Source organism: Apium graveolens, chromosome 10 (assembly GCF_009905375.1).
Source record: "Apium graveolens cultivar Ventura chromosome 10, ASM990537v1, whole genome shotgun sequence".
Taxonomy (NCBI): domain Eukaryota; kingdom Viridiplantae; phylum Streptophyta; class Magnoliopsida; order Apiales; family Apiaceae; genus Apium; species Apium graveolens.
This window is the reverse complement of record NC_133656.1, coordinates 153,561,660-153,633,748: the sequence shown is the minus strand read 5'-3', so window position 1 is coordinate 153,633,748 and position 72,089 is coordinate 153,561,660. Positions and strand designations below refer to the sequence as shown.

Below are 72,089 nucleotides of genomic sequence, written 5' to 3'. Positions count from 1 at the left end.
GATTCAGATATGTGTATTTGATGAAACACAAGTCTGAAGCCTTTGAAAAGTTCAAAGAATATAAGTATGAAGTGGAGAAACAAACCAAACATAGTATTATAACTTTTCGATCAGATCGAGGTGGTGAATACTTGAATGGAGAGTTTCTAGCTTAACTCAAAGAAAATGGTATAGTCTCCTAGTGGACTCCTCCATATACTCCACAGTTGAATGGGGTATCTGAAAGGAGAAATCGAACTTTGTTAGACATGGTTCGGTCCATGATGAGCTATGCGAATCTTCCAGTATTCCTATGGGGTTATGCATTGGAAACCTCAGCATATTTACTTAATAAGGTGCCTTCCAAATCTGTTCCTCAAACTCCATATGAGATATGGAAAGAAAGGAAACTGAGTCTTAAACACGTTAAGATTTGGGGATGTCCAGCTTATGTCAAGAAAGTTGACCCAGATAAGCTGGAATCTCGATCCGTAAAATGTAATCTTGTGGGATATCCTAAAGAGACTTTAGGGTATTACTTTTACACCGATCATCGGGTGTTTGTCTCCAGACATGCTACCTTCTTGGAAAAGTAGTTTATCCTTGAAGAAAACAGTGGGAGCAAAATTGAACTTGATGAAGTTCAAGAAGCACAAACTACTACAGATCAAGTGGAAACACCTGTTCAGACTGAACAACCTTCTGTGGAACAGCCCATTCGTAGGTCAGGGAGAGTGTCTCGCCAACCTGAGAGGTATTATGGCCTTGTCATTGAGAATGACAATGAGTTGTCAATCATTGATGATGACGACCCTGTGACCTATAATGAGGCTATGAGTAGTGTTGACTCAGAGAAATGGCATAGTGCCATGAAATCCAAAATGGAATCTATGTATACCAACCAAGTATGGACTCTGGTTGATGCGCCTGAAGGTGTTAATCCTATTGGGTGCAAGTGGGTATACAAAAAAAAGATTGGAGCAGAGGACCAGGTGGAGACCTATAAGGCCAGGCTCGTGGCAAAAGGATTCATACAAAGGCAAGGGATTGACTTTGATGAAACTTTTTCGCCTGTAGCCCTGTTAAAATCAATTCGGATTTTGCTTGCGATTGCTGCTTACTACGACTATGAGATCTGGCAAATGGACGTGAAAACAGCCTTCCTCAATCGGGAACTTGAAGAGTAAGTGTATATGACACAGCCAGATGGTTTTCTTTCCAAGGGAAATGAACACCTAGTGTGTAAGCTGTTGCGAACCATATATGGTTTAAGGCAAGCTTCTCGTAGATGGAACATCCGTTTTGATGAGACAATCAAAGAGTTTGGTTTTATCAAAAACATAGATGAACCATGTGTCTACAAAAAGGTTAGTGGGAGCGCGGTAACATTTCTTGTATTGTATTGAAAGAGGAGACGTCAAGAGAGTTGACACACATAACAACGTAGCAGACCCACTCACAAAGCCACTTTCTCAAAGTCACTTTGATCGTCATAAAGACAAGATGGGTATTAGATACCAGAGTGATTGGCTTTAGTACAAGTGGGAGATTGAAAGAGATGTGTCCTAAGTCCAATCATGTATGATGATTTAGGAATAACTTTTATGTAATCTGTTTTGATTTCATTGATATTAATAAAAGACTTGTTTTGGTTTTATTGCGGGCTTTATCTATTTGAGTGTTTAAATAAGATATACCATAGTTTAGAGTAAAACTGTTTATGGATTATGATGAGATCATAATAATGAGACCTAAAAGATGATAACTCTAAACTTAAATATTTCCTGGTCGTAGGATTACTAACTGGTAATTAGTAATCCGCAAAGATCGGTACATACTATGCTTGCTTCATTATGAAGGATGTGTGTTCTCATAGACATTTGTGTGGTGACACTATATCTAGTATGTAGGTGCTTATTATAGAATAAGTTCACTGAACATGACTCACACAGCTGAACAACTGATGGAGTTCACTCACGTGTCAGCAGTTGTTGACATAGTGATAGTTGTACAAGTATCCTTAGAATTGAGGTCATCATAGTCATCTTGTGTACACTGAACTATGCTTTGGTTTAGTTCTTAGTCTCCAGGGACAATTATAAGGGCTCTACTGGGTATAGGAATTTATACACGAAGATAGTGTATGATCAATAAAGGATCTACCCCTTCCACTGAAGGAAGAGAATGTTCAATATTGATCCACTTATGCTAGTTCAGGAATCTCTGGCCAGAGTGAATGAAATTAGAAAGGAGTTTCTAATTTACATTAAATAGAACTAAGCATAGTGAATGGGAAAGCAAATGATTAAATAAGATAGGCTTGACAAAAGTTCCATGCCTTGTATTTAATCGTGACATTGCAGGGTAGAAGGAATTGATTGTACGGTAACTATTCACTGAATAGGTTCTTGGTATTCTAAGCAGTGAATTCGTATTATCTGGATAGTTGCGATATGCTGAGAAGTATCTCTCACGATGTAGAATAAACATGATTAATTTATTAATTAATCATATTTAATAAATTAGAGAATTTATATAAATAATGATAAAATAGTTTTATTATTATTTATTTCTACTACCGGCTTAATATTGAACCTACAGGGTCACACCATAAAAGAGAATAATTTAATGGTGGAGAAAGTAATTAATAATGGCTGGTAATTATTTATTTGTGAAATAAATAATTAATTAGTAAATTTAATAATTGATTAAATGAGATTTAATTAATTATAAAATTAATTAAGAAAAGTTCTTAATATTATTAATTAAGAATTTAATTTTGGAAATTAAATCAAGTGAGAGAATTATTTTTCTAAAGTGTTTAGAAAAGGGATTAATGATTAAAAGGTATTTTAATTATTAATTAATTGGTTAATAAGAATAATCAATTAAAGGGTTAATAATAATAATATTTTATGGGAAAATTTTCAGCTGAAAATTTTGCCTATAAATATACTATTATAAACCCTATTTGCCTCAACCCAAATAATTAACCATAATTCTAAAGTAGAACAAGAGGGAGACAACTAATTATCTCGACCTCTTCCTCCTCCATCACATTGTACTCTTGGTGGATACCGGTGGAGTGCTTCACACTTGAGCAGCAGCTGCTAGGGATTTCCGTTCATCGTTCTTGGATCGCTATTAAAGACCTCCATCTTTCCATTAACGTAAAGCTTCTTAAGGTAAACATACTGAACTACGAATTAAATATTATTTTTTGCATGGATCCTGCGGAGGGTTTCGGTTTTTTAAGATTTAAATTTACGTTTTCGTTGCGTTTATGTGCTAAAAACCCTTCATAAATTGGGTATAGTATTAAACCCTAGAATTCAAATTCAATCTACTAACGCAATTGGGAGCTAAATTAATATATCTATAAAAATCAAGAAGCTATGCATACAACCTATACATACAAATACATACAAAATATAACAAAAAGTATGGAAGTTCAAGAAGCTCCAAATCCATACACCTAGCATTTTACATGAAGAGAAATGAAATTAAAAGCATGGAAGAATACCTTAGAAGATGGAGAATGAATATGTTGAAGCTAAAGCAAAGATGGAGCAAAGAACAAGCTAGATCCAAGCTGCTTAAATTTTTTGGAGGATATGGGTTTATATTTTTTGAATTGGGTATTTCAAAAGACGGGAGATAAAATAAAATGAGGAAGAAAGAAGGTTTAAATGAATTAAAATTCAAATTTCTTGAAATTTGAACCCCCGGAATAATCTCCCGGGGTGGGGCGCGCCCCGTGTGCCTATGGAGGGAAATTTTTTACGTATAATATGTGCGGAAAATATTGTTTAGAGATTTTTCGGAATAAAAATTGAAGCACTTACCATGAAAACTCGGAAGAAAATTTTACGACGAAGATTATCAACTAAAGCATTTCTCTACGGAATGAAAAAATTATGCATATGGAGGGAAAATTATTAGCAAAAGGAGAAGTGCTAAACTTTGCGGAAGACGAAAATAAAGTTACTTACGGAAGATCGAGGAGAGTAAAGAAGATTTTCTACTTTGTTATTAACAAATTAGAAAATCGAGGGGTAGTTGTTTTACCATAAAATCATCATGGTTATTTTATCGGGTCTTGAAGGAAATGGGTCGGATCACTGTTGAGGAAGAAGACGGACGAGCTCTAGAGAACGCGTCTTCGGAGCCTAGGGTGCGCCCTGTATAGGGCTAGCCTTATATGGGAGTCGCTTACGATTATTAATGACGAGAAGTTACAACGACGATTGGTGAAAATTTTATATGAAGGTTTACGACGACTATCACAACGGGAGATTATAAAAACCATAATGAATGAGGTGCGTGACGGCCGCTACGACAACGATATTACGGCGGTCGCTATGATAATACCACGACGGTCGCTATAGTAGAAGACGATGACGAAGAACAAGTATGTATAAAGAGTCTATAAATGATGATTTTAAACCAAGGAAGAAAGTGTAAAGTAATCAAGGAACAAAGAATGATCCAGGCTCCGGGGGAATTACCCCGGACTGTCCTAGGGTGCGCCCAATGCTATATGGCCGCACCGGGTGGTCACTCCGGAACGCAAGTGAAATGACTAGAAAGAATTAGTAAATACATTGATCCCACAACTAAACTAGGAAGTAAATGAAGCATAAGAATCATACAAGAAAAGAAGAGGAGCCCCGGAGGAGCTCTCCATGCCTAGGACGCGCCTTAGGCATAAAGAGGCTTCCGGAGGACTCTAGTCCTTCCCAGGGCGCGCCCGAAGAAGGAAAAGGTGCCTCCGGGAGCCTGTCATCCTAAAAACAAATTAAAGGCGTCGTTTTATAGTCTTGCGAGTTGTAATCATAGCGGAACGATCGTAAACACTTAGTGTGTGCTTTGGGAGCCATGTCTCTGCATTCGTCGGGTTGTCCTCGCGGGGAGACTTTGGGGTTATCTCGCACTTTGCACTTATATGATTGGGATAACTTGTCATCTAGTCTGGTGGGTTATCCTTATCGGGGGGCAAGGATTCGCTTGAGCATTTGCGGTAAGTCATAGTTATACCTGCGGTTACGATCAACGGAGATAGTGGTAGCGGATCAGATATTCACTGGACGGGGAGTTTTCTTATCCATGAAATTCCAAAGTCGTAACCAAGCCTTGGCCCTTGTGAATAGGACGCATCGTTTGGCACTCCTAAAGCATATCAATTTTTGAGTTATAATAGAAATTGGTTCGACAACTCCTATTGGGTCGCGAAATGAGAAGCCAAGTCTATTTAAGTATCTTATTCCTCAAGAACTATGCCCGGCTTGATCCTCTATAAAAGAAGTTACGTAGGCACATTGTGAGGACACGTGTTTGAGAGTTCTGAGAAGGAAAACATAAACCCTAGCACTATTAACCATTTTTTAAGCACAAATCAACGCACTTCAGTGATTTTCCTAATCACCGACCACCGCTGCAGATCTTGATTCTGGCTGCGAATCTCAAATTTTTGTTAACCAAATTCCTCCATTAACATTATTCAATCCGCTCCACAAAAAACTTCTGACAACCGATAATAGCACCTGAGAAAGTGCCTTTTTCTCTAGTGTTTTAGCATTACATATTTTGAAAGATTTAAAATACTTCAGGAAAGATTGTTAACAAGCGAGTGATGAGGTCACAAAATATTTTACAACCCCAAAAGAAATAAAAATATAATACATAAAAGAATTGAACAGCTTGAACCAGTGAGCGTGGTAGAGTCTAACAACTTCGCTTGCACTTGAATTAATATATGTGCATAGATATAATCGAAAATGTTTGGCCTTTAAGTAACTATAGACGGGGTAAATACAGTTATAACTATCAATTCGAAATAAGTACTAAATAATGAAGAACATTTTTTATATTAATGATTAAAAACTGATTACAAAACTCCCTCAAATGATGAATAGATATCCTTGAGAGCTGCCAGGTCATGTGTATGATAAAACAATGCACGACACATATAATGTTACCCCAATATGTGCTTATCTACTACAAAATTACACAATCAATCAATTGATATGATATACATGAATAAAGAATACTAATACATATCCAACTATTGATTGCCACATATAAGTAAAGTTCTACACCGACATATTTCTGTAAATCAAAGTCTTCTAGAGAGTAACAACTACTTCCTGGAAATTAGTCTTGACGGATACTGATAAGTAGATGCTGATGATAAACTATGATATTATAAATACTGATGACTTCATAAACTTTGATAACTTCAAGTCAGTAAACTCTGATGGAAAACTCTGATAGTTCTAAATACCAATATTATCAATTATATCTAACAAAAAAGATATCCAACTCGACATCACATGTACATATAATTTGCTTTTAATTATTTCTCTTTGAATAAACTATTGTGCCAACAGTTGTGGAACAAATTTATATATGATGGAATATATATGCATTTGTTGTAGTGACAGACTCTGGGACAAATTTTAGGGGGCCGCCCAAATATTTTTAAAGCCTAAGCAAATTTTTTTTTCACCGACTGATAATATCAATCAAATATAATCGAATCGCGATAAGACTTGATCAACTTTAACCTCAAAAAAAATTATTTTCACGTAGGCTAGCTTCTATAACTTGTCTAATTAATACCTAAAATAACTATGTCATTCAAATATCATTTTTCTATCATTTTCAATTAATTTAGTATCCAAATAGCCTTTTTTAACTTCAATGTTAACTCTCTCACAGATTTCTCAACAAAATAAAATAAAATTTCTACTGAGCGATACTTTGTTGTTAGCATCCCCCACTTGTGCTCAGAGTCGGCTCTGGGGGTCTTAATATACATGCTTACTAAAATCAAATTTTTTTACTCACAATATCAACAAAAAAATTATTACACCATATAATACTAAAAACAGTAAATATAGTGATCTACAAGTCGCTAGTTAGTAATAAAAAAGAGAGGCCCGCAACTTCTAAAATATAATTTAAGCCTATTAATTATCTAATTTTGAAAATAATTTAGAAAAACTCAAGGAGTGTCGGTGCACACCCTGGCCACCCCCTCCCCCGTCTCTGATTTGTTATGACACGTACATCAAATAATATTGTTAGAACCACTTTTCTGCATGATCAATTATCAAAAACATCCTTCGGTCGGACCTACATGAAAATGAATGAATGCAAGGAACTATTTTCCTGATACATCTCCGCTGTGAAAATAATTTAACTGATACGTAGATTTATTAAATACAAGAATACTGAGAACAATACTGAGTGTGTGTGTTAGATATATTTGAGATGTCATGTCTAATATGATTCATGTTTAGTTTTCAGATCTTAACAAACAGGACATATCAGGACTTACTGAAATCAGGACTTACTGGAAGTCAGAACTTAATATCAGAACTTAAGGTCGTATTAGAACTTAAGTGCGGGAAGACTTTCATATAAGGAAGGAAGCTGATTTACAGTAGAAGATTGAGACTAAAGCAAAAGAAGATATGTATGGAAAGAGTTAGAAGACTGAAAGACTTGTAGAAGATATCTGATTGATATATTTTAGGAGACAGAATTATATTCCATATCAATTAGAAGTTATCTTGTAGCTGTGTACTATATAAACACAGACTTAGGGTTTACACTATATGTGTTATCATTATCGAGAAGATTATACATTGTAACCTAGCAGCTCTTAGTGATATTTGTTCATCACTGAGAGAGAACAACCGTTCTTATTGTAACAGAGTTTATTCAATATACTTGATCTTTGTTATATACTTGTGTTAAATCGATTTGATTGTATAAACACTATATTCAACCCCCTTCTACAGTGTTGTGTGACCTAACAATTGGTATCAGAGCTTATCTATTAACACACATACAGTAAAGATCCAAATAATCATGTCTAAAGAAGCACAAACTCCAACCAAGCCCACCAAAACTGAAGAAACTCAAAAGACTCAAACCCACAGTCGATATGAGACTATTAGGGTTCCCATACTGAGACCTTCTGAGTATCCCATATGGAAACTGAAGATGGCTATGTTTATGGAAGCTACAGATCCAGAATACCTTGACAGAATTAATGAAGGACCACATAAGCCTACCAAGCTCTCTGTTGTAGTTGCTGATCAACCAGCAAAGACCATACCAAAGGAGAAAGGTGAGTACACAGCTGAAGACATCTCATCTATTGCCAAGGATGCAAGGGTAAAGCATTTACTGCATAGTGCCATAATAAATGTCATGTTAAACAGGGTAATTCATTGTAAAACTGCAAAGGAGATATGGGATGCTTTGAAGATAAGATGCCAGGGAACTGATGCAATCAAGAAGAACAGGAGGACTATACTCACTCAAGAGTATGAGCACTTTGACTCAAAAGATGATGAGTCTTTAACTGACTTATATGACATGTTTGTCAAACTCTTGAATGATTTGTCACTGGTGGACAAGGAATATGATATCGAAGATTCAAATCTAAAATTCCTTTTAGCTCAACCTGAAAATTGGGATTTGAAGTCTACTACCATAAGAGACAACTATGACCTTACTGAAACTACTCTTGATGAAATTTACAGTATGCTCAAGACTTATGAACTTGAGATGGATCAAAGGAGCAAGAGGCATGGAAGAAAGTCAAGGACAGTTACTCTTAAGGCTGAGGAGGAATCTCCTAAAATGGCTGCCTCAAAGAGGGTCAAAGGAAAGGCTCTCATCATAAAGTCTGATTCAGAGTCATTATATTCTGATGATGATGATTCAAAAACTGAAAGTTTACCTGAAATAGATGCTGATGAAGAAATGATGAAATTGTGTGCTCTTATGGTAAAGGGTATCACAAAGATAGCCTACAGGAAATTCAGAAAAGACAAGAAGTTTTCCAAGAAAAGTGGAAGTTCTGATAAGAAGGGGTTTAGAAATTCTGAAGGCAAGGGAGGAAAGTCTGACAGAGGAGACAACTCAAATGTCAAATGCTACAACTGTGGTGAAAGAGGCCACATATCTCCTGACTACAAGAAAGGAAAAAGTGAAAAAGGCAAGGCACTTGTCACAAAGAAGAAAACTTGGACAGACACTTCAGATTCTGAACATGAGGTGAACTATGCCCTGATGGCAAATGCTGACAGCAGCCCTGAAACTACTGAATTGAAGGTACCTCAAACAACTTATGCCTTTCATACTGATGATATTACTGAGTTGAGATTATATCTTAAAACCATGTTTTTTAGTTATAGAGATCAGACTTTAACATGTGAAAGATTAACATCTGAAAATCTTGCTTATAAAAAGAGAAATGATTATTTAGAAAATGAGTTAGTTTTTCTTCATCAAACTAAGAAAGACAAAGATGATGCTTTATATGTTAGAGATGAAGTATTAAAATTGAATGATCTCTAAAAGCTGACTTAGAAAATGAAAGAGAGATTATCAGAACTTGGACTAACTCTGGCTAAACAACTCAGAATTTATTAATTAGTGGAAGTTGGAAAGAGGTCTTAGGTTATGGAGATGATAAAAGTGAAAAAGGAACTGAACAAATTGAGCCAATTGTTGTTAAATAGACTGCTAAGCCAAAGGTAAATCCTGTTAAGTTTTTAGCAAAAACTATAAAGTCTGATTCTGAAAAGATGATTGAGTCTGTGAGGGAAGTTAAGGATAAGTCAACTTCTGAAAAATTAAAACAGGATAAACCAGCTGAAGTCAACATAGGCTTAATGACAAAGAAGCAGCTTAAGTATAAGCTGAAAGAGATTAGGAATGTCAACAAGGTAAAGGAAGCTAGGAAAAATAGGAATGGAAAGGAAGGTGTGAACAAAAAGCAATAATTATATGCCTGTTCCTAATGCTCCTAGAAAAAATGTTATAACTGTGGAAACTCTAACCATCTTACTTTTTTTGCAGGAAAAATATAGATATAAACTCTTTACCTCCTAGATCAGGAGTTAAGAGTCAGTCTGTTAGGTTTAAGCCATAAAATCCTTATTTTCAGTGTGGTAGTTTATGGTATTCTATTTATACTTGTAAGGAATATCATAGTTTGTACTATGATTATTATCAAATAAAACATTCTTTAAAGAAAGTTAGTATTATTCCTTCTAGTATAAAGTCTGATGCAAAGTCTGATATAAATTCTGATAAACAGCATGTTAGCATAAACTCTAAAACTAAATTCGATGCGAATGCTAACAAACTTAAAAAGGCCAAAGGATCCAAGCAAGTCTGGGTCCCTAAAACTAACCATTAGTGGTCATTGTGATTGCAGGGCAACATGAAAAACATCCTAGTGTTGGACAGTGGATGTTCAAGACATATGACTGGAAATAAAGCCCTGCTATCAGACTTTGTGGAGAAAGCTGGCCCAGGAGTTTCTTATGGAGATGGAAAAATGGGAAAAACTCTGGGATATGGCAATATCAATCTTGGGAATGTCATCATTGAAACAGTAGCTCTTGCCTCAGGACTTAAACACAATCTGCTAAGTGTGAGTCAAATCTGTGACAGAGGTTATCATGTGGATTTCTTTGAAGAACACTGTGAAGTTGTAAGCAATTCTATAGGCAAAGTGGTTCTGAAAGGTTACATGCATGGTAACATTTATGAAGCCAAACTTTCAACAAGTTCTGATGGTTCTGCAATCTGTCTGTTGAGTGAGCATCAATTGAAGAAGGCTGAAATTGGCACAAAGGACTCTTATATTTAAATTTCAACAACATAAATGAGCTTGTAAAGAAAGATCTTGTGAGAGTACTGCCAAAATCAATATTTACTCCTAATGGTCTTTGTGATTCATGTCAAAAGGCAAAACAAAGAAAATCTTCTTTCAAGAGCAAAACTGAATCCTCAATTCTTGAGCCTTATCACCTACTGCATGTTGATCTATTTGGTCCAGTTAATGTCATGTCTATTGCAAAGAAGAAATTTGCTATGGTTATAGTGGATGAGTTCACAAGGTACACTTGGGTGTATTTCTTGCACAAGAAGAATGAAACTGCATCTACTCTAATTGATCATGTCAGACAACTGGATAAGTTGGTCAAAGATTCTGTTAAGAGTATAAAAAGTGATAATGGCACTGAGTTCAAAAATTCAATCATGGAAGAGTTCTGCAAAGAGCATGGAATCAAACAGGAATTTTCTGCACCTGAAACTCCACGGAAAAATGGAGTTATAGAAAGAAAGAATAGGACTCTCATTGAAGCTGCACGAACTATGCTTGATGAAGCAAAGCTACCAACCTACTTTTGGGCTGAAGCTGTGTAGACTACTTGTTTTACACAGAATGCTATACTCATAAACAAGCATGGAAAAACACCATATGAGATGGTGAAGAAAAAGAAGCCAAATCTGAAATACTTTCATGTATTTGGATGTAAGTGTTTTGTTCTTAAGACTCATCCTGAACAGCTGTCAAAATTTGATCTAAAAGCTGATGAAGGAATTTTTGTTGGATATCCACTTTCCACAAAAGCCTTCAGCGTCTACAATTTAAGAACAAGGGTTGTCATGGAATCTATCAATGTATCTTTTGATGACAAGAAGATTACTCGACTTGAAGATTTCAATGATCATGATCAGCTGAGATTTGAAAATGAAGATTTATATTCTACACTGTAAATTCTGATGACTTAAACTCTGATCCTGTAAGTTCTGATGGGTTAAATTCTGATGTCATTGAAACTGTGGTAACAACTCCAAAGGAAAATGCACCTGTCCAGGGGGAGCAAGCTGAAGATTCTACCATAACTCAAGACTCTCAAGAAGCATCAGAACCTGTCACTGGCTCTTTAAGTTCTGATTCATCAAGTTCTGATGAGCTAAGTTCTGATAATTCTGGAAACTCTGATACTTCAAATCCTAATGGATCCAACTCAAATTCTGAAGTTTCAGAGAACATAACTACAGGGGGAGCATCAGAAAATGCTGATGGAGATAGTATGGATCATGGGGGAGGATCCAGTTCTAAAAATCAACTTCCATCTGCAAGGAAGTGGACCAAATCACATACACCTAACTTAATAATTGGATATCCCGAAGCAGGTGTCAGAACTAGAACTGCAACATCAAATGAATGTCTCTAACATTCTTTTCTATCTCAGACTGAACCACAGAAAGTGGAAGAAGCTCTTCAAGATGCTGATTGGGTGCAAGCAATGCAGGAAGAGTTAAATGAATTTGAAAGAAATAAAGTCTGGACCCTAGTGCCAAGACCAAAGAACATATCAGTTGTTAGCACAAAATGGGTGTTCAGAAATAAAACTGACAGTGATGGCATAATTACAAGGAACAAAGCAAGGCTGGTTGTTAAAGGCTACTCTCAATATGAGGGTATTGATTATGATGAAACATTTGCACCAGTTGCTAGATTGGAAGCCATAATAATCTTTTTGGCTTATGCTGCTCACAAAAAGTTTAAAGTCTTTTAAATGGATGTGAAAAGTGCTTTTCTCAATGGAGAATTGGAAGAAGAGGTTTATGTGGAACAACCTCCAGGCTTTGTAGATTCAAAATTTCCAAATCATGTCTACAGACTTGACAAAGCACTTTATGGCCTTAAGCGACCTCCTAGAGCATGGTATGAGACTTTAGCTCAATTCCTTCTGGAAAGTGGATTTCACAGAGGCACAATTGATAAAACACTGTTCTACCTCAACCATGGAAAGGACTTACTTTTGGTACAGATATATGTTGATGATATCATATTTGGTTCTACAAATGCCAAACTCTGTAAAAGATTTGCAAAGCTAATACAGTCAAGATATCAAATGAGTATGATGGGAGAACTTAGTTATTTTCTGGGACTTCAAGTCAAGCAAAATGAAGAAGGTACTTTTATCTGTCAATCCAAGTACACCAGAAATTTACTGAAGAAATTTGAAATGCAAGACTGTTCAACTGCATCCACTCCCATGACCACTGTAACCAAGTTAGATAAAGATACTGGTTCATCAGTAGATATTACTAACTACAGAGGTGTGATTGGCTCATTACTCTATTTAACTGCTAGTAGACCTGATATCATGTATGCTACCTGTCTTTGTGCAAGATTTCAGGCTGATCCTAGAGAACCTCATTTAATAGCTGTGAAAAGAATTTTCAAGTACCTCAAAGGTACAACTGATCTAGGATTGTGGTATCCTAGAGAATCAGATTTTAAGCTAATAGGTTACTCAGATACAGATTTTGCATGATGCAAAATAGACAGGAAAAGCACAAGTGGAAGCTGCCAATTTATTGGAGGCAGATTAGTTTCTTGGTTTAGCAAGAAATAAAAATTAATTTCCACATCAACTGTAGAAGCAGAATATATTGCTGCAGGAAGCTGTTGTGCATAGATTCTTTGGATGAAGAATTAGTTACTGGATTATGGGTTAGAATTTTCTAAAATACTTATTACTGTGATAATCAAAGTGCAATTGCTATGACAGGTAATCCAGTTCAACACTCAATGACAAAGCACATCAGCATTAGGTACCATTTCATAAGGGAAGATGTGATGGAAGGTACAGTGGAATTGCATTTTGTTCCAACAGATCAACAACTAGCAGATATCTTCACAAAACCACTATGTGAAGCTACTTTTCCAAGACTGGTAAATGAACTTGGAATGGTTTTAAGTTCTTTCTTTAAATCTGCTTAGTTTTTGTTCTCATGCCTCAGACTCTATGATCAGTATTTACAGATTGTCTTATCTTCATGTAATCTGTACTTAAATTGAAATACATTAAATGCTGATTGTTATTTGATGTGGATCTGTATACTCTGATAGTGATTTGAATGTTCTGTGACTATTCAATCCAATGAGGATTATTGTGCTAGATGCAAACCTAGTAGTCTTTAACATACTAGAAATCCCATGTTTGAATTAGTTGTTTATGTGGAAATTCATTAACACGAGCAAATTTTGATTTTGAGCTTAGTCAAATTTACTTTGTGTATCTTATTACTAAGTCACAAACTAGATTCTTATTTCTTATCTGTCAAATTCTGATGTCAGTAAATCTTAAGGATGAATTAAATGCTGATAAGCCTCACTTATCAAAAGAAAAGAAAAGAAAAGAAAATTAAAGTCAGGTACTCCTTTGAGATCTAGAGTAAATATGTGGAAGGGAAGACCCAAGTGCATTGCTGGTATTAAGTTATATGCATTAGAAAAACAAATAAATTTTCTTGGTGACTTTTCACATTCTCTGATTACTGGAGAAATACTCTGATAATAGCATAAATTCTGATAGCAGTTGTGACTCACTTACACTGAGAAGCCACTGTGAAAAAGAATTCTAAAAGATGCATAAAATGAGCACAAACAGTTGAGGTGGACTCATGCACAAATTTATCCTATAGTAGACTTCATTATTAATGACAGATTTTAAGCCCTTTTCTTAGTTATGCCTTATTTCTAAAATATACTAAAGTATATCAGACATTAATCTTTATCTGAAATTTTGCTAATGCACACACTATCACTCCATATAAATAATGAAAATTACTATGGTGATCAAGTTGTTTTTGACAAACAGTTAAGTGTCATATGCATAAATTTCGAGGACAAGATCTGATAGAAGTTCTGATGATTAAACTCTGAAGAAACAAGTCAGTATTTGTATGAAGAATCACAGGTACAAACATTCACTTTTTGAGTTGATAAGCCATATTCTGATGACTATTAAAATCTGATAATAGTCAAGTTCTGATATTAAATTCTGATGGAAACTCTGATGCTTACGTGGCATTATTCTTTACTTGACTTATTTATGGTAAATACTGTAACGATCATATTTAATCAGAATATAATTAAGTGAGATAAAGACAGTCATAATCATTTGGGTTAGTGGTAAATGTGTTTGTCTTGAAAAACTGCATGTGCACAGTAATTACTACTTATTTCCAGTACCCAATAACTCCTGCTTTAACTATTGACTGTTCACATATTGCCTAAATTATTACACATCGGTCTAGGGAGACGCTCATTAAGTTAACTCTACACTTCATCATTAATCAGTCCTCTAGTCCCTTGATATTCCATTGGCTATTTAACCGACATTTCATCTCAGACAAATCATCTTCTATATTCAACCAAAATCATTCTTTCTCTTTTAATTCTCACCATTTTCTTCCTTCATAAAAATGGTTCTTGTAAACATGTTTATGAACTATGAAAACTTCAACGTCGAGTTCAGTTGTAGTGACTGGGAACAGGAATGGCACGTCACTGCCATTCCTGATGAAATATGGAACTTGGTTCCACAAGAGGTTCGGACAAATCTCTTGTTCTTTGAGATGGACTATCAACTCCATCTTGATCGCTTGGAAGAAGAACAGAGAGAGGCTCTTCTTCAGCAAGAACGGATCATCCGTCTTGCAGTGCTATTTATCAGCAGCAGGAGGAACTAATCGATAGCTTTCCTTCTTAGACCAAGGATGTTAATGTTCACCATCTTAGACTAGGATTATCTTGTAATCTTTTGCATGTAATCTACAAATTTCATAAAATGTGCTCTTTTGATATTTTAATGAAATTTCTTTTGATTGCAAGATTTAGTCTTTGTTTATCTCGTATTATGTGCATGTGAATGTTCTCATTGAAGCATGTTAATCTTTACTTCATCTACTTGAACTGTATTTCTTGATGAATGTTTTGATTAAAATTGTGATTATTAATAATTTGTGCTGCTTTGACAAACAAATGTTGAATTTGAATCGACATATCATGAGTTACACTTGAAAAAGTAGAAGCAATTGAGAAAACTCAAGAGAAACAACATGCCCAAATCTCTGAGGTCCTGGCTAATCAAGCTTCTCAACAGGCTCAATTGGATGAGATTCAATCTTCAGTTGAACTTCTTCTCTCACTCCTACTATCAGATGATGCCAAAAAGGGGAGAAGATAGTTAAGTCCTAATGCTCTAATAATCAAATACTGAAGAAGAAAGATGATGAAGCTGGTGACTAGGGAAACCCTAGCAAGGGTAGAGGTCAAGTTCAAAGTAAAGGGCAGAGCAGTAAGGTTTCTTCAAGGAAACTAATTACTGAAGCAAGCAAATCTTCTACTCAAAAGAAGACAAGTTCTGAAACTGCTCAAACTCAAAATCTGATATCAAGTTTTGATGAGTAAAGTCTGATGACAAAGCCTGATGTTCTGATACAAGGTGGAAGTCAAGATTCTCAAAAGTTCATGCAAACTATGAAGCTCAAGAGAAAGAAGACTACTGTCTACTACAAAGATCCCAAGATTCAGACACTTGATGAGGAAATTTCTAAAAGATTGTTTCTGAAGCATAATCCATGAATGGATTTAGAAAATCTCAAGGAGGAAGAAGCTAGATTTAAAACTGAAAAGAAAAATCTAAATCCAAAAGCTTCTGTTGCAAAGAAACCTCCAAGGCCTAAGGTAAAAGGCATTGTGATCAAGGAGAAGACATATACTAAGGCATCAAAGCCCAAGATTAGATCACAAACTGAGATTGATCCCAAAGACAAAGGGAAAGGAAAGTTGATGAACCAACCAAGCCACAGGAGATGAAAATTCCTCAAATTCCGATAAGGCCAGTGTGCAAAATGGTTCAAGTTACTGATGACACACTTGCTGAAGATGAAGATGTTCAAACTCTGAAGAAAATGAAGATTTCTGAAGAATCAAAGACAACCTCTGACAAGGCTCAAGTTGTTCAGAGTGAAGAAGTGCAATCTATAACAGAAACAACAAGTTCTGATAAAGTCATCAAGTCAACCTCTGATAGTGCTCAAGTTGATTTAAACAAAATGGAAGTAGCTGATAAAAAGAAACTACTGTGGAAAAATGTCAAACCATCAGATCCAAAGAAAAGTCAATTTCTGTCTACTTTCATGACTATTGGGTTAAATGCTAGAGAACCAAGAGACAGAGCTGGACTAGATTCTGATGAAGCTAAAATTAAAATAGGAGTTGAAGTTGCTATTAGAGATCCATTTCTATTGACTAACAGACCGCTTGAAGATGTTACACAGAAACATCTTGATAAGGTTATCTCTGTTCAAGTGGTACTGGATGCCCATGACAAGCATAATGTCAAAGAAAATCTGATTCTATTTCTTGAAGATGGAAGGATATATCAGATGTCAAAATCAGATGTGCTGAACAAATCATTGAAAGAACTTCAATTATTTCATTACCTTTTAGAGGTAAAGTCTGATATTACTAGGAGATGATCAAACTTCATATTGAAGACCATCAGAGATAAAGCAAGAATTTCTGGTTCAAGAGTTACAGAATTCATTCCTAGTATTGTTGAAAATGATGGAAGTGAAACTCCAATGAAGAAGGATTCCGCTAAGCTTGAAGTGTTACTGAATGAGAAATGTCTATGCTATAATGAAGATTCTTCTCATCCTAGGGTAATAAGACTGAATGATGGTTTAGAAAGAAACCATATCTCTGCTTTAAGGACTGCAATCTACCAGATTTGAAGTCAGAATGAAGAGATGAAGCAAGTCAAGACTACAATGTCTCAAGTCCTGAGAATTAAAGAAGAAAAGCTGATATCAAGCTTTGTCAAGAATCATTATGGATTCATATTGACTCAGTGAGATTGGTAAAAGATACAAGGACTGTAAGTTGTAGTTAGTTATCTAGTTAAACTCTTATTGCATTTGTACTTAAATGTTTTTGACATCATCAAATCTATTAACTTGTATATTTTGCTTAATTTACAAGTTGGGGAGATTGTTAGATATATTTGAGATGTCATGTCTAATATGATTCATGTTTAGTTTTTAGATCTTAACAAACTGGACATATCAGGACTTACTGAAATCAGGACTTACTGGAAGTCAGAACTTAATATCAGAACTTAAGGTCATATCAGAACTTAAGTGCGGGAAGACTTTCATATAAGGAAGAAAGCTGATTTACAGTAGAAGATCGAGACTAAAGCAAAAGAAGATATGTATGGAAAGAGTTAGAAGACTGGAAGACTTGTAGAAGATATCTGATTGATATATTTTAGGAGACAGAATTATATTCCATATCAATTAGAAGTTATCTTGTAACTGTGTACTATATAAACACAGACTTAGGATTTACACTATATATGTTATCATTATCGAGAAGATTATACATTATAACCTAGCAGCTCTTAGTGATATTTGTTCATCACTGAGAGAGAACAACAGTTCTTATTGTAACAGAGTTTATTCAATATACTTGATCTTTGTTACATATTTGTGTTAAATCGATTTGATTGTATAAACACTGTATTCAACCCCCTTCTACAGTGTTGTGTGACCTAACAGTGTGAATGACTGTGTTTTAAACTTGTTACCATATTAACTTAAATCTTTATCACTTTGCATTCGGTTACGGATTGGTGTGGCCACTGTGAAGACATGGTGCGCCCCCTCACTCACCCGACCCGACCCAACCGAGAACTCAACCATAGAGCTGTTAAACTCCTTCAATCCTTGAAACCCCAGACAAGGCTTCTTTCGATTATGGCTGAATGACATTTAAACCAAATAGAGACTTTTGTTATTTTCGGCCTACCCGGTTAGTGGATCTAACCAAGGCAGGCTTCCAACATGTCCCTTAATATGAGCATTTGAGAAGTCGTGTCCCTTAATGATGACAACTATCTCTCTTCGAGATTGACGTTTCTATTTCAGCCATCAAATTCTAAACACTTTTAATCTCAATCATTTATTTTAAACCCAATGTTGGGTTAAGGTTAATATATATATATATATATATATATATATATATATATATTCCACTTCCCACCATTTTATCCCCAAACATAAACCCCCATTCCTCTCTCCACCAAATTTCTTACAAATTAACAATAACGAGCAACGTAGATTCACATTTTCCCAAACAACCTTTTATAGTTTCAAGTTTTGTTCATAATATTAAGTTTTTGATTTCTTTTTCCGCATTCGTTACATTGATGTTTTGAATATATTTATATTCATCGAATATTTTTGGCTTTCTAAAAAGAGGGGTTTTTATTTTGTCATAGTTGTTTTTTGTTTTGTAGCATTTTTATTCTTATATAAGGGGAAATTAATAAAGTATGAAAAAAATATAGAATATTATAGAAGTTATTTTTAAATGTAATTGACTTAAACTGGAACCATAATTTTTTATCACAATATGGAGGTTATCGTTATATAAAGTATTATTATATACGGGTTCTACTATGTACTTTTAAATATGTTTTATGAACTCATGTATAATATGTGAATATATACATATTTACATATTTATCTACGAATTAATTTATCATTTTATCTAACATGTTCATCATTTCTTTGATAAATTTATAAATAATATATATAATTTAAATTATAATAAATGTTAAATAGTAAATATATAACTATATCATTTAATCTATGTTCATGTATTTAATTAGTATATATATTATAGTTAAGTGCACTTTGCACCCTTAAACAAAGTTGAAAAAATAATTTTGTACCCGAATTTTCGAAAATACAACTTGCATGTAACGACCCGCACTTGCGGACCACTAACTCTAAATACAAAACTAAATTCTAATACAATTATTAATCCAAAATTCAATTACAAAGGAGACTATTACAAAAGCGCAGCTAACGGAAACGGTCCAACTATTACAAAACTAAGGTCCTCGAACTCCAATGCTATTCAACTCGAATCTCGGACGAAACCTGAAATTGTAAGAATGAGCTATACAGCCCAGCAAGAAAATAATCGATCCAACTAGTAGGCCAAGTAACACATACACATATTAAAAAAATACGATAATTAATATGATACGATATAAGAAACAAACACTTTTGATACATATTCTTATTCTTATTCGATACACATAGCACATAAACAACAATAATTCAAAATCCATAACCCATGCCACGACCACTACAACCCGGTGATAACGGTCCTAAATTTTCATAAAACTGTCACTACAATCCGGTGACTGCGGTCCTAAATTCTTATTCGATATTTTCACAAACCATGGCACAAATCAGAGATCTAAAATTATCGTCTACACACCACATATATACAACAATACGTATACTTGTAACACATAATACATTAAAAAATATCATCACTTAGCCCATATTTTGATAATCAAATATAAACGCATAACATACAATTTTGAAAACACTAGTAAGATCGATCGAAAACTTACTTCAAAACCTGACCAGATCTGAATATAGCCTTTTTGACCCATTAAACGATGTTATATTGGAAAACACGAAACACGAAAGTTGAAGATAACGAAAAGACCTCTCCGAAAAGTCCAGAATCACTGAATTCCGACTTACGATGAATTTTCTACGAATTTTACAAGACTGCTGATTTTTGCTGAGAAAGTCCTACGAATTTTAATGATAAAAACAAGGAATACGAATATGGTGTATTTATAACGATACAAAACCCTATATCTCAACTAGGAAATAATAATATTTCCTCCTAAAGATTTACAACCTCTCCAAGTAAATTCCATAAATAAAATATTTGATACACACAATTACCTAAACTAAAAAAATTTCGATTTTCTAAATTATTCTTACACTTATTTCCACAAATAACAAATCTTTTCACAAATCAACTACCTTGCACAAAATGTTTTCAGAATATTCTAATTTTAAAATATTTATCTAGACAAATTAATATCTAATTTCTAATAAATAAATTAAAAATAAAATTACGAATTTTACATTCTTCCCTCCTTAAAAGAATTTGGTCCCCAAATTCACATAACATAAATAAATTAAATAAGTCACTAAAGAAAAGAAATCATACCTTAATTGCGATAGTTGTCATTTCCTGTCAGCTGAAACACACGTCCTTTGCCCATCTTGTTATCTGCTTCCTTCCTTGGTGGCGGTGGCGGATTGTGCGGACAATTCGAAATCTTATGTCCTACTTCTCCGCAATGAAAACAAGCACCTGTATTCCAACGACAGACTTTGTCCGGATGATTCTTGCCGCACCTGGTACACGTCTCTCGATCACCTTGACCCCCGATGTTATCGTACACGTGTGGCTTCTTGAGTGGTCCCCCTTGAAAAGATTGCCCACTAGTTTGAGTGAACCGCCTCTTATTCCAACTGCCAGACGCCTTTTCAGATTCTGCCAAGCCCCTTTCGATCACTAACGCCTTGTTGAGGACAGCCTCGTACGTCTGAAGTTCAAACGACGCCACTGAATTCCTGATGTCACTTCGAAGTCCCTCCTCTAATCTTCGTGCTCGACTGCTCTCATCTGCTACTAGGGTCGACGCGTACTTCGCAAGCTTTGCAAATTCTGCTTCGTATTCAATGACGGTTCTTCCACCTTGTTGAAGTCGAATGAAGTCCCTCTCTTTCTGCAGACGAACTGTTCTCGGAAAGTACTTGTCCTCTAAAGCCTTCTTGAACTTTGCCCAAGTGTACGGTTCATGATTTTCTTCAAGATTTGTCGTCTCATTCTTCCTCTTTTCCATAAGCCACCAGTCGTAAGCGCTTCCTTACAATTGGTACACAGCTAAGGTCACCTTCTGTTCCTCATTGCTCCCCAGAAGTCCGAAAGCTTTTTCCATCTCTTGGATCCACATCTCAACGATAGCCGGGTCTGTAGCTCCATCAAAAGTTGGCGGGTTCAAACGCTTGAATTGAGAGACGATGTTGGGCTTCGGTTGCTGATTCACAAGTACAGCTAGAGTTTCAGCCAGCTGGTCAAAGACGTTTCCTCCTTCATCATTATTGCCCTGATTTTCATTGTTGTTCTGATTTTCTCCATCCATCTTTACTAGAACACACAAAACAAATTCTAAACTTATAGTCAATAATCAAAAAAACACAAAAGTCAAACATATCAAATAATCACACAAATAAATGCCCTAAATCCAAAATAATTTTCTAAGACCTATACGATAGTCTAAAGGATCGCATCCTAGGGAATGTACTAGTCCCATACCTAATACACTCCGAAGGACAGCCTGCTCTTGATACCAACTGTAACGACCCGCACTTGCGGACCACTAACTCTAAATACAAAACTAAATTCTAATACAATTATTAATCCAAAATTCAATTACAAAGGAGACTATTACAAAAGCGCAGCTAACGGAAACGGTCCAACTATTACAAAACTAAGGTCCTCGAACTCCAATGCTATTCAACTCGAATCTCGGACGAAACCTGAAATTGTAAGAATGAGCTATACAGCCCAGCAAGAAAATAATCGATCCAACTAGTAGGCCAAGTAACACATACACATATTAAAAAAATACGATAATTAATATGATACGATATAAGAAACAAACACTTTTGATACATATTCTTATTCTTATTCGATACACATAGCACATAAACAACAATAATTCAAAATCCATAACCCATGCCACGACCACTACAACCCGGTGATAACGGTCCTAAATTTTCATAAAACTGTCACTACAATCCGGTGACTGCGGTCCTAAATTCTTATTCGATATTTTCACAAACCATGGCACAAATCAGAGATCTAAAATTATCGTCTACACACCACATATATACAACAATACGTATACTTGTAACACATAATACATTAAAAAATATCATCACTTAGCCCATATTTTGATAATCAAATATAAACGCATAACATACAATTTTGAAAACACTAGTAAGATCGATCGAAAACTTACTTCAAAACCTGACCAGATCTGAATATAGCCTTTTTGACCCATTAAACGATGTTATATTGGAAAACACGAAACACGAAAGTTGAAGATAACGAAAAGACCTCTCCGAAAAGTCCAGAATCACTGAATTCCGACTTACGATGAATTTTCTACGAATTTTACAAGACTGCTGATTTTTGCTGAGAAAGTCCTACGAATTTTAATGATAAAAACAAGGAATACGAATATGGTGTATTTATAACGATACAAAACCCTATATCTCAACTAGGAAATAATAATATTTCCTCCTAAAGATTTACAACCTCTCCAAGTAAATTCCATAAATAAAATATTTGATACACACAATTACCTAAACTAAAAAAATTTCGATTTTCTAAATTATTCTTACACTTATTTCCACAAATAACAAATCTTTTCACAAATCAACTACCTTGCACAAAATGTTTTCAGAATATTCTAATTTTAAAATATTTATCTAGACAAATTAATATCTAATTTCTAATAAATAAATTAAAAATAAAATTACGAATTTTACATTGCACCCTCAACTTCAGCTTACTAAATCACTGTGCACCCTTTTGACAATTATAATTAAAATAATAAGGGGTAAAACATAAATTTCATTATAAAATGTAAACAAATTATAGTTAGAATTCCAAATATAAGTTAAAATATTTATAAAAATGATTTCTTTTACATTAAATATTAATATTAATTAAAATATTTTCATTAAATGCACAATAAAATAATAACGACGTCAAAGAATTAAAAATAAAATAATTAAATTTAAATTAAGTATAGAATTAAAAAAAAGATAAAAAGTTATTTTGAATTTAATTTTTCTAGAATTATATAATTTTGGCATTAGTAATATATATTAAAATTTGAAACTCAATTAAAAAATTTAATTTGAAAATTTTAGGGTTATTATTTTTTAGCTATAATAATAAAATTCACTTTTTAATATAATTTGAAAAATAAGAAATTTAGATTAGTTAATATTTTACTGAAATCCCTTTTTTACCCTTTACCTTTTTAATTGTAATTGTTGAATGGGTGTTTCCTGAATTTACAGGTTGAAATAGAGAGGTACAAACTGAGTTTTCAATACTCTCGGTACACATTTGTTTTTGAAACAATATAAGATGGTGTAATGTAAATTTAAGTCTATATATTATTAAGATAGAACTAATTCAGTTTAAGCCAACAAAATGCTAATCAATTTATATAATTGGTTTCTAAGGTTTTTCATATTTTATTTGATATTTATGCGTTTATATATATAAACAAGTAAAATTCATAAAATATTTGTAAATCGAAGTTGGTTAGTTGTTCGTGAACAATATCATTCATGAGTTGTTCGTGAAATGTATACGTGAACCGTCGCGAAGTTCGTGAACAATTTTTTTTATAACAAGTCGATATACAAATAAATTTTTGACTCGGACAAAAATCGAGTTCAAATTCGATTAAATTTTAATATTCTTCATTTATCTCATTCATTTATATATATATTTCTTTTTTGGCATCCCACTCAATTCTATAAATTTTTAAAACTTACCAAAAATATTTAAGTTTTAAAATATAAAAATTAACTTCATCAACTCATTTCTTTCACTACACTTATTTTATATATAAAATAATAATTGGACCCATCACCTAACACATTTTTTTTTTATTTTTTTTCTTTGAATTATATTTTTTTAATTTCCGTATCCAAATAATTCATATATAAATCAATGAGACGGAGAAACTAAATATTTAACAGTTCAATTTGGCTCAGTTACAGCAAGTCCAAGAGTGCCATGTAATATTGTTCTAAACTAAAATTTGAGACATATTGAGCAAATAAGTAATTCAACAATATCCTAAGTCTTAAAACATTAGAATATGTATTAGATTCCTTATTTTTGAGTCACCATAACCTATATCATTTATTTTAATAAAATAATATGCATAGTCCATTTACAGTTGTTTAACTCCCTTTTGGAGTTCTATTCGAGTTGCCTATGGAGGGTGAGTCTTACCGAGGACTTGGACGGAGCTTTTATATACAATTTGAACGGTGTCAAAGTTAGATCCCTAAAAACCTCAAAAGCATCTAAGAACTCCGCCGTAATTTAATCATGACAACCAACTCTTTTGACTTTGTTCTATATTGACAGCTAGGGTAGTCTGCCTTCGCGTTCTCATACGTCAACAGTCAACTTCATATTTCCTTGTAGCTTTTTACGTTAATTCCTAGCACACTTTTTGAAATATGAAACAAATGACAAAGCTAGGAGATACTTTCAATTTTTTAAAAAATGTAACTTATTACTAATCGAGAAGTATATTATATATAATTAATATGAGCATAATAACTCATAAATAATTTAGATATTTGCATAAATTACGTATAATATGTTTGATAAATCTTTATTTATAAGTTATAAATATTTAAACAAAATTAAATTTTTAATATAATAATTTTGATACAGAAATTTAAAATTAGAAAAACTGAAATACGACTTTTATCATTTTCTAGAAAGTACTGAATTGTTTTTATTGCATTCGAGGTTATTTTTTGTGAGATTGCATTTGGTTATATTGAGTTACAAAATTATTTTAAAAAAAAATCAAAATCATCTTTTTAAAATAAAATATTATAAAAACATATTCTTTCAAATAAAACTAAAAATCGTATTTTAACAAATCTCTTTAAATTAATATTGCACTATGAGCTAATATATATATATACATAAATTATTCACATTTAATTTATTATAATTAATTTAACTAAATATATTTTACATAAATCTAATTAAATAATTAGTCAAATAATAGAATTATTTTATACAATACAAAGATACTAAACTAAAGTCATTGAAGTACCGCTAACTTCAGCTTATCAACATTTTCAACCGGTAGGAAGTGCATTTCATTTTTTACCCAAACGATTGCTAATAAGTTTAATCAGATAAACTATGTAAATCACGGATATTAAAATTAAGATTCACGTTTCGAAACATGTCATGTTGAAATTTCATGCTATTCGAAATAAAATTGCAAACAGCTCTCCTGGATAATTTTTAACGATCACAAATATCATCATCGTACAAGTCAGCTGGCACATCCGGACCATTTTGTGAGCAGGGACACTATTTATAAGAAAGTTATATATTTTCAAAATAAAAATGTAAGAGTTATATCATAGTTTCTATCTTGGGTTATCGCAGAGGGTTGTGCTTAGATCCGCCCTTGATATAAGCAGGACTTCACTGACAACAAATCGTACAAGATTAGAGTTAATAAATATTGTTTTGTTACTAATTACATATCTAGTTCTCAGATTATTACAAACCAACACAATTTCTAGAAGTAGTGACTCCACCGTCCACCACAAGATTATGACCGCTAACGTACTTGGATTCATCACTAGCAAGATAAAGAGCTGCCTCTGCTATATCTTTTGCTCTCAAAGCTTGACCTTTCAAGTTGGCCAACCCTTCCACAAACTCCTCCATTTGCTCCACTTGTTTCTCATTAGGCCCTGTCCCATAATTCATGTCCATTTCTTCATCCTCTCCATCATCAGTACTTCTCCATGCATTAACAAGCATCGATGTCGCAACCCCGAACGGAGAAATACAATTAACCCTAATCCCGTACCTCCCTAACTCACATGCAGTGTTCTTAGTCAATCCAACAATTGCATGTTTAGAAGCTGTATAGGCATGGGGACCAAGACCCCCCATCACTCCTGCCACACTAGCTGTTGAAATTATGCAGCCGTCGCCTCGAGGTATCATGACACGAGCCGCGTGCTTCATTCCTAACGCAACTCCCCTAACATTCACATTCATGACACGATCGAACTCGTCGACGTCAAAATTGACAATGCTTTTGTGCTTGGATTGATTACCAAGCACTCCGGCATTGTTGAAAAGAATATCTAGACGTCCGTAACGAGAAATTGCAGAATTAATCAACGCTTCAATATCTTCTTCCGAACTAACGTTACAATGTACATAAGAAGCAGAATGGGGTAATGTGTTAGCAAGTGCATTCCCAAGTGCGTCCTCAACATCTGCAATTATAACTTTGGCACCATGTTTCGCAAACAGTCTTGCTGTTGCCTCTCCAATACCTTTGGCCCCGCCTGTCACAATTGCTATCTTTCCCTCCAGCCTATACATTTAATTACAATAGGGACAATTTTATCAAAACGCCATATATATAGGAGGATATGCTAAATAATAATGACAACAAGTTAAAGAAAAATTGTAGCAATGTGTAAGAGCCACACATACAACAAGAATACGACATACGTACACTAATAATGAATTCTATCTTCATCAAAATTGGGAAATTTGGAATCAAGTGATTGCTTTGTAATTTTGGATATGATGTAGATGATTGGGCTTGAAAGTTATAAAGAGCCATTTTAGATGGAGAAATCTAACAAAGATATGATGTTGGGATTTTCTTTCTCATGGTATGTGATCTCACGTAAAAGCAGTTAGTTAGCAAGGAAGATCATCATACCACGTTACTTATATAAATCATAATAACATGGATAATCAAATATGTTCATGAGTAAAGTAGCAATGCAAGTACCTTTTGGGAGATAATTGAGAGTAACTATCCATTCCCAAGTGATGAATTCCTTTAAGATTCTTCTCCGGCACCACTTGAGCAGTCATGTCCACACTACCAAAGACAATATTTGTAAGAGAGGAATAAAAAGAGGTGGAGGGGGAAACGGTTGTGCTTAATCACAAGAGGAGGGGATATATATATATATATATAGTGAATTTGGTGGGACGGTGGGGTTACCAAATGATGCTCAATCTTTCTTGGCCCTCATAGGTCGGTGGGGTTAGTACTGACACGTCATGTCCCCCCAATTATTTCCAACCAACCACTTCTTCTTTGTTTCTTTCTTTTTTTTTCTAGCAAATTCTTTTCTTTTATATTATTTGTCTTCTCTATAATCAATCTAGCAAAACAACAGTGAATCTTTTGTTCCTGTCCAATAGATTCCTTTTCTTTCTGTATCCTTTTATTCCAATAAATTTATGCTTACGTGTGTGTAAGTTCAGTTAGCTGTGCAATTTCATTCCTGTCAATTTAAATCTGAATATAAGAACTATACGAATTTTTACTGTTTTTTCTCACAACCGAACTCTAATATCATCCTAACAAGTAATGCAGTCAAGTACTAGTTATTTTATGAGATAACATATCTTGGTGTCAAGCAAATAATAAATACTGTTGCATATGGATAGTTAAGCCCATGAATTAGTAGTTAACTAACTGACTTTAAAGTAAGATTGATCATTGCCTCACCAGCCTGATACTGCCAAGAATAACCCCATATATAACACCAAATCTATTTATTATCTGTCTCCGCCTATAGTCTTGGTCTCCAAATCTGCAAAATCTTCATAGGATTTGTAGATTTAGAGTTCTAATTTAACCCTTAGATTCTCCTGTTTCTGTATTACAGACTGGAGACCTATCTTTTCTATTGAGTTGTTTGTTGAAAAAAAGAGAGCCTATACAAATTTTGTAGGCTTTGCTGGATGATGCATGGATTCAAACGCCAACTACGAATCTCCGATACAGTCTCACAATTTCACATGGCTCTCAGACCTCAGTAGTCAAAATATCTATAATCAATGTTGAGCTGTTTAGTAGTAGTATCTCCTACAAATAAGTGAGACAAGTTCAAGTGCTTACTTACACATCCATCATTGACAATTTTGTAGTCAGGAGGTACAACTGTCCCAAGAAACAATTACAATATGTAAGTATTTAGCGAAAATCTTTTAAGGATTTTTTACGGATTTGAATGAAAATCTTTGTTATCCCATATCTAACTTAGTCTTGATTGAAGTGGTGTAAAAAAATAGAGGAGCAACCGAGCAAGTGTAAATCTTCTTTTGACTCTGAGATGGGTGTATATACCGTGTTGATGGTCAGTTGTGGAGGTTGACTTGAAAGATTTAACATTAATTAATTAATATATATATGGCCACCATTTTACCAAGTCAGACGTTGAAATCTCAACATTTCTACACCTGAGAATTCTACACACCGGCCTTAAATTAAATTTCATTCTTCTCAATTACAAACCGTGTTTATTGCTTTAATTTTCATTTTGCGGCTCCACTGTTGCTTTTCATTCTTATTGTGTCCAATCCATTTTAATTTATGAGCAGTATGAAATCTGGTCCAAAATATTATTCTTTCAGAAATGAATGATATATTTGTATGAACTTTTCTTATTTAATGGAGTATTTTAATTAATCAATCTATTATTTCTTCGTATGTGCTACGCTAAATAACTTGGTGCATACTTTTGACTTTCTATTGTTAATACCTGACGGGGTCAACATTTTTCATGTTCTCACTTCTTGTTAAAAGGTCAGACAAATTGCAACCGGGAGAGTGAAATCAAATCTAATTATTACATGCATTATGCATATGTTCAAGATCAGGCTTGTTTGTTTACTATAAAGCTTAGGAGAAAAAGTTGTGTAGAACAATAGACTCAAATCAGGTCGTCACGGTTTATATCATCAGTTCATCACCATTCACCATGCATATATTTTCCTTTAACCTGTAACTTGTACAAATAATATGATTTTTTTAAATTATATACTTTTTTTACTTTTATATTAGATAAGGATATGTATATAATTGTCCTATTACATGTAATATATAAAATTAGCTTATACGTGCACACTTTTCATTTATACATACACACCATTTCTTGATGATTGTGACTAAAACACCCGAGGGCAGATTGATATTTGGGCTAACTGGGACACGTCTCCGTTATAACCAAAAATTAGGATTTCTTTTAAAAAATATTAAGATATAAATATGTATATTTTATAAATTGCCCCATTAAAAACTATATAAAGTGCCCCATTAAAATATATGTTAAGTGCTCCCTACAATGTTAGAATTTTTTTATGTAATTTTAGTCATATTTAGTTTTATTTATAGTTTTATGATCATAAGTTGGAGATTATATTGTTAAAATACTAATTTTCAGCATTTAAATATTAAAAAAAAATCAAAAAATCTAGTAAAAATGACATAACATTTTTTGAATTTGGACCACTGATGTCATATAATATAAGCAATTAAGTAAATGATGCCCCCAAAAATTAAGCACTGGATCAGTAATTGAAAACACCCTTGTGAAATTTAACCAAAAAACACCCTTATGAATATTTAAATCCATATCTTTCTAGCACATCCATAAAAATAATGACTGGTATATAATGGAACGGAATGAACATATTGTCAGTTTTTAACTTTTGAACACTTCCTTGTTCACGTGAATATAATCATGATGTGGTTTGAAAACCTGCCTTTTGCATAAACTAAAGCCATAGTATTTTCATGTGGCAACTCTCTTTATATTTTGGGCTAAATCATGTGTCAAATTCTAATAATAATTCTCCTACAGTAACTCATTAGTTAAAATTTCACAATTACCATTTGGCCCAGTATTTAGTTCTACCTCGGCCCAAACTAAAGATGCGGGCTTGAACCTACTTGACTTTTGACTTCTTGTTTCTTTAAACTTCAAAGAGCTCCCTGACTTCTTCTTTTTTCATTAAAAGATTTTTCACTAAAAATAAATATCCAGCTCTAATACAGTCAAGAACAGGTGTCTACGTGGCCATACCAAATACGACACCGTTTACAATTTGGTTGCCCACACATCCACTTGAAAACCAGTGGCCCACTTAAATTTTAAAATTGTGTTCGAAACAAAACCAGTGGACAAACAATAAAGACCAAACCCAAAGCTAAAAATCCCAGGTTTAGAAAAGAAAAACATTGAACATGGGAGAAACAAGTAGTAGCAACAGTGAAAAGAAGAGCATGGCTTTGTCTGAAGTAGTAGCTGATTGTGTCAAACGTTGGTTTCAAGAAACCTTAAAAGAAGCTAAATCAGGGGATCTTTCTATGCAGATTTTGGTTTCTCAGATGTATAATTCTGGGTATGGTGTTCCTGCTGATCCCCAAAAGGTTATAACTTTCTTTCTTGATTTCCAAGGTTAAATTTTATTTAGTTGTTTATTTGTATGTATTGTGTATATTGTTTGCTTGTTATGTTGGCAATTAGTGGTGTGCTCTTATGTTTGTGTTATGTGAATTGGAGTATTCGACTACTAAAGTTTGAATCTTTTTTGCATATTTACTTTTGATTTTGTGATTTGTGGTATGCCCTTTTATTTGTGTTATGTGAATTTGAGTATTTGTGTACTAAAGTTGGCATCTTTTTTGCATATGTACCTTGATTTTGTGATTAGTGGTATGCCCTTTTGTTTGTGTTATGTGAATTTGGGTATTTGAACACTAAATTTTGAATCTTTTTTGCATATTTACTTTGATTTTGTGATTAGTGGTATGCGCTTTTGTTTGTGTTATGTGAATTTGAGTATTTTTTAGTACTAAAGTTTGAATGTTTTTTTGCATATTTACTTTGATTTTGTAATTAGTGGTATGCCCTTTTGTCTGTGTTATGTGAATTTGAGTATATTGGAGTACTAAAGGTGAATCTTTTTTGCATATTTACTTTGTGATTAGTGTGGTATGCCCTTTTCTTGGTTTTATATAAGATTGAGTACTCAAGGAAGAGAGGTAAGGTTTCGAATAATTGAGTCATGAAGAAATTGGGTGTTTTTTGTTGAATTTTTGGGATGGGAGAAAAAATAGTAGGAACAGCTTGACAAAAGGGGATTGCGGATGTTAAGAGTGACGGGGGTTGAAATTGAAACTAAGGTAGCGCTTCTTAATATAGCCAGGCCAGATGAATGATATCGGCTGATTAGGTTGATATTTGTTTTTAATCGAGAAAAAGAGGTTAAGATTTGCTTAATAAAATTCTGGTTGTGTGATTATCATATTGAGTGATTCTTAATTTAATGACAGATAAGTGGAGTATGGAATATAAAGACCGAAAGCATTACTAGTTTTAGCTAGGTTTACGCCCTGATTCATCTATTTATTGGCCTAGTGAATAGTCCTACCTCAACTTTGTACGCAGTGGTGAACGCAGTCAGGCAGGATAAGGTCATGAGGGGGCAGAGGGGGCCTAAAGTCCATGGCCCATTTGGATGGGTTTTCTGGACTAGCTAGTTTTGGCTTGGTTTGGCCCTTAAGTCCTCTAGTTTAGGTTTGGCCCTTAATTCCTCTAGTTTAACTGACCATGTCCTAGTCATACATCAACATCATAATCTTATGCAGTAATGTCACAAGATCAAGTCGCGAGGGGGCAAACTAAGGTCTTTTTTTGGGGGGGGGGGGGGGGGGGGGATGATTGCCCATGGCCCCTTATATTAAAAAGGGGTTTTTGGGCTAGCTATGGGAGCCAACCCCAACCACACTGTAGGTTGCCGTTGTTTGTATTAGATTTCATTTTTAATGATAATATAGCAACTACTATTTAAATTTACAAATCCCTGAACATCATAAACAGAAAGATAGAAGCTTAACACAAAGTTCCCAGACGTAGATACTCTAGATAATAGAAGAATGAAAATAATCTAATCATACATGGACTTAGAATTTGATCTTTTTTTACCTATTTGAATTTCAGTTACCTCTGGAGTCTTTTTATACTTTGATATCTGATTGCTGCATATAGTTTTGATTTGTTGTATGTCCTTATTAAGTATTTTCTTTAGCTCTCAAGATGCTTGTTTGTTATAATTTATTCATCTTATGGGAATCAGGCGAAATTATGGATGACAAGAGCGTCTAGAGTTCGATCTTCAGTTTGGAAAGTTAGTAATAAACGACCTGGTAATCCCAACATTTGCCTCTGTATTTTATTGCATGCTCCTGCGTATGATTATAGGTTTCTCATATATGTAAGCACCTCTAATTGCACTTGTCAGGTTACAATGCTAGTGATTCTGATTCAGATGATATGTTAGATGGCCCTTGATCACTATTGAACAGAAATCCTGTTCAATTTTTTACAGAAGTAAGTTAAATTTACATTTTAATTTACATTTTAGCAAAGTGTGCTGAATTCCTGTATCCATTTAATGTCAGTTGCTCGTACTCCTTGGCTTTTTTATCACCCTGCTCTTGAACTCCTATTCCTTTTGGCCTTGGATATACTTATTTTTTTTTTTTTTTTTTTTTTTTTTTGCTAAATAGATATACTTATTTAATATTACCAATCAAATTGTTAATAGTATCTGATCCTCCTTGTGCACTCTTTACCAATAAGTTCAATGCAGTGGTATGGTTATAATTTAGGAGAAACACTTGTAAGACGATTGTTTGTGGTTGTGGCTTCTCTCAACAAATACTCCCTCCTTTTTCACTTTCGCACACAAATTTGATCTTGCTGTCATTCGCAATTTGCATAACATGCTTTTAAGTAAAAGCTTCTTTAGGATTATAATGTCTTCAGTGATAGCTTAAATCTTCTTCTATGTTTATCTATTCCTTCAGAGATCATGTAATAAACTGACAGTCCGACACGTATTATTATCAAGTTTACCTTTAAAAACAGTGCATGAACTTAGTCGTGTTGGTCAAGGTTTTTTAAAACTTGCTTGCTTCCAGATGGCATCCGTCTACTTGGTAGGAGTAATTTTTAACAAAAAAAATGTGAAATAAGTAATAAAATTTATGAGATTAACAAAAATCACAGGGTGAAAAATTTATATGGCGAGTTTTGTAAAGAATATGAGTAGGCGGTTTTGACAAACATATGTCTGCAAATTGGTTGTGTAACTTGTGTTTAAACTTATGGTTTCATTTTGTACAATGGGATGAAAGAATGAACTTTAAATTTCATATTTATCCAAAGGACTTAGTAGTAAGAATAAAGAGAGAACACAAGAATAGAACTTGCTCTTGGCTCTTGCTACCACCAGGGATATCTCACCTCGGCTAATTCTTTTTGACTTGTACCCTTGGATAAGGTTAGACTAGGCTAATATTTAAAAAATGGAGATTAAAAATAAATGCATTGTAATTTCTCTTTTGTGTACAGTGGCTGAATAGATATTTTCTTTACAAAAGATTGTTTGATTTTATTAATTTGATCTCGTGGCTTCTTCAATGACTTGCAGATCTTTGCCTATTCCATCACTCATGAGATTAAATTTTAAATGTGTCAGTGAAGATCTTTATAGTTTTGTGTAGCTAAAGTTTATTGATTTGTCCGGATGGATCACATGTATTTTTTTTTTTTTTTAATATTGTAACTGGATTCATGTAAATGGTAAACATTGAGGGGGAAGGAAAAGATGAAAATGCATCGGTTCTGCATTCTTAGCCAAAGAATACATGCAAGTTCATGTAAACTATAATCATAGCTGCATCATCTTTAAAAAAAAAATTAAACTTTTACATGTAGTTCTGTTTGTACTTCAAATTAAACAGCTTACACCAAAGAAAAATTGGAGATCGACGTGCTTTCTTATATGGGGAACAGTGGATGAATATTTTCTTTAGAAAACATATTAAAAAAAATTACCAAAAATACTAATATTTTTAAGTTTTTTTGCTATTTTACTATCTTTTGATTTTTTTGCAAAAATACGGAATCAACCAAAATCAACTAAATACGCAATTAGTCGAATAAAGTTTTTTTGGTTGATTTGAGGTTCCATGTTGAAAAATAGTATTTTTGCAAATTAAAAGTATTTTTATAAATTCTTTTAAAAATTGACGGTATTTTTGTAAAAATATTTTTAGCCTTGAGTATTTTTCAAAAAAGCCTTTTATTAAATGCTTTTACTTTATATTCTTTTATTTATTTATTATTAATTACTAATGAACCAGGGAGTCAAATGGGAAGTCACAATAAATTATTATTTTAATGTAGGTGAGTTTCTTACAAATAAGAAATAAATATTAAGAACGTTACGAGATAACTCAAGTTGATGAGATAACAAATATTAAAACTTATATTTTGTCGCTTTAGTTTTGGATTCGATACTGGTTCAACCGAGATTTATTAAAATATATAGGGTAGTAGAGTTAGTCAAAAAAATATAAATATTATAGCTTGCAAAAAATTGTAAAGAATTATCCAAGTTGAGTTGAAATCAAACGAGGATAATAAATCTTGTTATATTTTACTGTTTTGGGTGATGCACGGCGCGAAATTGTTTTCAAGTGGGTACTTAGCAGTTAGCTAAAAATTAAATAGTACAAAATTTATAAAAATACATTACCAAATGCCACGATGCTTTCATTAATAGATCCATGAAAAGCTATCCAGAATGGACAGACTCTTGAATCTAAAAATAAAATTTTGGACTTCGGGTTTAATTGATTTTTATAAATATTTTTTTTTGGGTTTCTTAGTCTTGCCCGTTAAGAACATCTCCAATAAATTTTTTAAATAATATTTTAAAATTAAAATATAAAGAGCATGTTAAAAATTCAAACTACAACAAATTTTTAGTGGCTCTTAAAAATCTTAGCAGTCTCTTCCAATTTCTCTTTTAAGAGCCCCTAGATATTTTTAACATTTTTTAATTAATAAAATATTTACATGCACATGTTTTATTTCAAATATTTGTCATGCATAATTTGAAAATGTAATATAAAAATTATTATTGAAATTTAACACAAAAATTTATGTCCTAATTAAGAATTATATTTTTATATTATATTTTTTAAACTCTAATGGTTCACATTAGGGGTGTACGCGGTTCAGATCAGATCGGTTTTGGGTAAAAGTCGAACCAAACCGCGGAGAGCGATTTTAGAAAATTGTCATGCGGTTGCGGTTAACCGCGTCAATTGTGGTTGCGAATTTGCGGTTATTACGGATCGGTTTGCGGTTCAACCACTTATTTTAAAATAATTGATAATTTGAAAAAAAAAACGGAATATTAATAAATTCAAGTTTAAGTTACTTGATAAATTTACATTAAAAAATAAAATACAAACTAATGTTCCGTGTGGAGCGGATATTAAAAAAATACAAAAACATGGAGGCGGGAGAAAAATAAAGGATAAAAAAAATTATATGTTGATTACATTTTCCATTTGTTTGGTTATATATCTTATAATAATTGTGAATTTTATGAACGAAATCTTAACATTAACCAAAAATTAGTTAATAAATGTGTATACTTTTTAATTTATATGATATCAACTACTCCCTCCGTCCCTCCCAATTGTTATCGTTTCTGGGAGAGTGTCCGACACGCATTTTAAGATGAATAGAAAGTATAGTTGTATAACTTTTCTCAAAAAATTTCTTTTTTCTGTATAAAAATAGAATGTTTAAATTTTTATTCAAAAAAATAATTTTTTAAAAAAAAGTTAATGAACTATATTTTCTCTTCATCTTAAAATGCGTGCCGGACACTCTCCCAGAAACGATAACAATTGGGAGGGACGGAGGGAGTACATTTTTGGAAATATTTTTTTATAAATATATGTTGCGATTTACGGTTGCGGTTGTAATTTTGCGATTTTCAAGAATTTAAAATCGCATTCAAATGGCGAATGAGCGGTTTTTAAAATTTAAATCCGCAATCAACCCACGTTTCGCGATTATCCAGAGAAATGCGGTTCAGTTGCGAGCGGTGGAACAATTAGATGCGATTGAGCGGTTTGTCTCAACACCCCTAGTTCATATTTATTGAACAATTACCTTTTTCCTTCGACGGTCCCCATTAAGCATGCAGTAATCATTTCTCTATAAAAAAAACAATTACAGGAGTATGTGTTTGATTTAGTTTAATTTGAAAAGGACAAAAATTATACTAAATCATCACGGATTGCTACTTAATTGGGACAATAAGGTTAATATTATCTTAAATTCATTTTAATGATCTAGTTATTTTTTAAAAAAACATATCCCTAAATCTAACCTCTGACCTACTTATTATAAACCTATTCTATTCATTTTAAAATAGTTTTTATTTATTTCAAAATCTTATTTATCTATCTTAACATATGAAATTACTATGAGCTATATTAACGACATCATGTCTCCAAATCAGTGTAACAGATTTCGGAAATCGGAATTATTCGGTTGAGGTACTGATTTACGATTTATCGGACGATTTTTAAAAAATCGGATGATTTATCGTGAATCGGTCAAATCAGATCAATATTTTTAACCGATTTTTGAGCGATTTATCGGCGATTTTTGAAAAATCGGCCGATTTCTATAACAGAGCTCCAAATCTACTTATTCTTTTAAAAACTTCATTTAGTGAAATACTCCCTCCGTCCCTCCCAAATGTTTACATTTGGGTGGGGCGCGGAGTTTAAGAAAAATGATAAAGTAGTGGAGAAAAGTTGAAAAAGTGAGTAAAGTAGTGGGACCAATTAATATTATATGTATAAAGTGGGTATAGTGGAGGAAAGTAGTGGATGTAGTTAATTTAAAAATTATAAAAACTTTACTATTTTTGGAAAATTTTGAAATGTAAACAATTGGAAGGGACATCCCAAAAAGGAAAGTGTAAACAAATGGGAGGGACAGAGGGAGTATATAAATAAATAATAAAACAATAATTATAAAAATTAATCTATACATTAAATTAATATATACTACAAAAAGTACAAGGTACAGCCTACTTGCATGAGTCAGAGTCTCTCTCTAGGAAAGACACACAAATGATACTATAGGATATGCTTATTAAATGCTTATTACATCCCCATTCCACTCTTATCAGGGTAAGGTAGTACTCATCAAGACCACTCGTAAGTACGGCTTTGCCTCACCCCACTCGAATATGGTTTTTATTTGAATATTTTGGTTTACCATTATTTTTTCACTCTACTAATTTACAAAATCCTTTTGCTTTTATTACACAACTTTGAAATTTGAACACAAACCCTACTATCTTTACCTAAATTACCTAAATTTTTAGATTGTTATAAAAAATTTAATATACTACATCCATCTTACAATAAAAATTTCTTTTAAAATATTTACTTTATTAAAAATATATTAATTTAATAATATAATTACCCTTATTCTTATCACAATGTAGACTCTCATTTATATAATTTTTAGAAAGAGTAATTTTAAAATAATGTCACATATTTACTTTGAAAATTATAAATAAACATGTATAAATATCATGGTTGTAAAAATCGGTAATCGGTACTAAACGGTTTAGGTACCGATTAGGGATTAATCGGCAAATCGGAGTTAATCCGAGGGATTAATCGGAATAAAAATCGGATATATTTAAATATTTTAATAATATTAAATATATTTACCTTATTTATTATGAAATATATAATTCAAAAATAATTTATAAATATTAATCGAATTTAAATACAGATAATCTTGAAAAATGATAATGACATAGTAACTTAATAGAATAATACAAAAAATTGATTCGTACAGTCTTCAGCTTGTACATGTCCTCGGTCCTCAGATACGTCCTTCCTCACATATTGTCTCCACCAAATGAAATTTAGAATACCTAAGATGCTACACATCTTCCTCTTTGAAACTGATACGCCGAAATTCCGATTTTATCCCTGCCCTCTATTAACTTTATCTTTGGTAGTACTTTGATGTACGACACCCTAATTCATTTGACATTACTACCCCTTGTTTAATTAGAACGGTAGAACTTAATATTTTTAGACTAGATAAGTTATTTTTGATATGTATTAGATATATATTTATTTTAGTCGGTATATTATAAATAAATTATTATATATAATATAGAATTTTAGTTAAATTTAAATAATTTTAAATTATATAATATAATAAATATATATTAACTTAACATTATTATTAAATTAATGATATAATATTAAATATAATTTAAAAATATAAAACATATCTTGTTTTTCTATGATTATTTCTTCCGATTAATCCTAAATTAGTATCTCGGCCCATTAAAATTCTGATTCCTGATTTTTAGAAATAGATTATATCTTTAAAATAATTATTACATTGAAGAAATAAAGATATATAACCTTGATTATTACTTTAAAGGATATCAAATTAGAATGGTTTCACTCTATCAATATCTTTTAACTCAACTTTTTTATGTTAGAATTTACTAGCCAATATTAATTTTAATTTGGAGATATGTGGATTAGGGTCCAAAATTTAATAAGCATTACATTAAGAAATAAGTAAAAATTTATAAGAGCAATGTACAGTGTAAAATGTAAATAAAAATAAAGTTTTATAAAAATAAATATGAAAAAATAAATAAAATAACATTGAACAAAGTATTCATTTTGTTTCAATTAATTCTTTACCTCTTTCTCTTTTAATATTTCATCCAATTCTTTATATTTAAGACTTTTTAGAAATAATAAAATTTTTAAAAATAAAAATCAATCACACCCTTTAATTTCGCTCAGCTTTCTAAATTTGTCAAATCCTAATTACTCCCACTATCCTGTCCATTATTTAATTAGGTGTAATGAAAGATATAAGCATCATTATCTGACCAAACATTCTAGAAAAGAAACAAGGGTATAATTGTAACTTAAATATTATTCTTCTTCTTCACTCAAATATCAGCTCCTCAATATATTTTTCTGTTAACCGTTGCTTCCCCAGACAAAAACACCTTACATTTCTACCTTAATATCAAATCTCTTACATATCAATATAGCTATATACAATAACTTATTTTTGTTCATATTACTCAAAATACAATTTTTATCATCAGATAACACAATTTTCACTGAGCTCTCGTAAATATCATCCGGGCCTCTCCAAAAGCCATAAAGATTGAAACTTTATGGTAATGAAGAAGCAAAAAACAAGCCCAGAATCAAACCTCAACTTATTTGATCATCTTTCTGAAGAACTCATTTTCTTGATTCTTGATCACTTAAAAGACAGCCCTTTTGACTTAAAGTCATTCTCTTTAGTCTCCAAGTCATTTCACAAGCTTGAATCTTTACATAGAAAAGACTTAAAGCCACTTCATTTAAAGCATTTACCTAAGCTTTTGACCAGGTTTCAATATGTTAGCAATCTTGATTTTACTCTATGTCCAGTTGTCACTGATGAGTACTTAAGTTTTGTGTCTAGTGTGTGTATGTTGAGGTCTGTTATTTTATCAAGATCAAGGCTTTTTAGTCATGTTGGCTTGTCTAGTTTGGTCAAGAATTGTGTTGGTTTAGTTGAGATTGACTTGTCTAATGTTGAGGATTTGAGGGACTCGAGTTTGGGTGTTTTAGCTGAGGCTAAGAATTTAGAGAAGTTGTGTTTGGCTAGGTGTAAGATGATTACTGATATTGGGATTGGTTGTGTTGCTGTTGGATGTAGGAAATTGAGGTTTATTAGTTTGAGATGGTGTTTAGGTGTTGGAGATTTAGGGGTTGGTTTGATTGCGGTTAAGTGTAAGGAGATACAGAGTTTGGATCTTTCTTACTTGCAGGTAATTATTCGCTTATGTTGTTTACATGATAATGTTATGCTCTTGCTTATGAATTTTCTTGTTGATGTGTGTGTGTGTGTGAGTATGTTGTATGTTATATTATTTCAATGCATGAATTTTATGTGTGCGGGGAGGGGGAGTGATCATTTATCCGTAACAAGGTCATGAGAGCAAGATGAATTAAATATCGTTTAATTGTATAGCAATTGGAAGTGGTTAATACTGTTTTAAGCTGTTTGTGGGGTTTTGATCAGTAAAATTTGATGAAATTCTCATAATTAAGCTATGCCACATTTAAATATCGTGTCTAATTTTGGGGAATGGCATTGATTAGTATTCTTTTAGCATATTATGTGTTTTTTAGTTTGTTAAAGAAAGAGCAGTGGAAGTTATATGTGTGATAATTCGGGTTATTGTGATAAAAGAAACTTACAATAGATAATATATAGTCGTTTATATGTGTGGAGGTCCTTTTTGTAATCTCGATTAATATATGGCCAGATGAGTTGCATCTTTAGGTCAGTCAATTAAATTCTTTACTTTCTATGCAGATCACTGAGAAATGCCTTTTGCAAGTCATGAAATTAGATCGTTTGGAGCATTTGGTTCTAGAAGGATGCATTACAATTGATGATGACAGCCTTGCTACCCATAAACATGGATTCAAGACTTTACAGGTAGCCTTATCAACATGAACCAGTTTAACAAGAAAGTAATATTGGAAGTTACAACAGGCAAATGGGATAGCTCAAGCGACTAGTTTCTGAACATGTATTTCGATATATACACGTTGTACTGATGTACGTTTAGTTATACCTGTCGGCTTCTGCAAACTTTTTAATCTCTTGCTTAAATCCTTGTTTCCTCTCTGACAGACCCTGAACATTTCAAGTTGTGAGAATGTAAATCATGCTGGTTTGAGTTCACTTATAAATGAAGCTAAACCTCTACGACAACTTATCTTAGCATATGGCTCTCCTGTAAGTGTTAGACTCGCGCGCTTTCTTGATGCAGTGAATGTTTTGCTCTCAGCTTATACATATCCTATTGTCGGTTCAGGTGACTCTTGCTCTTGCGAATAGTTTGCGAAATTGTTCCTTGCTGCAGTCAATCAAGTTAGATGGTTGTCTGGTTACTTGTTCTGGACTAAGAGCCATTGGAAATTGGTGTGCTTCATTGAGGGAAGTAAGTTTAAGTAAATGCATGGGAGTGACAGATGAAGGTCTCTCATCTCTGGTAACAAAACACAAGGACTTGAGGAAACTGGATATCACTTGTTGCCGCAAAATTACTCACAAGTCAATTGCTCAAATCACAAATTCTTGCACCTCTCTCACCTCATTCAGGATGGAATCATGCACCCTAGTGCCAAGGGAATCTTATGTTTTGATTGGACAGCGTTGTCATTTTTTAGAGGAACTTGACCTGACAGATAATGAAGTTGACGATGAAGGTTAGGCTGTTGTCTTTTTGCAATCTGTGAAGCATTAATGCATGTGGCAGATTACTCATTTTATATGTCTGAACAGGGTTGATATCTATCTCAAGGTGCTCAAAGTTGTACAGCTTAAAACTAGGGATTTGTCTCAACATAACAAGTGAGGGGCTTAGTTACATTGGCATGAGCTGCACAAAACTTACAGAACTTGATTTATACAGGTTATCACTCGCAATCATAACTTTTACAGGTTAATATTACTTCATTCATGCATGTATACGTTGTTAGTGCAATGTGAATTCCAAGTTACTATCATGAGACTTCTAATAAATTATGAAAAAGTGATGGAACTTCAGTGAAATTTGATCATTGCAATTTATCTTCTTAAACCTTTTAACTACTGTGTTTTTCTTTTATAAAAAATTCATATTATGTAACTAAGAAAAATTGTCAATGGAGAAAGCTTTTATTATAAGAACAAAAATTTCATATTATTTACCCAACCAAAAACAACGGAAAAGCTTTCATCATAAGTTAAGGGCAAAAGAGTTCCAAAGTAGTAGGATACCAGCATACTGGAACTCGGTTACTGCTATGACATGATTCAATTTCTTCTGATTAGTTAAACGTGCCTCTGTTGTTCATTCAGGTGTGCTGGAATATCAGATAAGGGTATCTTATCAATATCTGATGGCTGTACTGATCTTCAAATGATTAATATAGCCTACTGTAATGATATTACAGATATCTCCTTGGTATCATTGTCAAAGTGTACCAAGATACAAACATTCGAAAGTAGAGGATGCCCTCTTATCACATCTTTTGGTCTAGCCGCTATTGCTGTGGGATGCAAACAACTCTCTAAGCTAGACATAAAAAAGTGCTACCTTATTGATGACCTGGGAATGGTTCCACTTGCTCACTTCTCCCAAAACCTCCGACAGGTAAACATGTTTTACATTTCGATTCGACTATCACCAGCTCCTAAAGAATACTTCCATTTAACAATAGTTTCGTTTTTCAATTTTGCAGATAAATTTGTCATATAGCTCTGTTACTGATGTTGGGCTCTTGACACTGGCCAGCTTCTGTTGTCTACAGAGCTTAACTATACTACATCTAAAGGGCTTGACGCCCAATGGATTAGGTGCTACACTCTTGGCATGCGGGGGACTAACAAAAGTGAAGCTTCATGTATCCATCAGAGCATTGTTACCACGACCACTTATTAATTATCTAGAAACTCGTGGATGTTCTTTTCAGTGGAGGGATAAAGAATTCCAGGTATATGATAACTTCCATTTATTCCCAGCTCACTTCTTATTTCTTTAGGAGAAAGCTCAAATGGATAGATGTTTCATTACGATGTTACCCCAGATGACGTGATCCAAATTAACTGTTTATTTGCAATGAATATTGGACATTGTTCTGTGAATAACCAAAACAGGTACACCATAATATTACTAGTGCAGTGAGGACAAAATTATTTGGATTATTAATATTACTGAAATTTTCGGACATGGTTATCAGGCTGAACTAGACCCGAAGTGCTGGAAGCTGCGGTTGGATAATACAATATAGAGGTTGAAAATGTCAATCTAGCTCTATTTTTGCTGCCCATAAAACCACTTGGAAGTTACTGTCTGCTGAGCATGCTCCTATCAGGGAAGAAAGGTACAAGGGTCTGCTTCCCAGACTTCCAGCTGAATATCCCAGTTCAGGTTAACAGTTGTGTGTAAATATATATATATAATCATCACAAATTTGGGTAAAAAAACTGCGAAAGGCTCGCCGCACAAGCATCTGAGCCTTTTAAAATTTTGGATGGAGTTTTTCGCTGCTGAGACTGAGAACTAGATATAATGTTGTTTTAAGTTGTTAGTTAAGCATGTAAAGCTAGGATTATAATTTTTTTTTTGCATGGATGACAAAACTCTGCATAATAGTAGTGGGTATGTATTTAATTTAATGAATAAATCAAGGGCTACATAAAGTCTCAACAGATGGTCTTGGAAAAGTTTTCTTGAATTGTTCTAGATTGAAAGAAGACCCAGACAAGGACATCCTACTCATGATATTTGGGGGCCGAGTGTCTCCACGAAGCTACCCAAGTAATCTTGTATGTACACATAGAGCCCTGTGACTCATTTGCATGACATGTACATAAGAACAGGTCAATACTCTTATGGTCATCGCACAAACATCTTTTGAATTTGTATTGACAATACTCTAGTCTGATTTTTTATTCGAAATGGAAGGTGGAGCTTCTAAGTTACTTGAATTTCCATTATTATTATTATTATTTTTTTTAAAATTGTTACACAGTTTTTTTTTTTTTTTAAATTTAGCAACTTGCATCGAATTGACCTGGGGTTAGTCGGCAGTAAAATCTACGTTATATGTTAAAGTCTAATGAATTGTAAAATATATAAGACGAATTTAGTCAGGCAGCTATGCGTTTAGTGTTAAGACTTGTATCAGCTATCAAGATGCAGCATGACTTAATGTTAGAACTTTGGTAAGCAAGTATTAGTGTTTAATTTTGCATCAGCTTGACTGTGACGGTCGGATGGCTGGATTAGAGGTCAAGGAGGATCCGAACCCACGACAAATTATTCTTTTCGATTGAGTGTCTTTGTGACTAAATCTCCATAAGTGAATATTTTAGCTACCGAAATATTTTATTCATTAATTGATATTATTCATTTATTGAGATAAAAAAATATGTTGGGTTTTCCGCCTTACACACGGAAGATTGGATTTCCCGTGTTTCTATTATGTTGGAACCGAAAACAAATCATTTGACGAGATTATTCGTTAATCGAATATTTATTTATTGAGATTTTACTGTATTAATTTTAGATTTATAAAATCTTGAAATTTGTTATACTTGATTACATTTTTAACATTTAAGTAACCGGTCGATTTTCTAAATACCCTAATATCACAATAAAGTATATATATCTGAATATTCACAATTGAGTAGTCAGCTGATTTTTACGATAATTAAGACATGGCTAGTTCGAGTATTTACGTGCCATTTGATTAAGCGAATTGAAATTTTGTTATTTAAACGTATTATTTTTTCTTTGTATCTCGAAACATATGCCATCACAAGAATCCAGTTCCCAAATGATAAAATATGAGATTATGCTGCACTTACAATTTTGTAGTCAATTCTAATATAGTTTAAAGGAATAGTAACGATATTTTAATTACACATACATTAGGTTTGTTAAAACACAAGATAGCATCTTGAAACTGCTCTTATTGGCTACCCACCAAAATTAAACTAGAACCATCAATATATTTATTATGTAATCAACAACAAAAAACAAAAAAGAGTTAAAACTAGGAATCAAATCAGTTATCCATATAATCACTCCAACTCACATTTGATAAGGGGGTTAAATATAAGGTGCATGTCACATGAACACGGACATGTCAAGATGTCAATTAACCATACATATATTTTATGATTCAGTATGACTTTTTACTAACTTTTTTTTATTTTTTAATAATTATTTTAATATTAGAAATATCTAATAAATATAATTTAAAATATTTAAATATATTTTAATATCTAAAAAATTACTAATATAAATGAGTATTATGATGATATTTGGTTGTTATTTTTAACTAACTTTAAATTTATATTCAAGTTCACTGTATATTAGTATAATAATTATTTATTAAATTTTATTATATTTAATTGATAAAAGATATATCATTTGAGCATATTTTTTGGCAAAAAGTATACCTATGTGAGAGAGTATCGTGACAAGTATATGCTTTAATATCATAACATGTACCGTAGTAAAATAGCAACATCTCATCTGACACGTGTCTCACTGAGATTACTTTTGGTGATTCTTGATTAACCAATCTCCACCGTTGATTTTACACCCCAGCCGCCAAAGAGGAGCCAGTCAAAGACACAAGGTTTGACTGAGAAAATATTTTCCATGGTCAAAACTCTCTACTTCTGAGAAAGTATCAAAAAGTTGATACATAAATTCACTTCAACACCTCCCCATTTTGAAACCAAACTCAAACCTCAAATCTCTCCCTCCATATCCTTGTTTCTTGAAAACACACACACACACACTTGATGACTTCTTCACTAGGAGACCTTCTTGCTCAACCGAACAATGATGATTTTGGAAGTAACTGGGGATTTGATAACCAAAAGACTAAATCTTTTGCAAATTCTTCACTACCCTTTTCACCTCCACCTGTTTCTCCATCTTCTTATTTCTCTTTTTTGGATTCACCCATGCAAATCAACAACAACTTTAATGTAACGCTTCTTTTACTTATAATTATTTTTCATTTTTCTTGAATTTTGTACTAGTATAGTAGTACTTAGTTTGATGGGCTAACCTTTTTTTGTGTGTGTAGATGGTGTCATCTTCAGCTAATGGGACAACGAATGCACAGAGTTTTAAGGAGGAGAATCAGAATTTCTCTGATTTCTCTTTTCCAACTCAATCAAGGCCTGCTTCATCAACATCATCATCATTTGTTCCTGCAAATACAAACTTAGTGGTATATAATTGATCTTTTTTGTAGATTAATTGTTTGTTTTATTTTGACAAGTTGGCTTATTTTTTAGCATTTGCAATGATTTTTTGTTGCATACTTGAATTCCATAATTTTACATTAGTTCAGATCAAATTTTAGGTTTACTGTTTTATAAATTGATTTCGCGGTCATATGTCAAACTAGGATGAATAAGTGGAGCCTTAATTGGAGGGAATTTGAATATGATCATTTATATTGATCTAAAATTTTGATTTATGTTTATTGGTTAGTTGAGTAAATTGGAAGCTGAAGCCTAAATTTGAGTAGCTTCTTTATGTGCTTTTATGATTAATTTCTGATTCTTACTTAAACAGGAAGATTCATTGAAGCGAAAACAAGGTGGATGGAACTTTGAGGAACCAGCTAAGAAGAATGACTTTCTTATGGACAACGCAAGTGTTCAGCCTGATATAGGCACGCTTCAGAGATTTTCACCAGAAATGACAATGAACCAAGCAAATATACAGAGCAATGCTGCTCTACAGTCCAATGTAAACAATTATGCGCAATCATCACAATCATCGCAGACTAATAGAGATCAAAGTAAATTGGATGATGGATACAATTGGAGAAAATATGGACAGAAGCAAGTTAAAGGAAGTGAGAATCCAAGAAGTTATTACAAGTGCACATATCTTAATTGTCCTACTAAGAAAAAGGTGGAAACAACTTTTGATGGACACATAACTGAAATTGTATACAAAGGCAATCATAACCATCCTAAGCCTCAATTGACGAAACGATCATCTTCACAATCTTACCAGAATTCCATAGGCACCATGCCAGAAACTTCTTTATTAGAAAATGGCCGTTCAGAAGCAGTGACAACCCCTGAAAATTCTTCGCTTTCTTTTGGCGAGGATGACCTCTTTGAACAAGGATCTATGAATAAACCAGGAGATGATGATGAAAATGAACCTGATTCTAAAAGATGGTAAGCTTAGTGTTTATTTTTGAACTATTCAACTTTCTGCAGATCCTTGGAAATGAATAGTTCCTAATTATGTTTGATACTATGTTTCTTTTTCAGGAAGGGTGAATATGAGAGTAATGAAACAATGTCATCTCTTGGGAGTCGTACTGTTCGTGAACCAAGAATTGTAGTCCAAACAACTAGTGATATAGATATTCTTGATGATGGTTATAGGTGGAGGAAATACGGACAGAAGGTTGTTAAAGGCAATCCAAATCCTAGGTAAGGCCTCATCTATCGTACTACAACTAGGTTATTACCAACTATATAGTTCCTCAAGCATTGGTCGAACTAATCTGGACAATATTGTTATACTCTCGTTAATTTGGTAACTAATTTGGACTTTTAATTAACTGCAGGAGCTACTACAAATGTACACAGGTTGGTTGTCCGGTAAGAAAGCACGTTGAGAGAGCATCTCATGATCTGAGGGCAGTAATCACCACTTATGAGGGAAAACATAACCACGATGTTCCTGCTCCACGAGGCAGTGGCAGTTATCCTGCAGTAAACAGACCATCTGATAACACCACCACTGCTCCTACGGCTATAAGGCCAACGACAAATTACTTAAACCCTCTGCAGAACCCAAGAGCACAACCTGCCAACGGTCAACCACCATTCACACTAGAAATGTTGCAACGTCCACGAAGTTACGAGTTCTCAGGGTTTGGAAACTCATCTAATACTTACACGATCAACCAAAATCAACAGGCCAGTGGACAGTTCTCTACAGCTAAGGACGAGCCTGATGTTGACTCGTTTTTTGACTCTTTTTTAGCCTGATAACTGCTCAAGAGCAACTAAACAAGAAAAGTTGTTCGTAACTTTGTGCATCTTTGATAATTTTGTGTAGTTTTACATAATGCTTAGCTCTTAGGTGGAGTTAAACCTATTTGTTCATTATTTCTGGAATGTAGGAACTAGGGAAGTGTAAAATATTGTACCTTGTTTGAAATATGAAGTGCTATAATAAATCTGTTACCAATGAAATTGTGTTGATAATATTCAATTTCCAGAATTGTACCTGTAATACTACTAAAACAATTAGGAATCTGGAAAAATGTAAAACAAGAATTTATCAAACTGTTCTCATTCTCATTCCAAGGTGGTCTAGGTCTGTTAGAGCAACACTGCACGACCCAAATCATGCATTGGGCACTTCACAATCATGCATTGTGCCGCGTGAAGTGGTTTGAAAATGGAGAAAAGGGACTCTCTGATGCATTGTGCCGCGTGAAGTGGTTTGGAAATGGAAAAAAAGGGACTCTCTGCGGTTGGAGCGAAGTAGAGCAGAGTGAGTAGTCCCACTTTGGGGCTCCAAGACATTTTTGACACATTTCAACTGAAATTTCAGTTTTTTCAGTTTTTTAGCACAGCTATTCGAATTGTTCCAAAAGTGGTACAGAACACAAGAAGTGGCGTTTTGGGGTTTTTTTTTTTCTTTCCTCCCGGATTGAATTGCAGTTGGGTTTAATTGTTTGTAAGTGGGAAATATGTAATGGAGACCTAGTTTTGAGTCTTCATATTAAATTGGAAAAAAATTATTTTGGTGTAATTTTTTTTTGTTGGGTAGTCATGCAAGCCGATTTGTAATACGTATTTTTTGTTTTTTTTAAAAAAAATGTATGTATGACTTTTTGTGCCCTCAAAAAGGGTACCTTGGTAGTCGGCAACTTAAATATTCAATGAAGACCTAGTTTTGAGTCCTAATATTAAATTGAAAAAAGCATTTTGGTGTAATTTTTTTTATTGGAGAGTCATGCAAGTCTATTTATAGTGCGTAATTTTCGTTTTTTTAAAAAAAGTGTATATATGACCTTTTGTGGCTTCAAAAAAGGGTACCTTGCGAGTCGGCAAAGAAATATTTTTATGAAAGGGTAGTTTGATTTTTTTTTTTGCTGTAATAGAAAACAATAACATCTTTTAGTAAAAGTAACAAGATGAAATCGACTTGTCAACTTTTAGAAGTCCGAATCTTCAGACAAATATGAAAAGTTAAAAGAAGTACCGTGTGTACGTAAAGGAAATGCAGATTTCCTAATGTTAGTCCCTTAACAATATAGCAAGAATTACAGAAGGGGGGTTGAATGGAATTCTTGAACCTTTTTCTTGAAATAAAAATGTTCAACTCGATTATGGATATATTTGTTTTGATTAGCACAATGCGGAATGTAAACTTGAATGAATCAAAACATAAGTAATTAAAAACAAGAGGCTTTAAAAACTTTCTGGTGGATTTAAACAATTCCACCAGAGATATATTTAATATATCGAGAGAACTCTGTGTGCAGAAATGCTCACAGCTGCTTACAAAATAGAACTGCTAAAAACACAGGAAATGCTAAAGATAGTGCTTACAAAGATTTCTCTGTTGTTGTTTCTTAGCTATCTCAGTTATTTTTCTATTTGCTACTCTCTTGGTTTATATATTATCAAGATTATAAAGTCAAAAGAATTGAACAAATATAAAATCTAACAGTCTTGATCTTTGCTGCTTTTCGTCCTCTATTACCCAGTTAATGGGCTTCCACAGTGTACTTGTATCCAACTCAACGGCTGTGTGTCAGCTTTCACTGTTCAACTGATGTTTGAATCTTGATATGATCATCAGTCGACTTTCAGATCATCCGTCGATGACTTAATTGATCATCCGTCGACTGCTATGTTAAACATCCGTTGATAGTCATTTGATCATCCGTCGAAGCTTTGTTAATCATCTGTTGGTAGCTATTTTGGCACTTGACTTCATTTCACTTATACAGAATTACAAGACATTGCTTATGTACAGTTAATCAACCTATTCTGCATATCTAGTTAAAGTCAATATGACTTATATGCTACTTCAGATTCTATACAAAGGTGCATACAACACTGTGCTACAAACTTATTATTACATAAACTACTCACTCGATGGATAATAAGTTAATCATCCGTCGGGACTATAATGAGTTATCCGTCGGGACTATAATTCTTATCCGTCGAGTGCTACATTATTTCACTAAGTAAAATCTACTTAGATATTTTGTTTAGGTAATCATCAAGTACACAACATATTCACAACAATCTCCCCCAATTTATGTCTACTGGAATTGTAGCCATAAATTAAGAGATACTTGATGATAACAAAACATCCTAAACATATATCTTTAAAGATAAGTAGATAAAACTGAAAGTGCTTCAATTTAAACAAAAATGTACAAGGTTTGGCTCACAGTCAGTTCAAGATGCTCCTCTAGTCTGAGCAGATTTTTCTAGTTTCTTGAAGGTCTGGATCTTCTTCCAAGCATTCTGTTGTTTTCTTCAATTTGATTCTGGAGCTGTCTGTGGAATTCTAATTCATCAGATTCTGAGAGATCTAACATTTCTTGCATTTCCAAGAGAGTCTCATTGCTAGAGATACTCAATTGGTCTTCTAATCTGAAGAATCTTCTCACACCCTTGTCATCCATGAATTTCATCAGCCAGTAGGGCCTTAGATGCACTCTTCTCCCTGTGTATGGGATGATAAGAGTTTTGGGTAGTGCATCTTTGGCTCTAACACTCCTTAGCTCTTCAATCTTCTTCAATACTAATCTTCTTGCAGTTACATTGAACCCAAAGTTTTTCTTGAAGGATGAATAGACTTTGATCAACACAGTTTGGCTTTCTTGAAGTATCCTGTGAAGAGGCCACTGAATCTCCCTTCCCCCTTTGTACTTGAACACCAACCTTTCAGGTAGGTTTCTTTATGCATCAATTGCCCTTATCTCATCCAGCTCCTCCAGATAAAGGTTTAGATCTGAGAATTATTTGATGTCACACAAGTACAAGTAGTCTCCCCTGTTGACCTTGGGTTGAGTTTTGACTACTGACTTGGATTTGAGAGGTGACAGCTTCACTTTCTTGACTGTCCTTGATTTTGTCCTTCTTGGCTTAGTAAGAATTGGCAAGTTGAAGTCAGGAATTGGTAATTTATCCCACTCTATTGGCTCATCCTTTGGCACAATAGGCTCTCCATGTATGTTCCTGTAGGGGTCCACCACCCTTATGTCTTCAAACACCACAGAGGGCTTTGATGCTTGAGTTTCAGCTTGAGTGGATTCCTTTGGAAATTGATCTTCCAATTCCTTGTCAACAACATCCAACTTTCTTTTTGTTCTTTTGGCCAGTTCTTTCTTTCTTGGGGATTTCTTCTATTTTTCAATCTTCTTCTCTGATTCAGTAGCTTGAGATGGTTGAGAGGAAATTTGTTGAGAAGAATTCACAGCCTGTAGCTTGGCCAAGATAGCAAACTGTTCTTTCTTTTGTTTAGACATCTTTGCATCTAGAGCAACTTGCCTCTTTTCCTGCTTCAATCTGGCTTTTTCTTCTTCCTTTGCATGAGCAAATTGTGGATGTCCAGCTACCACACAAATTTCCTTCCCATTTCTGAATATCTTTGCAATTCTCTTTCTTGAGGCTGAATCAGCTGGATCTTTGTAGAGGAGAATAGATCTTGACAGAATCTTCTTTTCATCAGGCTTGGGTGTCTCATACACAGAATCCATAGGGTTCTTCAAAGATAACTTTGGATAGTTTGCCCTTGGTTTAAGAATTATCTCAGCCTTTGTAGTCTTGATGCAGGAAGATTGTCCTTTCTCCAGATAGTTCATGCTCATCTCATTCACATTGATTGGCTTGACATTAGAGTGATGGATGGCTGACTGATCTGGTTCCTTGACTAATTGAAACTTTTTCTGTATTTCCTCATCAATCTTTTTCCAGTTGATCAGAGTCAACTCTCCTTTATCAGCATCTTTCAAATTTGCTGCTGCTGCATTTATAAGATCTATACCATCTGCAACTGGTGGCTTGGAGATAGTAATTGAAGGTACAATTACTTTGCTGATTTGAACTAGAAGTTTCTCCCCCTCAGTTGGTCCTTTCTCCCCCTTACTTGATTCTCTCTCCCCCTTTTTGTTATCATCAAGTGGAGGAGTTAGGCCTTGTGCTTTAGCCAGTTGCATAAGAAGATTTGTCTGAGTCTGTTGATTTTGAAGAAGTAGAGCCACTAAATTCTCAATAATCTGAACTCTGTTCTCCAGCTTGGCTATCTTCTTGTCAGAATCTGATTCTCTCCTTAATCTTAGTAATAGATCATGCATGGTACCATATAGCATTATTGAATCCAGCTTCTCAGAGTTATATGTCTTTAAGTCAGCTATATCCTTTTTCAATTCATCCATACTGAGATTCTGTCTTGAGTGTTGGATCTTCATTAAATGTAAGGAGTCTAGGTGAGCTTGAAGAACAGCCTTGGTACCAACATCTGAAGCTTCTTGAAGGGCCTGCTGAATAGCTATTACTTGTTTTACCAAAGACACCTCAAATTGCCCTGGTGAAAATTCCTTTGCCCATGCCCATTTAGGTAAACTAAAAGCAGAACTTGGGCCTTCAGCTCCCCCTAAGTTCATGCTTCCATCCAAAGAACCAGAGTCATCATCATCAGAATTTACTCCAAATTCTTCAGATGGCTCTCCAGTTTGAGAAGGCATTCTGTTCACAGCAGCTTTATCTCTTTGAAGGGATTCTGTGGTGTGCACTAAATTCAAAGTCTGCTCTGCCTCCACATTGCCCTGAGCAGCCAACAGTTGATAGGCTGAAACAGGGTGAGTAAAAGTGTCAGCATCCAAGGAAATGTTATCAATTACAGCTTTGTAATGTTGCTGAAATTGTCTTTCCTTGTCAGCATCATCCACAATCATTGACTCACTAGCAATGGCTGGTTCCATCCTTATTTCTCCAGTACCTGCCTTTCTCTCATATTCTCTCTTTTGTTGCATCAGGGTCTCACCCTGGCTCCCCACCCTCACACCCTCACCTTCACCTACTAAGGTGGGACTCCTCTCACTCACTTTTGCCAATCCTGAATGAATGGATTGCTGAGATTCACTCTTTTCCTCTCCTTTTGCCTGGGAGCAACCCAGCCTCTCACTCAATGCACTCTCCTCTCTCAGTCCTAAGAGTGATTGTATTACCACCAAATCTTCTGCACTTGAAATTATTGAAGTTTGAAGTTGTGCAGAGACACTCGACGGATAAGTGATATCCGTCGGGTGAGTGGTAAAGCTATCCAACGGATAACTGCTGTTAAGCTTATCCGTCGGGATACAATCACTACTCGACGGATGAGCAATATCCATCGAGAGAGTAGAAATGAATGAGGTGGGAAGAGAAACTATTGTTGACTCTGTGTTGATTGAAGTTAGTTGAGGCACATATGTCATAATAGAATCAGAAAGAATTGGCAAGTGAGCCAACAAATCTTCTAAAAGATGATGCTCACTTGCACTAGATTTTGGCTTCCCCAACAGAGTTAAAGAAGGGGAATCAGGAATCGAAGTGTTTATCATGTCCACTTCCAGTGAGTTAGTTGGTGAGTATTGTGTTTCTGTGGCTTCTATTATGAGAGATTTTGGTTGTGACTCCACATTTATTGGAGCCACATCAATCTGAATTTGAGAAGGTGCAGGGACTGTGTCTTTAGCACCAGTTTGCACTAAGTGTGTGCCCTGTGCATCCCCGGTTGTTTTGGATTTCTTCTTTCTAGTGTAAGTTTGGTGTGAGCTTGTGTCCCTAACCCTCTTGGCCTGTGCTCTTGGATGAGAGCTTTGTTCAATAGCCACATCCTTTTGGGAGGATGCAGCTGAAAGTGAGCTTTTGTCCTTTTTAAGCACTACAGTTTGTTGGGAAACTGCAGTGTGGCTAGGCTGGGATTCACTCAACTCTCCAACCTTATCCTTGGGGTTTCTTTGATGTTCACCCCTTTCATCACCTATCTTACCCTCCTTCACACTCCCCTCTTTGGCTTTGGTAGATTTTTGAACTGGTACCTTTTGAGAGATACCAGAGGGGGTTTTCTTTGATTTGGATTTAGAAATTACAGTTATTTTGGTAGCTTTGGTAGGCAACTGTTTGGTCATTGTCACAGTTGCCATAGCTATGCCTGAAGTCAAAGAAATAGAAGAGATTGGAATAGTTGAGGGTCTGGATGAACTTACCTCACTTACCTGAGGTGTCAGCATTACAGGAAAATAGAACATTGGCACATCCTTGTGATGGTTGGCTCTGTTCAAGTCTGCAATGATTCTTCTCTCTTGAACCCAACAAGCTAATTTGTTGTTTGGGTTCTCAAGCTCAATCTCTTGACAAAGATGGTTAGCCAAAAGCATAAAAAATCTAGCATAGTAAATATTCTTTCCTCTTTTGGCTAAGTCACCTAGTTTAAAACCTAACTCGTACACAACAAGGTCACTGAAATTGTAATATTTGTCTGTAACTAGCATGTATAGCAATTAAGCATGGAAATGTTCACAGAATCAAAATTACTGATTTTTCCAGAAAAGACTTTAGTTACTACATCACATAAGTAACTCCATTCCTTCCTAAGACCTAGTCTTCTAATTTCACTTAGTTTTGCAGTAGGAAGTGCATAATGAATGGAATTGAGCATATTGACAATATCAGTGTCAGTGTGTGGTGCAGTTACATTATCATCAGGAATCTTGAAACATGCTTTTATGACATCACTATTGATACAGAAATCATTACCTTTGATGGTTAGAGTGATGGTTTTGTCAGTAGAGTTATAGATTGCTGTTGTCCACATCTCCTCAATAACTTCATAATAAATTGTGGGTGATTCCAGCATGACAAAACTTAACTTGCAGTTATTCACGAAGTCCATCATCTTATGATAGTCTTCAGATTGCTGAATCCCCTTATTGACCAAGACAGTGAAGTTGTTCTTCTCATAGATGAACCCAGTCTGTGACATGATCTTAACTACGGGTGCCATTGTTAGAGAAGAAAAGCTTGAAGAGAAAGAGGATTTTTGCTTGAGAGAGAATGAAGTAACACAGTTGAATTTGAGAATGATAAAAGAAAATGATTAGAATGAAATAAGCTTTTATACTTTACTCAAAATCAACTGATAAAAATAATAAAGAGAAGTAAATTACCCAATAGAAATTGTCTAAAATAGCCGTTTTAAAATAAACTGTAAAAATTCTACCCATTATCCGTCGTGTAATGCTTACAAACTGTAAGTATACTCGATGGATAATGTTCAGGGAATTAACGGTTAAGATTTAGACACTTCGACGGATGAGGCTAAGTTGATATCCGTCGAGCTTTAAAATACTCCAGAAAAGTAATTGATTTTTATTTACAATTTGTATATCGACGGATGACTCAACTCGATGGATAATGGTCATCCGTCGAGATGCAAATTTTGACTTAGCCAAAATTTTCATCCAAGACTAAAAATCAGTTAAATTTCTGGCTACTTTTCAACTTGCAAAATAATTCAGATAAATTCAAGAGTAATTAAGCATACCTAAATCACTTACCAACCTAGAAAATGTGGATTCATCCAGTGGTTTGGTAAAAATATCTGCAAGTTGCTTCTCATTTGGAACAAAATGTAACTCTACAGTACCATTCATTACATGTTCCCTTATGAAATGGTACTTGATGTCTATATGCTTTGTCCTTGAATGTTGCACTGGATTTTCAGTGATGGCAATTGCACTTGTGTTGTCACAGAAAATAGGAAGCCTTTCAACTTGCAAACCATAGTCTAGCAATTGATTTTTCATCCATAAAATCTGTGCACAGCAACTGCCAGCAGCAATATATTCAGCTTCAGCTGTAGAAGTAGAAACTGAATTTTGTTTTTTACTGAACCAGGACACAAGCTTGTCTTCTAAAAATTGACAGGTTCCTGTTGTGCTTTTTCTATCGATTCTGCAACCTGCATAATCTGCATCTGAATATCCAGTTAGATCAAAGCCAGAATCTCTAGGATACCAAATTCCAAGGTTTGGTGTTCCTTTGAGATATCTGAAGATTCTCTTAATAGCTATCAAATGAGACTCTCTAGGATCAGCCTGAAATCTAGCACACAAATATGTAGCAAACATTATATCTGGCCTACTAGCTGTTAAGTACAGAAGTGAGCCAACCATGCCTCTATAACTTGAAATATCCACAGACTTTTCAGTAGTGTTTAGTTCAAGCTTAGTTGTAGTGGCCATGGGAGTTTTTGCAGATGTGCAATCCATTAGATCAAACTTCTTTAAAAGATCAAAAATATATTTAGTTTGACTAATGAATATTCCATCACTAACTTGCTTAACTTGTAAACCAAGAAAGTAAGTTAGTTCTCCCATCATACTCATTTCATACTTGCTTTGCATCAGTTTGGCAAACTTTTTACAAAGTTTCTCATCTGTAGAGCCAAAAATAATATCTACATAAATTTGAACAAGTATGCTAGAGCCATTCACATTTCTGAAAAATAAAGTTTTATCTACAGTACCTCTTGTGAAGTGATTTTCCAAAAGGAACTTTGATAAACTGACATACCAGGCTCTAGGTGCTTGCTTCAGTCCATAAAGTGCTTTCAGTAGATAATAGACATACTCTGGGAAATTTGGATCTTCAAAGCCAGGAGGTTGACTTACATACACTTCTTCCTCCAAATCTCCATTCAGAAAGACACTTTTGACATCCATTTGATAGACCTTGAAATTGGCATGGGTTGCATAGGCTAAGAAGATTCTGATGGCTTCAAGTCTTGCAACAGGAGCAAATGTTTCATCAAAATCTATTCCTTCTTGCTGACAATAGCCTTTAGCAACCAATCTTGCTTTGTTCCTTACTACTATGCCATTTTCATCCATCTTGTTTCCGAATACCCATTTGGTGTCTATTGGATTCTTTCCTGTAGGCTTGGGTACCAGCTTCCATACTTTATTCCTTTCAAATTGGTTTAGCTCCTCCTGCATAGCTAAAATCCAATCAGGATCTAACAAGGCTTCTTCTACCTTCTTTGGTTCTTCCTTAGACATGAAGCTGCTGTATAGACATTCTTCTTGAGTTGCTCTCCTGGTTTGAACTCTGGAAGAAACATCACCAATAATCAGTTCAAAGGGGTGATCTTTTGTCCATTTTCTTGGTTGAGGTAGATTAGCCCTAGATGAAGAGACCTCAATGTTGTCTTGATGTGTGATTGAGTTTTGATTGCTAGAAACTCCCCCTGAGTTTGTGGATCTTTGATTTGAGATTGGGGTGCTTTCTATGGGTGATCTGCCTTGACTTCCTGCTCTTTTTGATAACCCGACGGATGGTGAATTTTGAGTACCGACGGATGAGGCAGGTTGTCTTCCGATGAATAATACAGATTGCCTTCCGACGGATGAAGCATTATGTAACTCGACGGATGTTGAGTTTTGTGCTTCATTTGTAGTAGATTTTTCTGCATTATCCTTAGACACTGTTTCTTAATCACTCTCATCATCACTTTCATCACTGACCATCTCAACATTGTCGAATTTGAGGCTCTCATGGTAATCTCCATCTTTTAGTCCTTCAATCTTTTTATCATCAAACACAATATGTATAGATTCAACAAAAATGTTGGTTCTTAGATTGTAGACTCTATATGCTTTACCAACAGCATATCCAACAAAAATTCCTTCATCTGCTTTAGCATCAAACTTCCCATTTTGATCAGTTTGATTTCTCAAAATATAGCATTTACATCCAAAGATATGAAGAAAGTTCAGAGTTGGCTTCTTGTTCTTGAACAATTGATAAGGTGTCATACATCTTGCTTGATTAATCAGAGAGATGTTCTGAGTGTAACATGCAGTGTTTACAGCTTCAGCCCAGAAGTATGTTGGTAGTTTTGATTCTTCAAGCATTGTCCTTGCAGCTTCAATAAGAGATCTATTCTTTCTTTCCACTACTCCATTCTGTTATGGAGTCCTTGCTGCTGAAAACTCATGCAAGATTCCATTTTCCTCACAAAATGCTCTCATGACATAGTTCTTGAACTCAGTTCCATTATCACTCCTGATTCTTCTAACTTTGAAATCAGGATGATTGTTAACTTGCCTTATGTGATTGATGATGATTTCACTAGCTTCATCCTTGGACTTTAGAAAATAGGTCCAAGAGAACTTTGAGAAATCATCTACAATTACTAGGCAAAATCTTTTCTTTGAGATTGACAATATATTGACTGGTCCAAACAAATCCATGTGAAGCAGTTGTAGAGGCTCTTCAATTGCTGAATCAAGTTTCTTCCTGAATGATGCTTTAATCTGCTTCCCTTTTTGGAAGGCATCACACGGTCCATCCTTTGTAAACTCCACCATAGGAATGCCTCTAACTAGCTCTTTCTTTACCAGCTCATTCATGGTCTTGAAGTTCAAATGGGATAGCTTCGTGTGCCATAACCAACTTTCATCTTGACTTGCTTTACTGAGAAAACAAGTTACAGATTCTGCTTTAGTTGAGTTGAAGTCAGCTAGATACACATTTCCTCTTCTCACACCAGTGAGAACCACTTTGTTGTTTTGATTATTAATCACAACACAGGTTTCTTTGTTGAAGGTTACTGAGTTGCCTTTATCACAAAGCTGGCTGATAATCAACAGATTGTGTTTGAGACCATCCACTAAGGCAACCTCTTCAATGATGACATTGTCCTTTGAAATCAAGCCATATCCCACAATATAACCTTTGCTGTCATCTCCAAAAGTGATACTTGGGCCAACTCTCTCTTCAAACTCTGTGAGCAGGGTAGAATCACCAGTCATGTGTCTTGAACAACCACTATCCAAGTACCAAAGATTCCTTCTGTTTCCCTGATTGCTTGAGGAACTTATCTCTGTTTCATCAGACTTGGCCATAAGGGCTAGATTGACATAACTGACATCCTCATCTTCATCCAAACCCTCAGCTGCCCAGTCATTCTCTTGTGTAATAAAAGCCCTTTCCTTCTATTTGAGTAGATCAAAGTATTTTTGCTTATAACCCACAGACTCAAATCTTTTCTTATTGGAATCTGACTTTCTACACTCATTTGCAAAATACCCTGCCAAGCCATATTTGAAACACTTGAATTTTGATTTATCCACCATGTTTCTATTTGGCTTGGCAGCTCCAAAGTTCTTCTTGAACTTGAGCTTGGCAAATCTTCTTGAAAGGAATGCTAGGTGCTCATCAATGTCCTCCATGTTATCTTGGCTCAATGAATCTTCACTTTCTGCAGCTAGCCCTTTACCCTTGCTTTCACAGGCCTTTGAAGTTGATTCCACAGCTTCCATCTTCACTTCCTTCTCCTTTTCCAGTTCAGCCACTAGTGCAATGGATTCTCCTTTCTTCTTTCCTCTCTCCATTCTTTCATCCTGCTCTATCTCAAGCTCATAGGTCTTCAGAATGCCATACAGTCTCTCCAAAGTAAACTCCTTATAATCTTGTGAGTTTCTCAATGAGACTGTCATTGGTTTCCATTCCTTTGGAAGAGATCTGAGAAATTTCAGATTGGAGTCTTTAGTCTGATAGACTCTTCCATGCAATTTAAGAGCATTTAGTAGCTTTTGGAATCTACTAAAAATGTCAGTGAGTGACTCACTTTTTTCATTGTGAAAATGCTCATATTGCTGAATCAGGAGCTGCATTTTATTTTCTCTTACTTGCTCAGTACCATCACAGATTATCTGTATTGTGTCCCAAACTTCCTTGGCAGTCTTGCAGTTGATGATGTTATCAAACATGTCTGCATCAACACCATTGAACAGAATGTTCATGGCCTTTTTATCTTTCCTGACTTGTTCAATATCAGGATCAGACCATTCATGCCTTGGCTTTGGAACAGATGGTTCATTTCCTGTTGCAGCTCTCATAGGAACATGAGGGCCTCTTTCTATGCAATCCACATAGGCCTCATCTTGAGAAAGCATATGAAGATGCATCTTTACCTTCCAATGATGGTAATTATCTTTATCAAGAAAAGGAATCTTGACTCCAACATCTTTCTTGTTCATCTTGCTGAATTGTTTTGATCTTTAAACTCTTTGTAGATTAAGAGCTTGCTCTGATACCAATTGTTAGTCCCTTAACAATATAGCAAGAATTACAGAAGGGGGGTTGAATGGAATTCTTGAACCTTTTTCTTGAAATTAAAATGTTCAACTCGATTACGGATATATTTGTTTTGATTAGCACAATGCGGAATGTAAAATTGAATGAATCAAAACATAAGTAATTTAAAACAAGAGGCTTTAAAAACTTTCTGGTGGATTTAAACAATTCCACCAGAGATATATTTAATATATCGAGAGAACTCTGTGGGCAGAAATTCTCACAGCTGCTTACAAAATAGAACTGCTAAAAACACAGGAAATGCTAAAGATAGTGCTTACAAAGATTTCTCTGTTGTTGTTTCTTAGCTATCTCAGTTATTTTTCTATTTGCTACTCTCTTGGTTTATATATTACCAAGATTACAAAGTCAAAAGAACTGAACAAATATAAAATCTAACAGTCTTGATCTTTGCTGCTTTTCGTCCTCTATTACCCAGTTAATGGGCTTCCATAGTGTACTTGTATCCAACTCAACGGCTGTGTGTCAGCTTTCACTATTCAACTGATGTTTGAATCTTGATATGATCATCAGTCGACTTTCAGATCATCCGTCGATGACTTAATTGATCATCCATCGACTGCTATATTAAACATCCGTTGATAGTCATTTGATCATCCGTCGAAGCTTTGTTAAACATCCGTTGGTAGCTATTTTGGCACTTGACTTTATTTCACTTATACAGAATTACAAGACATTGCTTATGTACAGTTAATCAACCTATTCTGCATATCTAGTTAAAGTCAACATGACTTATATGCTACTTCAGATTCTGTACAAAGGTGCATACAACACTGTGCTACAAACTTATTATTACATAAGCTACTCACTCGATGGATAATAAGTTAATCATCCGTCGGGACTATAATGAGTTATCCGTCGGGATTGTAATTCTTATCCATCGAGTGCTACATGATTTCACTAAGTAAAATCTACTTAGATGTTTTGTTTAGGTAATCATCAAGTACACAACATATTCACAACACTTAAATTCACGGGAGTAGGCACATGCAAATTTTTGAAATGATTTGACAAGTCAACTTTTATTTTGAAATGAATGACACAGTTGAATAATTTCATTTTAAAATTTATAGGGTCAATAATATCAATTATTTCCACATTCGTAACTGCACAACCTAATATTACATATTGACCATGTAAAATTATGCCTATAAATAGCTGCAAAAATATAAGCCATCAACTAAATTTCCCCTTTTGTAGTATATTAGTTTCTAAATTTTGAGGCTGCTACAGTCAGGTCATGGACAAGGGTAAGGGACACGCTAGTTCTGATATTCATGATTACAGGGAAGTTAATTGGTATAAATGGACCAAATCTCAAGCACGGGATGAAGCTCAACGAGCAGAAATTTAGCAGGTCAAACAATTTGTGAGAAAAATGCGAGGTATACGGGCCGCACAAGGGCATGCCGTACGTAATAATGAACAGTTCATTGGCTATGGGGAAATGCACTTGAAATTTATGAAATCATCGATCGAGTATGAAGAAAACATTAATAAGAATTTCAACTCTAGTCTTATTTCAAAGGAGGAACATGAGCACGAGTTAAATGAAATGTCTCGACATTACCACTTCATAGAGGACGAGCTTGAGATGAGGAAAAAGGAGTACGAGGATGCATACGCAAAGCGTAGGGCTGAAAGGATACATGAAGAGCACAAGGATATGATTTGACATCCACATGGCCCTTTTCAGTATTCCTCCTGCACAATTATTTAATTTGCTTGCATGTGCTTTCTACTATGTACTCACAGGAAAGGGTCTATAAATTATTATCATATTTCACGTGGGTGGCAGTAATGACACGTACATCAACAACACTAACAACATGTACATCTTCATTACTTTTATGTTCCACAACTGTTAGTCTTATTAATTTTTCTTTATCACCCGACTACTTACACTATACAAATTATACACCCTCACACATATTACATCCAAGCAGTACTACGATGTCATCGTCCACAAATAAGAAGTGGTTGTTAAGTGAAAGAGATGACGATTACCGTAGTCTTAGGGTAAGCGATCCATTGGAGTACTTTGCTGGTGTACGCCGAGAATGGGCATTTCAACGTGAAGAATCTGAAAGCCTTACACATGATCTTATTACGATGAGTTTAAGGGTCCCGCTTCGTCATTCTCTATCCATATATCCTCGCCCTCATGAAAATCTTCCTTGGTTTGAATTTAGGCGAAAAGTGGTTAAAGCCGTGACCCGTATTCGACGGGAAAATAACAAAATGTTTTTGCGTAGGAGTCGTTATTATATGTTCGAACTATCACAAGATTTAGTTCGTGCTTCTGGTAGAGAGCTTACAGAAGCAGAAAAACACAGACTATTACAGAATGAGGATTACATTTCCGATGATTACATGTCTGATGAACAAACTTGACAAGAATTATTGTGTTCTACTTTGAGTGGCCATTTTTCCCTTTTTGAATTTATGCATTCTAGCTCTATATTAGTCGTATCTTTCTTTGTTATAATATTATTATCATTAATAGTTGGGTGCTCATTTCAGTTTATTTTGGAATAACTGTTTCGTATTAGTAAACAGTTGAAACCACATGCAAGCATTTTCAATAATTTTAGATAAACAGTGAAAAATTTAAAGTGGAATGACACTTTCAAACAGCACTTGACAAGTCAAATCCTATACATGACATGAAGAGGAAAATATAAGGCTTTGTATGTAAAGTCATTGCATGTACAGAGTTTCCCTGTCACTTTCCACCAGATAATGATTCCATAATTTTGAAAATAATGCCGGTGAGAGCAACAATGACAAGTCACAATCAAGTTTTAAATATGAACTATATTTGTATAGTATGTTTAGCACGTGAACTGTCCTTCAAAGTACCTCATGTCTTCTTTACCAAATCACTTATAAATAGAGAGTTACAACCTCATGAAGTCACACTCGTCAAAAGTAATTATGTCTTCACTCCCAATTTTGGATTATTATTTTTGTGAAAAATTAGCTGTTGTAGCGCACTACTGGAAGGTATTGACGCAGGAAGGTGATTTATCAAATGTCCCGACGATGCTTGCATTTACGAACGTTGGATCGAAGAGCCGCTTGAACCCCGTGCAATATTTCTCATTGAAATTCTTAGGGAAGAAATTACCACAGAAAATGTAGCCCACTCTGCAGAAATCTGCGAGTTGCATCATCAACTTGAGGAGTCAACGAGGGAATTGCAGAGAATGAAGGCGTTCATCGAGTCCCATACCTGGAACATCAATGAGGATGATTATGACTCCGATGATGCAGATGACTGATCTGGTTCATATATTGTTGCCTCTTAATATTTGTATTATTGCATCGTACTCATTTTTATTCATATATCATCTTATTATTCTGTATCGTCTTATTATTTGTTAGGAATATGTGTATTAGTTTGATGATAAGTTAAACAAAACACTTAAGTAGAAATCTAGTGTTTGTAGCCTCAACAGATAAGACCATTCTGGCTATCCGTTGATGAGTAGCTTTACTTAGAAATAAGTTTAGTATTGTAGCACATTTCTGTTTCTGTATTTAAGTTATAATTCTTAGATGTTATGGGAAATTATAAGTCATGTTCACTACTAGTGGATATGCAAATAGGAGGACTAATTGTAAATATTTTATGCCTTGTAATTTTGTATAAATGAAGTAATATCAACTGATAAGTTAAAGGCCTTCAACGGATGAGAAACAAAGTTTCAACGGATGTCTCTAAAGTTTCAACGGATAACATCCATCAACGGATGAGTGCATCAACGGATAAAGCTTCAACTGCTAATGCATCAATGGATAATGCTTCAACTGATAAAGCATCAACAGATGAGTGCATCGACGGATAAAGCCATCAACGGATGAAAGCTTCAACGGATGCTCTGTTCAATAGCAGTTGACAGTGACAATTCATAAGCTGACAGAGGCACATGTGTTGATAGAGACAATTGGAATGAGGTAGCCTCTTGGAGGAATCAAGAAAATGCAGCATTTCCATTCTGGTGCAAACAAGGAAGTATTCAAAGATTCACAGATTATCCTAGATTGCATTGGATAGAGAAATGAAGAAGAAACATGTGAAGAACCTTTTTAATTGTATTTATACTTTTGTCTTCACTTGTAAACTTGGTGATATATAAACCAAGTTGCAACTAGTAGTTAGAGTGTGAATTTTTCCAGAGCTGTTTAGAAAAATCCAGAGAGAAAATCATCTAGTTTGTACTAGGACGCAACTGTGATCAATTCTTTGAATCACAGATTTTCTGAAATACACATCTCTGGTGGAACAACAAATCCACCAGAAAAGTTTTTGAAGCCTTTGTGTTCTTTACATTTGTGTCTTGAATATATATCTGTCTGCACCTGCTCAAAGCAATTCACACACAACTGTTCATCAAAACACTTAGCCTTTGAAACTGCTCAAAACTTTAAAAAGTTTTGAGATTTACATTCAACCCCCCTTCTGTAAATCTCATTGTTAGTTCCTTGGGAATAAAAATTGGTATCAGAGCAAGCTCTTAACTTACAAAGAGTTTAAAGATCTATTCTACTAACATCATGATTAAGAAGGATATTGGTGTAAAGATTCCAATCATGGAAAGAGATAATTATCATCACTGGAAAGTGAAGATACATCTACATCTTCTCTCTCAAGATGAAAGCTACATCAACTACATTGAAAATGGTCCTCACATCCCTCACAAGGTGGCCACAGCTGCAACTGCCACAGTTGCTGTTGGACAGTCTATTCCCAAGCCAAAAGCAGAATGGACTGATGAAGATATTGAAGAGGTTCACAAGGACAAGAAAGCCATGAACATTCTGTTTAATGGCCTAGATCAAGATATGTTTGATAATGTCATTAACAGCCAAACTGCTAAGGAAATTTGGGAAACTGTGCAACTTATCTGTGAAGATACTGAACAAGTTAGAGAAAACAAAATGCAGCTTCTCATTCAACAGTATGAATAATTTCATTTTGAAGAAGGAGAATCACTGAATGATACCTTTAATAGATTTCAGAAACTGTTGAATGGATTGAAGCTATATGGCAGAATGTACCAAGTCAAGGATTCCAACTTAAAATTTCTAAAGTCTCTACCAAAGGAATGGAAGTCTGTGACTGTTTCACTAAGGAATTCTCAGGATTATAAGGACTTCACACTTGAAAGATTATATGGAATTTTGAAGACCTATGAACTTGAGATGAAGCAAGATGAGCTGTTGGAGAAGGAAAAGAGAAAAGGTGGATTAGTTGCACTTGTAGCTGACAATGAGAAGACTGAAGCAAGGAATGAAGAAAAGATAATGCCAAGTCTCAAAATTGGCACAAGAAAATCAGAATCAAGCAAGGGAAAGGAGCAAGTAGCTGAGGTTGAAGATAGTTCCAGTCAAGATGACTCTGACGATGTTGATGAACATCTGGCTTTTCTGTCCAGGAGGTTTGCAAAGATGAAATTCAAGAAAAATGCTAGATTCACTAAGTCAAACAAGATCATGGTGGACAAATCTAAGTTCAAATGTTATAACTGTGGTATAAGTGGACAGTTTGCAAATGAGTGCAGAAAGCCAACTTCCGAGAAGAAGAAATTTGAGCAAGTGGATTACAAAAGGAAATATTTTGATTTGCTCAAACAAAAGAAAGAGCTTTTCCGACCCAGGATGACTGGGCAGCGGATGGAGCCAATGAAGATGACGATATGGAATATGTCAACCTAGCCCTGATGGCTAATTATGATGAAAATAAAACTAGTTCATCAAGCAACCAGGTAATCATTACTGACCTCTCTCAGCTTTCTAAAATTGAATGCAATGAAGCTATAAATGATATGTCCAATGAATTATATCATTTGCGTGTCTCCCTTAAATCACTAGCTAAAGAAAACACAAGAATTAAAGAGAATAATTTGTTTTTAAGTGATAGGAATGTTGTGTTAGAAGGTAAGGTAATTGAGCTTGAAAAGATTAAAATCAAATGCTTATCTGTTGAGAGTGAACTAGAAGAATCTGTGTAAAGCATATGTCATAGCCTATTTGTATATTCGAGGATTTAACTCAACTCAAATAAGAATGTAATAAGTAAATAGTGGATCTACCGTCGAAGAGATCTCGCAAAGTAATATCTGTCAAAGGATTCAGAAGCAAGGTCCATCTACAGAATTGAGGAATTAATTCACTGGAAGAAGTTCAAGAAATTGATCATGCCTCAGTGATATAAATCAAGATTGTGGATTTAATCAAGTGACAGAGATCTCGTCAGGGTATCAGATAATTACAAGGATTTAATCTGAAGAAAATCAAGTTGTCAAAGTCAAGATATGAAGAAACGTCATGGAAGTTAGTCACTCATGAACCAGACAGTACATCGAGTGTCAACATTGAAGTGGTGGAATTGATTCATAATTTTCAGTGATTTTCAGAAGATATTCAGAAGAATGGTTGCTGCTCAAGATTAGTATTAATTCTCTATTAATTAATTGAGTCATATAATTTAATTAAGAAAATAAATTATATCTGCAAAGATTAATTTATTTATTAATTGATTAATTAATTCAGAATTAATATTAAGGATTTTCAGAATTTAAATTAGATTAAAATTCATTTAAATTCAGCAAGACAAATCTGATTGTACTAATATGACAATCGGTATGACAATCAATAGTCATACCGAAAGTCATGTTAGTACAAATAATTGTCTTGCCGAAAGTTACACTGGAAGAGGATTGTCTTGCTAGTTCAATCAGATTGTCTTGCTAGTACGAACAATAGTCATACCGAAAGTCTCTCCAGTTTAACAGATTGTCTTGCTAGTACAATTGAATTGTCTCACCGATTGTCACTCCAGTTCATTCAAGTATGTTGTTTGATTAAAAGAAGCAGAAGCAGAACACATTCATTATCCGGAACACAGAAGTCAAGAACAAAGCAAAAAAGAAAAACAAGCAGCAATATTTCATCTTTTCATCTGCATATTTCAAGATCATATTTCTAGTTTTTATTGTTAAATCCAAACCACTAGAAATCTTTATCTTGCTCTTGTGTAACAATCTAGCGGATCAAAATCCCTAGAACTTAATCTCAAATTGCGTTTAGCATTTGAATCTTTTTATTGCAAAAATAGAAAAAGTTCATGTCGAATTTATTCTAGATTTGTGATAATTAATTTGAGATTAATTCCGTGTAATCGATACAGTTGTTGTAACACCTTTCAAGTTTAATAATATTCGTATTTAACTTGAATTTTGTTTCACATTTTTATTCCGCATTTAATTCGATTATTCGGTACTGTTTGTATTCAACCCCCCCTTCTACAAACACATTGGGACCTAACAATTGGTATCAGAGCCTTCTGATTAACGAATAAATCAAGATCCTAAACTTTTATGATTTTTCAACTCCTTGAATTTTTATTTATTCAAAAATTCATAATGACTTCACAAAAAGCTGGAACCGTTAAAATTCCACTATTTGATAAAGAAAATTATATCATGTGGAAGAAGAAGATGCTATTATTTTTACAAGTTGCAAATCCCAAATATCTGAACTTGTTAAAGAAGGGTCCAAAAGCTCCGATGGTTATTGAACCAGAGGTGATAGAAGATGATGTTGTGATTACCAAAGCTAGAACCTATCCAAAAGAGCCTGAAGATTTTACTCCTGCTGAAAAGAAAGAAGCCTCCTTGGATGTCAGCCTTCAATTAATATTAATTGATTCCCTTGATCCCTTGATGAACAGACATGTGATGAACTGTAAACATTCCAAACACATGTGGGAAACTATTGAGGTGATTAATGAAGGCACAGAGGAAGTTAGGGAGAACAAGTTGAAGATCCTAACCTCTGAGTATGAACATTTTAAATCAAATCCAGGAGAAGGAATTTCTGAAGTATTTGAGAGGTACAGTGCATTGATCAATAACCTGAACATAAATGGAAAATATTATTCAATAAGGGAGGTCAACAAAAAGTTTCTTTTAACACTGCCAACTCATCTTGAACATAGAATCACTGCCATTAGAGAAGCTAGAGATCTGAGTGAGATTTCTTTGGATAGACTCTATGGTGTGTTGAAAACCTATGAGTTGGAGCAGATTCAGCAAAAGGAAGTCTACGGGAAAGATAGAATGGTCAGCACATCTACTGCTCTTGTAGCTGAAGGTCAACAACAACAACAATCTCAACAGTCGGAGAGAATGGTACAGTTTTCCAAGGCTGAGGAAAATGTGATAGTAGCAGAATATGATCCTCCTACTACAAATCAATCCAGTGATGATTTTTATTCCTTGGAAGAGCTGGAGCAATTGGAAGATGAGTCAATGGCCCAAATTGTCAAGAGATTCTCCAATGTCAGATTCAAGAGAAATCCCAAGTTCAAGTACAAGTCCAACTACAACAGATTCCAGACAGGTGGATCTTCATCCTCTAACACCAGTAGTGGTGGATACAAAACAGGGATGGTTGATCGGAGCACCATTAGATGCTATAACTGCAATGGGTTGGGACACTTTGCCACAGAATGCAGGAAGCCAAAGCAAGTAAGGAAGAACTCTTATGATTCAAATCAGAAGAGTAAATCTGAAAGGGCTTACCTGGAAAAGGGAAGAAGCTGGGATAATACTGATAGTGAAGATGAAGAAGATGAGAATCTTGCTCTTATGGCTATTGATGGAAAAGCTTCATCGTCAAGAAAAGAGGTAAAATTTACTGATGCTGAATTAGTTTATCATCTAGGAGGTTCCTTAGATTGTGCTCGTCGTGATAATGAACTGTTAAGTCAGCAGATCAAAGACCTTGAGAAAGAGGTCAATGAATTAAGACTTGTGCACATTAATCAAGACAAGTTAAAAGAACAAGTATCTTTTCTAGAGAATAGAGTTGACTGTTATAGACAACTCGAAACTATTCTCAAAGACAAGATCACCGGTCTTGAGACTAAGGTTAGAGCCTATTTTAATTCTTGTTCGAAGGCTAAAGAGTTCTACAGTAAGCAAGCTGTTAATCAAACATCTGGAATAGGTTATGATTACAATGCTGCTATTGGAGAATTAGGCATAAACTCCCCTCCTCATGTATGTGCTAAAGGTAGGGAAGTACCACATGTGCTTAAGGGTGTTGATGAACCCCTCTATAAAGCATCAATTGCTGAACCATTTGATGCGACCTCTTCTGTTATTCAAGAAGAAATACGTGCTGAAGATCATGCTAATGAGAAGGTTGTTTCCAAGTCAAGTATGTCAAAAGTTCCAGTCAAAGTTGTGAAAGCAACTGAGACTAACTCAGACACACATGAGTTGGATAACAAAAATGCCATGTCTACCATGCATAAATTGCCTGCTGTTAATCACTCTCATAAAGCATGTGGTGTTTATAATTGTATGTCTTGTGCTTTTAATATGATGTATGCTTATTTTAATGGTAAACATGTTTCTAATGATAAGACTACTCCTCGTCAGCATGTGAATAACAAGAAGCATGATAGGTCTAAGACCGCTAGTCCTTCTAAGGCTAGAAAGGAGACATTTGTGCCTAAGCTTAAACAGAAATTTGTTAAGGCTGTCTACAAGGTCAAATGTTCAGTCATTGAGAAAGTTGAGACCATTAAAGTTAAAAATGTTGTGTTGCCTGACAAAGGACAATTCTACAAGTATGCCGGGCCCAACCAAGTTTGGGTTCCGAAGAAGGTCTAATCCATTTGTAGTGCAAGGCATTAAACAGGTGTAACCGGTAGTGTGGATTCTTAACAGTGGATCATCAAGACATATGACCAGAGATAGAGCCCTGCTATCAAATGTGGTTGAGAAAGCTGGACCCCTGGTTACCTTTGGAGATAATAGCAAAGGTCTATCTGAGGGATATGGCTGTTTGCAAGCTGGGAATGTTATCATTGAAAATTTGTATATTGTGCTAGGTTATTATCAGGAAGCAGTATCTAACATATAGCACCAGTGACGAGATTTGAGAATATTACGACATATCAGGCACCTGCTGCACATTACACTTGGAATTGGACTCTAGTAAGATGTGTACAAGTGTACTCCTGGTTGGTGAGTCAAAAGAGGAAGTCAGTGCACCACAGTTCATGGACTTTGCAGCTGCAGATCTATTGAACTATGCAATCTCTTCTTCACAATCTCACTTCAGGTTGGTATGAACTAGTGTACTGCTCAAGCAATCGTCAAGGACATGGTATGACACTCTAACTGAAGTTACAGTTTAATATGAACTAGTAGAGTCGTCATATTAATAACTCTCTTATCACTAGGAACAAACATATTGTTTTATATGTGCAGTGAGTTTTAGGAGAAAATAAAACTTCTTTCTACATTAGTGATTTCTTATTTCATGTAAAATCCTTTGAAATCACTATTGTACATCATCTCTCTCAAAAGATTAAGTGTATAATTTTCATTCATTATATATCTTAAGTACATTTTATCTCTCTATTCCCATATGTTCTGTGATACAAGTTCAGTCTCCAATGACTTTCTTTCATTGACAGTCATGAGGTTGAAAACCCACAACATCTATCCCAGACTGTAAAGACAAACACAGAAACAGAACCAACACTCTCTTACCACTAAATATAGTATGAATGAGCGTGAGGGAGATAGTGCCTTAGTGCACCACATAAGGAAGGTTCTGAAGTCAACCCAGTAGCTCTGTCTCCTACATAGATAAGTAGTATTTAAACCGAGACAATTGCTAGCCCCCATAATCTTCTCAAAAAGATGTAATGGCTGAAAAGGCACAAAAACAGTTACTAGAGTCATTCTCTCAACATGGTGCGTCTATTGAATTTTGCCTGTCGGCCAAGGCATCCGATGTAGTGTCACCACTTCAAACATAAACAATTCTTGATGCACAAGGAGAGGTTACACACACAAAGGATGAGTTGACGGAAATAAGAGTTTCGACCATTTTAAGGTCAGATTCGATTGTTTAAGGTTCGTTAATGGATCAATTGCCTTTACAGGTGTTAGGAGATGATACTGATCCAAAAGCCATATGTCAGTGGTCAGTGTTTACCTCCCCAGGCTTAAATCCCCTGGATGCATCTGCGGATAGTGGATCTGACATATGTGCAGATCGGTAACTTGTTGACAATGATTCAGATATTACCTGATGAGTCACAAGGAAATGTCTTCACAGACATTAGAAGGGAACCTTGATCTTTATGCTAAATTCTTTGGATCATTGTTTACCTTCCCAGAATTCAAATCTGGAACCCTAAAAGGGAAACTAGTAACTTGTAAATTATGACTCAGATCCATCTGACGAGTTTAATAAGGATGGGGATTTGTGAACTCCCATTGCACCACCTGTGACCTCCTTAAGGATGGCTAAGGTGATTTTCCTTGCAGGTACAACTGATTTTTGGAGCTATGAGAGAGGAGTGATACACTTGTGAGAATGAGTGTATACACGAGTGGAGAGAAGAGTGAAACACATGTGAGGTACACTAAACAGAATCACACACTCACAGTGAGGAAGAAAGAGAAACACTTGTTATTTCTTTTCCAACCAAGTGAAATATGAGAACTCCTTCAGAAGACGGCATACATTCCTTCTTTAAGGGGGAGATAAAAGCTTAAGTAATAGTTTGGAGGATTCCTCAACTAAGGGGGAGAAATAGCAGGGAGGAAGAAAAAGATCCTACATATGTACACTACACCACACCATGTTGTTTGTAACTACGGATCCTATTGTACGGGAGAGGTGGTAAACACAAGGTGATTTTCTAGTAAGGGAAGAAGCTGTTTTCTAAAAGGGGAGTACCATTGGTTTTTATCTGCGGATCCTATTGTACGGGAGAGGTGGTAAACGAAGGTGATCTTCTTTAATCAGTTGATTCTCATAGGGGGAGAAGCAAGACAGATATGCACTTCTCAACAGGAAATGTGGTTGTACAAATGAAAATGAAACTACTTGAAGATATGTTCAGTCTAGAGGAACATCTATTTGGAATCTGGAAAAGGTTAAATGTCATCCAAAACTTTTCTACTATTTACTTTGCATTTCTGTTTATATCTTTTTCTTATTTGTTAGTTGAGTTATCCTCTAGGTATTTGTGTGTTATTGTCTAACAAACAAATAGGGGGAGATTGTAAGGCATATGTCATAGTCTATTTGTATATTCGAGGATTTAACTCAACTCA

The 72,089-nt window shown here is 34.4% G+C and overlaps 5 protein-coding genes across 7 annotated transcripts; 3 read left to right on the top strand and 2 right to left on the bottom strand.

The window, feature by feature from the left end:
• Positions 1-20,720: 20,720 nt before the first annotated feature.
• On the bottom strand, positions 20,721-21,401 carry LOC141691166 (uncharacterized). The gene has a single exon (XM_074495905.1). The coding sequence runs from the start codon at positions 21,399-21,401 to the stop codon at positions 20,721-20,723; it is 681 nt and encodes a 226-aa protein (XP_074352006.1).
• Positions 21,402-25,740: 4,339 nt separating this feature from the next.
• LOC141692659 (short-chain dehydrogenase reductase 2a-like) lies at positions 25,741-27,381 on the bottom strand. The gene is made up of 2 exons (XM_074497569.1): positions 27,180-27,381; positions 25,741-26,750 (listed from the first exon to the last, which is right to left on the bottom strand). Exons 1-2 carry the CDS (start codon positions 27,263-27,265, stop codon positions 25,916-25,918), a joined length of 921 nt encoding a protein of 306 aa, XP_074353670.1. The 5' UTR covers positions 27,266-27,381; the 3' UTR covers positions 25,741-25,915.
• Positions 27,382-30,356: 2,975 nt separating this feature from the next.
• LOC141688842 (uncharacterized) lies at positions 30,357-33,873 on the top strand. Its single transcript, XM_074492960.1, has 4 exons — positions 30,357-30,617; positions 32,327-32,396; positions 32,492-32,580; positions 33,686-33,873. The coding sequence occupies exons 1-3, from the start codon at positions 30,432-30,434 to the stop codon at positions 32,539-32,541; spliced, it is 306 nt and encodes a 101-aa protein (XP_074349061.1). The 5' UTR covers positions 30,357-30,431; the 3' UTR covers positions 32,542-32,580; positions 33,686-33,873.
• Positions 33,874-39,102: 5,229 nt separating this feature from the next.
• Positions 39,103-43,671, top strand: LOC141689719 (F-box/LRR-repeat protein 3-like). Of its 3 annotated transcripts, XR_012562488.1 has the most exons (9): positions 39,103-39,958; positions 40,510-40,635; positions 40,834-40,938; positions 41,018-41,411; positions 41,488-41,617; positions 42,046-42,340; positions 42,429-42,680; positions 42,774-42,843; positions 42,927-43,671. XR_012562488.1 is itself a non-coding variant. In XM_074494077.1 (8 exons), exons 1-8 carry the CDS (start codon positions 39,314-39,316, stop codon positions 42,975-42,977), a joined length of 1,998 nt encoding a protein of 665 aa, XP_074350178.1. In that variant the 5' UTR covers positions 39,103-39,313; the 3' UTR covers positions 42,978-43,671. The 3 variants fall into 3 exon arrangements, 1 of the variants encoding a protein (XP_074350178.1); XR_012562487.1 differs by having other exon boundaries at positions 42,429-42,843; XM_074494077.1 differs by lacking the exon at positions 42,774-42,843.
• Positions 43,672-45,429: 1,758 nt separating this feature from the next.
• Positions 45,430-47,946, top strand: LOC141689921 (putative WRKY transcription factor 33). Its single transcript, XM_074494445.1, has 5 exons — positions 45,430-45,696; positions 45,798-45,944; positions 46,295-46,914; positions 47,011-47,175; positions 47,313-47,946. Exons 1-5 carry the CDS (start codon positions 45,508-45,510, stop codon positions 47,737-47,739), a joined length of 1,548 nt encoding a protein of 515 aa, XP_074350546.1. The 5' UTR covers positions 45,430-45,507; the 3' UTR covers positions 47,740-47,946.
• Positions 47,947-72,089: the final 24,143 nt, after the last annotated feature.

Bases quoted from the DNA above. Each gene is read 5' to 3' on its own strand.
- LOC141691166 (XM_074495905.1), bottom strand. From the start codon at position 21,401: ATGGAAAAGAGGAAGAATGAGACGACAAATCTTGAAGAAAATCATGAA.
- LOC141692659 (XM_074497569.1), bottom strand. From the start codon at position 27,265: ATGACTGCTCAAGTGGTGCCGGAGAAGAATCTTAAAGGAATTCATCAC. The intron at 26,751-27,179 runs GTACTTGCATTG...TTAAATGTATAG, and splicing joins TCTCAATTATCTCCCAAAAG to GCTGGAGGGAAAGATAGCAA.
- LOC141688842 (XM_074492960.1), top strand. From the start codon at position 30,432: ATGGGAGAAACAAGTAGTAGCAACAGTGAAAAGAAGAGCATGGCTTTG. The intron at 30,618-32,326 runs GTTATAACTTTC...TATGGGAATCAG, and splicing joins TTCCTGCTGATCCCCAAAAG to GCGAAATTATGGATGACAAG. The intron at 32,397-32,491 runs GTAATCCCAACA...TGCACTTGTCAG, and splicing joins AGTTAGTAATAAACGACCTG to GTTACAATGCTAGTGATTCT.
- LOC141689719 (XM_074494077.1), top strand. From the start codon at position 39,314: ATGGTAATGAAGAAGCAAAAAACAAGCCCAGAATCAAACCTCAACTTA. The intron at 40,939-41,017 runs GTAAGTGTTAGA...TTGTCGGTTCAG, and splicing joins TCTTAGCATATGGCTCTCCT to GTGACTCTTGCTCTTGCGAA. The intron at 42,341-42,428 runs GTAAACATGTTT...TCAATTTTGCAG, and splicing joins TCTCCCAAAACCTCCGACAG to ATAAATTTGTCATATAGCTC.
- LOC141689921 (XM_074494445.1), top strand. From the start codon at position 45,508: ATGACTTCTTCACTAGGAGACCTTCTTGCTCAACCGAACAATGATGAT. The intron at 45,945-46,294 runs GTATATAATTGA...TTACTTAAACAG, and splicing joins CTGCAAATACAAACTTAGTG to GAAGATTCATTGAAGCGAAA. The intron at 46,915-47,010 runs GTAAGCTTAGTG...TTTCTTTTTCAG, and splicing joins GAACCTGATTCTAAAAGATG to GAAGGGTGAATATGAGAGTA.